Source organism: Coloeus monedula, assembly GCF_965178545.1.
Source record: "Coloeus monedula genome assembly, chromosome: 5".
NCBI classification, from domain to species: Eukaryota; Metazoa; Chordata; class Aves; order Passeriformes; family Corvidae; genus Coloeus; species Coloeus monedula.
The window spans coordinates 59172931-59245019 of NC_138785.1; positions in this window are offsets into that span (position 1 = coordinate 59172931).

The following is a 72089-nucleotide window of genomic DNA, read 5'->3' on the forward strand; positions in this document are numbered from 1 at the left end:
TCCAATCTGCTGAAAGTAATTTTTCCTGAAACATTTATATTCATACTTAAGTCCAAGATTTTATCCTGAAATGAAATCACCAGAACAATGCTGCAGCCTGAGATGGGTGTGCAACTATGACAAACTTAAATACAATAAAGGCAAAGAGATGTTTCTGTCTAGGCAGACAGCCAAGAGAGATTGTGGAATTATTGAGCCTCACTGTCATCTGAATTCACACAGATAGGAATTTTTTTTCTATTTCAAGTATATTACAGGGGTGTTTTTTAGTGACAGGTAGGTACATAATTTTCTTCTATTGCTTTCAAAACTCCAGTCCACTTTTCTGTCTCTATTTCAAGCAAAAAGCTACAGAATACAGAGTGGAGGGCATCTGAAAATAACATTCTCAGGAGCAGACAACGCTGGGCACTGTTAAACATGATATATGCCCTTAGACTGACGAATTTTAGCTTGTGGACAGGCAAGGACATTCCAATGTGAAATTACCAGTTGAAAATGACAGTACATGTGATTTAAGACAGCATTTTATATATTTTATTGTACTTCATAATGCAGTCAACTAAAAACCATCATTCAGCTTTCAGCTAAAAGTCACATTGCCCAAAACACTAGAAATCTGCAACAGATGTTAAGTTTCTGCCCATGTCTTGTTCCGCTGGCTGCAATTCCTGTAGTCAGATGGCTCTCTTTCAACTCCATTCATATGTTCCAGCAGGTCATACTTTGTGAAGCCTCTAACAACTAATTAAAGTTTTATTTCAGATCCCTAATAGCTCAATGAATAATTTAGGGAGAAAAGAAAACATTTTCTGGGAAAGCATTAGCATAAGATTCAGTGAAGCTGTATCACTCCTTCTGGACATACTCAATTTTAGGAAGATGAAAGAAGAGAAAACACAGTATAACTTGCTGTCATACAGGCAGTTGCAGTGTCAGTTTTGGGTCTTGGAACACTTCTAAATAGCTTTTCTGCTAAAGAAATAATCAATTAGTATTGAGGCACATCTGTAGCACAACAAGATGTTCTGCTTGGAACTGGATCAAAATTACATTTTGCAAATGTTATCTGATTCCTACATTACTTTCATTTGAATCTACAATTAAAAAACTTACAAACTTCAATTCCAAATTCCAATGGATGAGTAATATCAAGTTAGAAAAATTTTGAAATAGTAATCTCCAGAGGGAATCTTAGACTTCCAAACTTGCTTACTTTAACTTATGTATCCTTAATATCTCTGGGTTAAAGAAACTTTGTATTGATGTCTGATTGTCAGGAAATTGTTTGGATTTTTTTTTCCTGAGGGCAAAACCTATTTAAGCATTCTAAACTGCACCTGACAGTGGATAATAGAAAAAAAAAAAAAAAAAAACAGTTATATGAACTGAAAAACCATCACAGAGAAAAAGCGAATAAGAAACAGACACAGGTAGTTATTAGCTGGAAAAAATGCACAAAAAAATCTGTCTGAAATGAAATGGCCTCTAAGTTACTGTAATACAGAAGTCTAAAATTGATAACCACAACAGAATCTATAAGCAGCTGGTTAAAATTCAAAACTGAATTGTATTAGCCAAGCCAGCGGGAAAGGCACCATTTTTCAGTCTTCAAAAAAGTCGGAGAGATGCTCTCAACCCAAACCACTCATCTACAGTTGCAGTAGAAAATCTCTGGTCTTCTGTCCTGTTGTACCAGTAATAATAAAGGGGATAGCACTTGATAAGAAGATGAATATCCATACTTAAAGAAACCATCCACGAGTCCCCAGTCATTCCTATGGAGAAAAGTTCTTTTAGACTTGACTATGCCTGGCAGCACTCTGCTGTGTTTTGGACAGTGCTGGAAGTTAAGACAGCGAGCTCATCTCATTGTGGTGTATTGTGGCCTTGCAGAATTTCTAGTCTCAGGGTAAGTCTCCCGTAAAAGTAAATTTGCTGATCTTAGAGGCCTCATATAAAAAAGGACTTTACCTGTCTGCAAGTTATCTACCATATATTTGGGTACATGGAAGGAATAAGTTCATAATGTACTCCAAATTGTATGAACAACTGAAGTTTTTTGTGTTTGAGGTTTTTTTAAACAGATTCCAAAATGTCTTTCTTCTCCTGCTTTGCTTCCAAAATTCTAGTTTCCTGGATCCATTTTCTTCTGGGCAAAGGAACCAGACTATTGGACCTAGCAATTCCTTAGATCACCACATAATCTGGAATGCACAACGTCCTACTGAGGATTATGCAGGAGATATTAATTACACAGGTCTTAAACTAATTTCTGGATACTTTTTTTCTTTATGGACTGAAGATTTCTGCCATTATTTATGATTATTTGGCATTGCTGCTGGAAAGAAATGGGATGTTGGCAGATCCTGTATATAAACAGATGTTTCCAGCACAATGGCACTAGAAATCCTGATTTACTCAAGAGAATAATCAATTCTTAAAGCAGCTTCCTTGCGAATAAAAAGTCCCCAGAGTTTAAGATTCATATGTCACAACCATTTGGAATTTTAATGTGACACAATAAAGAAACTAAAGCAAATTAAGACAAGCACGGTATTCACAACACAGTTTCTATGTATATATTAAGAAATTCCCAAACAACTAATTGAATAAACTTGATGTAGGTGGTCAGTATACTGAGGTTCATTTCAGTAATAACATTGCAAGACACGGTGCAAGGAACAGTTTTTAAATTCTGTATAAAAAGCTGAACTTTGTTAATCCAAACTGAGCCAGATTTTTTTCCAAGAACATTATCAAAATGTGCTTCTTTCAAAATCTTGCTGACCTTAGAAAGTGTTTAGAAAGCTTCTGGATACTGTCCATTTTAAAAGTAATTTTTTCCTTGCAGTTCCTGAAGAATAGTCTGACTTCATATTTCTGCAGGTGCCTTTGATATGAAGAAGATCAGAAAGGCATCAGGAGTAAGGTGTTTGACTGACATAATACAAACATAAATCTAAAGCACACATCCTGTAACTTGATAGATTTGCTTTAAATTTCTTTGTTTAAATAAAACACAAACAACAACAACAACAAAAACTGAAATCTTTTAACAAAGTCATCATCAAATTTCCCAGCTTTTATTAGGAAACGAACAAAACCAGGAATACTTGGTAGTTTCTGCTTCAGTAGCAGTTAATTATAACTGCATCTTTGCTGAAGCATTCCAAGCAAGAAGAAATATTCTATAGATATTTTTGGCCCTTACCTTCAGCAGTTTAGAGAATGTTCAGAACTTGCTGAAAATTTCTCAAGTAGGAATCCTAACTTAATTGTTGTTATAAATAACACAGATATTTCTTTGGCACAAGTAGTGTGAACCAATCCATGTACCCTTGAACTATACGAAGTGTTGTTTGACATATGCAAAATTTAAAATATCAACAGTAAAACTGCTGATGTAAAAGACAACTTTCTTATTCATAGTCTTCACATTTTTTTTGTAACCAGTGTACCTGAGAAGCACTCATAATAAGGGCAAATAATGATTTCTGCTGGTTGGTTCTTGACTTCCGATTATTACCTCATTTAGGCAGAAGATAGAGGTCAACAAAAACCTACACACAATGTCAGCCATGGAAATTTTTCCACCTTTACCATGACAGCCCAGGCTTTGGATAATGGCTTCTTCTGGTTCATCTCTCAATAAACAAAAAGCCATTCCATCTGCCTGATGGCTCTAAGCATATACAGCAGCTTCTCAAAGGTCTCTGACTAAAGCCACAATGAAGTCATTTTGTTTAGCAGTATTAATTTATGTGGCAAACAAGACTTGAATGTTTCCATCTTCTGTATGCCAGAAAACTTAAAAGAGTAGTGTTGGTGTGTACTTAAAGTTCAGTAGGCACTCCCAATAATTCTATCTGCAAACACTAATCTTCTGGGACCAGTGCCTTCATTCTAATTAGCTTAATTCACTGCAAGATATTTTATTATATTCATTTTTAGTATGTCCCTATCACTCTATGATTCTGTAATTCTATGATTTTTACATTCCCATGAAATACAGTCTCACTTGCAACAGTCCCCTGAGGTAACTAGCTACAGAAGAGGTAATATGATCATACAATGGGGTGGATTGGAAGGGACATTAAGGATACCGTAGTTTCAACTCACCTGCCAGGGGCAGGGACACCTTCCACTAGATCAGATTGTTCAAAACCCCATCCACCTGGCCTTGAACAGTTCCAGGAATGGGGAATCCACAACTTCTCTGAGCAACCTGTTCCAGCATCTCACCACCCCACAGTAAAGAATTTCTTTACAAATTCTAATCTAAACCTATCCTCTGTCTGTTTAGAGCCCTAGTCACAACAGGCCCTAGTAAAAAGCCCTTTTCCAGCCATATTGGAGGCCCCCTTTAAGATACTGGAAGGCTGTCATAAGGCCTCACCAGAGCCTTCTCATCTCCTGGCTGAACAGCCCCAACTCCCTCAGCCTGTTTTCATGGGAAAGGAGCTCCATCCCTCTGATCACCTTCACAGCCCTTCTCTGGACTCACCAACAAAGGTGTTAAATAGTGCCAATCCCAATAGCAAACCCAGAGGAACTCCACTTGTCACTGGGCTCTATTTGGACATTGAGCCATTGACCACAATTCTTTTGGGTGCAAACATCCAGCCAATTCCTTATCCAGAGAGAGGTCCATCCATCAAATCCATGTCTCTCTGGTTTAGAGAGAAGGAGGCCTTTTAGAACAGTGTCAAATGCTTTGCACAAGTCCAGTAGATTACATCAGTCTCTCTTCTCTTATCCAGCAATGCTGTAAGATCATCGTAGAAGGCCACCAAATTTGTCAGGCACAATTTGTCCTCAGTGAAGCCATGTTGACCATCACCAATCACTTCTTTCTTTTCCATGTGCCACGGAAATAAGCCATGATATAAATTGGAGATTTTTTTTTTCCATTACTGCAGTCAAGTTCCAAGGACATAATGCACAATAGGTAGTATACAGTGGTCCTTTCTCAAGAAAACACTTTAATTATAGGTTGCTGGCAGAGATCCAAAGGAAAGCTGGCTATCATTACTGGCTGGAGGTTTTCATCTAGTTAAATTCATAAAAGCAATGCAAGGCAGACAAAGCAAAGTAATTACCATTATCAGAAAAAAATATTACAATACTAGAGCCAGTCTTCGCTCTCCACAAGAGATGTGCTCTTTTATTAAGACAACAGTCTTGACTTCTGTGTATTCACACAGATAGGCTATAGCATGCGTGAATGCTTAGAAGCCTTTTCTTTCTTGGAAAACAATGCTTAGTAGGGCAAACATCATATGTTTGATGTCTCTCATTAACCATAAATTTGAAGAAAGCACCTGCTTTTTAGCACAATGCCTCTGTGAGTATTATCTATATGCACCTAAGTATCTCATCTGCATGATATTGATGAAGGGATCTTCATCTGTTGATTCTTAATGAAGCAGCTATTTAATCTGGTACCATAGGAAATAAATTGCATGACTGCTATAACCAAGTCTCCACTATTATTGTGAAATAATAGTAATGCACATGCACAAACACATTCAAATAATGTTATATGCAACAAATATTAGCAAAAAAAAAAAACAAACCCTTGGGAATTTTAATTTCATGCAAGTAACATAATTCTCCTCCCTACTCGAACAATACACTGCATTAAATCTCCTGTTCCCTATGATGGTAACTGGTGAGAAAAGAGCTTATTACGTGAAAGCTTTCATGCCACTTAATAAGTGTGCCTCCAGAGCTGTAGAGAGACACTTCACTGGCTGTGGAAGGACTTCCCCCCCACAGTAACTTTATCATCTTGTATAAGCCTTTAAAGGCACCTCTCAGAACATTGTTCTGCAGATGGTGACTACTGCACTCCCAGCACAGTCCCACTTGAAATGCCCTGACAGAGGTACTGGTGCACAGATAGTCCCTCTCTTCCAAGTAACACAATCCTGCCCAGGTGCAAAATGCCACAGAATTCTCACTGGTAGCAATTATGGTGTACAAAGACAGGAGATAAAGACTCTTGTACCAGGACTGGGTGGTTTGGACTGCTCTGTGCAATTCTCTTTTGTTTGGCCCTTGCAAACACCATGGAATTGCACTGGTATGTTTTGCTTTCTGAAATAGGGTGTGTTTTACACTGAAATTCAGGACAGAAGAAATGTTTTAACTAATAAGAAAAATGGTGGGGTTTATCCCTTACACTTCTCAATTAGGTATTTTTAGGTATTTCATTCAGCCCCTGGAGAGATTTTTCCCAGATTAATTTTGTTGACAAAAAAAAAAAAAAAAAAAAAAAAAAAAAAAAAAAAAGCAAGTGAATTGCAAAATGCTTCCAACACCTCACAAATTTAGCTTTTCACACTGCTGACCTCAGCCACCACTAATTACAATTGCAAATTTTCCAGTATTGTTTTATAACCTCTTAAAGAAACAAGTTTCCTGTCTTTCAGAGAAGAGGCAAAGCAATTTAGTACAAAGAACACAGCACTAGCCAAGCATTCCTGTCAGGAAATGAAAACTCTGCAACTCCTTTTTAAAACAAAAATTCGAAGTTTTATTTCATGAAAATTTGGTGAATTTTTCTTGTCTGATTTCTATATTGCTTTATGGCTGTATTATTTCTCTTGATGCTTATTTCAGATTTTTTGGAAATTGATTTTCTGATGTTTACATAGAAGTCTGATAGTTATTTGAAACATCATGTTTCATTCCCTTTTATATCAGTATTTTGTAATTCTTTAGTAGAATACAAAGATGGGCTTGTTTTCATTCTTTTTCAGAATTATGGACCTTGGTGAATCCTTAGCATTACCAGGCATCTTTATTAATTAATTTTCAAGGCAATGTGAATCATTCTTTTCTGTGAGTTCATGAATTATGTATTTTATTGCATACTATGCTCAGTCATGTGATTATTAATATCTCTCACAGGTTCTTAATCATTCAAGGTTGTCTTTTTTCCTACGCAGATGAATAATTTCCTCTACTCTATCCAAAGGCTTTGTTCTTCCCTGCAGTAGTTTGAAGTGTTCAATACTCCCTTGGGCCTGAAGACAGAGGCAGCCATGCAGCCAGATGCTCAGCACCTCCTGAGGCTACTAAGGTCCTTTGGGTTCCTGAGGTCCTCCTGTTCTGACTGTCATTGATGCCAGTTGTCAGGGAAATGCTGAGTGCTTCCAAGGGAGTGCACGGCAATTTGCAGAATTGGGCCCAAATAGGGTTGGGTGTTTGCGTTACATCTCTTTGATTAAGATACCAGAGATGTCCCTCCTGGCCCTCACAGATACTGGCAGCACCAAGTGCTGTATAAGAAGCAGCCAAAGCCAATTACCAGTTTTGAAGCCCACCTTCTTTTTCAGCTGTCAGTTGGGGTGGCAGTGGGAAGCAGAAGTTCCCTTTGCTGTTTGCATATGTTCAGCAATAAGACAAAATCTCTCTCCTGAGGCCCTGGGAACATCTGGGGCAATTTTGCAGTAGGGACAGAGCCTCCCCACCCTTCTCCAGGACCTGCAATACATTGTTTCTGATCTTTCTCTCACCTTGCCCACCCACCACCCAGGCATTTTTTCCATTCACTGCATGCCAAATTACAACCACGAGCTTCATTTATCTTCACGTTACTGAAATCTTTGCTGATCCAGCAAGCTTTGGGGCTGGCACAGCCCTAATAGGCCAATGAATGCAAAGGAAAATATCTTTTTAAGACATTGTGTCTAATGCAGTAAAATTTAACTGAGTATATCACCTTTATTAGAATCAAAGACTTCAGACAAGACCCAGGGTATCAGAGGAAAAGTGCCATTTTTTTCTGTTTGTGTCTCACAATAGCAGCAACAGATCATTTTTCTGGGAATTTTTTAGAAGCAGGAGTCACTAAAAAAAATGATCCCTTTCCACATTTTGAGGCCCCACTTAAAGCCCAGAGTAGCAGCATATTTTGCTTACTGGGAGTATATCCCTATAGATATAAATTATGTATATATTATGGAATTTAAAGGGAAATTTCTGAGAATTTCAAAGAAGCTTCATGCAACCAGGAAAATAAAAACCAGTATGGCAAAGGAATTAATGGCTGATTACCAGAGAGGAGTAGAATGTGAGAGCTCTGGGGTTTTTCCCCAGATTTAAAGATTTTGAAAGTTTTCCTTCCTTCAAAAACAATCAATAGTAAGAAAAAAATAATTTCTGGAAAAATTCTATTTTTCACATTTATTAAAAATCATCCATACATGCAATGTTTATTTTGTATCAAATTTTACACCCCACATCACTCCTAACGTCTAGATTTGAGTACAGGTGTCTCACATTATTAATTTGTTAATCCTCATGAAGGGCAGTTTAAGACTCCCACACTTGTTTGACTTCAGCAAAATGACATTTTCTGACAAACAGAAAATATATCAACTAGTTCTATTAATCAGTGCAGTGTAGGACAAATTGAAATGAACACTTTGATTTATTTATAAATTTTGCTGAGTGTTAAAGGAACTGCAGAAAAATAAAAAAAATGGAAACTAAAATGGGGCATTCTGCATAGTGGGAAGAAGGGTGAGGTGATCCACATTTCTCCCAGAGAGGGAAGATGATGTCCTTCTGCAAAAAGAAGTTCCAAAGGCATTGCTATACATCCTTAAGCCACAGACTTCTTGTGCTAAACACAGCCTTAATAAACTGACTGATGAAACCAGAGCATATAGCTGGATCATTTTCTGCAGTATGAGTTTTGCCCTGTAACAGTAGCAACGTCTGTGGATACTGGAATATACATAAATTTCATACTGATATTGACATGTTTTCCCAAGCCCTTGAACAAAAATCTGTGCTGGGAACCACAGGACATTTCTAAAAATATCAAAATACTAGCATTTGGAGACCTAATTTCTTCAAGGAGGATAAATCATCCTTCCTAAAAGATTACCAACAAGCATGGATGTTACACAAAAAGTTACAAACTATGTGTGATGTGTGGATGCTGTTGCACTCTGGCAGAAACAGCCAATACAAGATAGAGTGAAATGATGGCACAGTGTCACAACAGTGTGTCCTGATCCAGCCTCTGGCCTCCTGGGTCACCTCTGTGCCTGGCAATTGTTCTGCAGAAAGCCAAATCTCCACCAAAATTATAGGATCCCCATGTTATTCAGGCTCTATTTGACACAGCAGTGGTGGACTGAGGAACTCAGTATTTTAGCATTCCAGTCCAGCTGGACTGCTGGAATGAAATATTGACTTAGCCAGCTAACAGGCCATTACAGGGAGTGCCCCAGGCTTTTGCCTGTCCAGAATGGGTTTTGATAGCTACAGCTCTGTCTCTCATTTTGTTTCTGTCCATTGCTTGATCAAGGGCCTTTAAAGCTAAGTCTCTGTCTATGTTATCAGTTTATGAAATGGGCGGGTTAGTTAGGAAATTCATTACAGGCACTGCTATTAAGTGGTTTACCTCTGCTTGAGTTTCTGTAGTCTGTTTAGTGTGTGCTTCCATTTATTCCATTAAATGTACTCTACAGAGCCCTGTGCGATGGCCACATGGTAAAAATACAGCTGCCATTTACAAAATAAGATGTCATTAAAAAGTAATAAATATAAATCTTTCAAGGGAAAAGGAACTGATGTCTTCATGATACAGTGCAAGTGTGGTAGCCAAAACACTCCTGCACTCAAGAGACTTACTTTGAAAAAGGCTAATAGGAGAAAAAGTAACCTCACCCCAAAACTGAGCAAAGGGTTCACTTGGAAGAAGTTGGTTTGCCTCTTCCACCTTGACAGCCTCCATTCAAACTCACATTCCAATAGCTCTGAGTGGGATGTCTGCCCAAGTTCTGATGCAATAAACATGTTTTGCTCCTACGTGAACTGATATCGTGCACTTCACTGATTATTCAAATAACTTCAAGGAGTTTTGCATATTTCTGTTTTAATGAGAAGTGCAGCAATTTTAGCGCTATCTTCCTCTTAATGGAGGCAAACCACTTGTTAATGTCATGTGTGGCATCATCTGCAAATAGCATACTGCTGAACTAAAAGGCGGTAATGTGTTAGACCAGTGGCCAAAGAACCAGTCTCCATGGCAACTCTATATTAAGTTTCCCTGCTACAACAGTTGTGAAGACCATTCAATCACAACTCATTTCAGCTGAATTCTTTTATATTTCTAAATGACTCTCATAAATATTTCCACTTCCAACATTTTGTCTTAGTTTTAGGAGAAAAGAAAAACATAGGAAAATGAAAGGCCAAATGAAAGGCTGACTTCGGAAAGGTTAATATGAGCCCATTTTACATCCCTTGTCTAAATAAAACATAAAAATAAAACATGAAAATATGGATAAAGATAAAGATAGATAAAGATAAAGATAAAAATAAATTAAAAATTAGTGCAGATATGTGTAAAATTTTAGATACAGCACCTATCCACAGAGCCCTGTCAGAGTCCATCAGCTATTCCCATTAAGATTTTATCAGATTGGTTATTCGTCTCTGAACTTTCACCAGGTATCTGGAGGCAGGTTCTTCTTAACTAGCAAAAATACTTTTTTCTCTTATCACTGAGTGTCCATACCCACCTGTGGACAGCAGATTTCTTATCATATAAAAGCAGAGCTATGTCTCATGTTGCACAGTGCCTAGCAGGGGTCAGCAGCTGTAACAGCAAAGGGAATAGAAAAAGTGGAAAACACCTGGTTCCAACTACCTTCTGCACAATGCCCCTTTCTATTAAGAGCTTCTCCTAAAAGCTTTTCAAGTGCATTTGTAACTGGATATCCAAACACATGGCTTTTTCCCATTCATGGGCTGACCAGAGCTCTTTGCTGGTCAGTTTTAGAAGTAGTTTGACTGATGTGAATAGCCAGTACATGATTCTTGTCTGAATTACTGCAACAAATAAGCAAAGAAAGAAATTGTGTATTCCTGAGAAACTTCCACCTGATGCAAGTGCAACTGCCCACCAGCTGAGGCACCATGAGAATATCACAGCATGGCTCCAATCTCTGCACTGATTCCCCACTAAAAATAGGCAAGTGCATGGTGCCATCCCAGTTAATTGGGCTCTGTCACAGGACTGACCTTTAGAATCTGAGATCACCTCTCTGTCCATGACTCCTGCTTTCCGTAGCTGCTTCTTCCCACTGGAAGCACAAGTCAGTGGTTGACAGGCACAAAATTGCCACAATGAGGACAAGATTTTTTCAAATACTAGGTAAGATTTTGGAAATAATTTCTAAAGAAAATTAAAGCAGCCACAGGACCTCAACTGCTTGCAGAAATAATAACGCCTGCTACATTTCCCAATTAAAAAAAATAACTGATCTCTGTCTGTGGAAACAGCAATATAGAGAGAGAAAAAAAATTAATCCTGAATATTCCCTAATTGGCTCAAACATACAGGCCTTTGTAAGAGAGCCTACACAGTCATTAATACATGTGTACAATATAATAATCTGCAAAATTTCTGTTGTAATTTCAATCATCTCTGTTTCTCAATGTCAGGATCACATGAGTCCAAAGCTTCAGAGCAACAGCTGAAGTGGAATTTATTTTCCATAACTTATGGAAAAAACTTACTTATTTCCTATACTACTAAAAATGCTAAACCAACATACTTTTACATTTTGTGGAGTAGATCTCCCACCCCTTCTTACAGAGGTACACACTGCTAATAATTAACACAACTATTGATGAAATTCTGGGTTACTGTAGCAGATTTATTCCTGAGATCAAAGTCTTATATTAATTTAAAATGGCAATCAAGTTAGAACAAAAGATCCAAGAGTTTTAAATCTATTCTAACTTCTAGTTTGCTTATAAAACATACAGGCAGGAAAAAGTTTGTGGTTTCAGGTTTCCATTAAAATGCTTAGCACATATCCATTTGTGCTTATTAAAAAAACCACATACTTTAATCTGACCATCTCTGAAAGACATAGGTGGGATCTTTTTAGCTTCCAGGCCACATTTACTTATTTTAATGAATTGATACTACGAAAAGCAGCAACAATAACATCCTGAAACCACATCAAACATCATATGAAATTAAAATTTGAGCTTGTGTCTGCTTATCATTACTAATCTACCAGTCATTATAGGTATTTCTCCTTAATCCTTCTTTCCTGTAATATCTTGAGGTTTGACTGCAATATGGGGGCAAAGTCATTTAAAAACATGAGACACCAAATGAATGTCTACAGGTAAAATGTCTTACAGCAATGAAGTGTCCATTTATTTTAAAAGCAGCAGGGTTTAATGGAACATTACTGAAGCTTTTAATCATTCCTCAAGATATTTCAGGCCTTTTCTCCTGGGAGCCTTATCTGCAGGGATTCCAGAGCTAAACTGCAGGCATACTGCTATTTCAGAAAGGGTTGAGGTAGTTTATGCTTAAATTAAATTGCAGAACCCTCACAGCAATAAACTACAGTTACAAAAAAAAAAAAGAAAACAAAAACCAGCACTTTACATAAAAGCCTTTGTCTTTAACCACTTTCAGTAGAAGATGGGAGGTTTAATCACAGTAAGTTAAGGCATGGCCAAACCCCACTTCCACTGGAGTTAAAATGGCTTTAGAGGGACCAAAATTTTGCCATGAGCATCAGACCAACACATTGCAGTAAAGCCCTTTACCTCCACATCTCCGTGTTTTATAGACATTCCTCCCAATAAGCAGAATTTATTAACCTAGATCTAGCAGCTCAGTAAGTGTGCTGCTGCATTGCTTTTGAATCAGAATTGAATTATGTTCTCAGAAAACAGTCCCACAAAAGACAGTGTTTGCAAAAGCTCGATTAAACATATCCATGGTCTACTTTGTATTTGAGGTGCAGGTACATAAAATAAGCAAAAGCACCTCCTTTTTTCTACTTAGCAGCTCCTGGGAAGCAGCACCTTTGCTAAGAAAGCAAACTGGGCCTATGCTAGTTAGGTCATCTGAAGTCCAGATTGTTTCCCAGTCACAGGAACACAATTACATGTGCTAATAAATTGCAAATAAAAACTAAAAAATGTCCTTGGCATACTACTTCTTTGCCAGCTAACAATTTCCCAAATAGCTCCTCAGCACAGTTCAAGAGGCAGAGCTTTCCCAGAGCCATTCCCAGGTGGCACCGTAGAGTCATTTAGCTACAGGGATGCAGGCTTTCCCTCTCCCCTTGGCCACTGTATGTAGGGCTCTTCTCAACTATGCTTCATTTGCTAATATAGGTGTGGCCTTTGAGACTACTCAAAAGCAGAAGATTGCCATGACAGGTCATTGCTCTGAGCCAGCCCAGTCTTTCTGCCGATTATGCAGTGCCAGGTCTCCTGGGGGACTCTTCTTACTTGCTTTGAGCACAAGACTCTTCAGAAGACCAGCTCCAAGCAGGTCCCCTTTAGCTCTTGTCCAGGGTCCCTGGGCTCCCCAGGACCTCACATTCCCATGGACTCTAACCAGAGGGAAGTCCAGTCTTTCATGAGAATAGCCTGGAGCCAGGTCATTGTGCTTACAGGAGGGCCCACAGCCATACAGATGTACCGTATTCTTCCTTACCATGATTCACTGCTACCCTGTCCCTCTTACCTCTACTATATAATTCCAGAGTTCCTCTTAATTGGCAAACTCAGCCACACCTGGTTTTCTATAAATGAAAACATACAGTAAAAGAGCACTGTAGCACAAATTATTATGTTCAGAGCATTGTACTTTTGCATACAGCAAGGTCAGTATCTCTACTTGTAGCTAGATTATATAAGATCTTTCATCATTATTTCCACCTTTTTAAAATATTACTACAGATGTCTCTTAGGGGTCAACGGTTAGCACACCACAAGCTGAGTATTCTGTAAGCAGTTTCAAATAAAAGTCCTTTCTCCTGTGATACAGGTGACTAGTTAATCAGTTGAAGTCAGCACAGCCAGAATATTTACTAAGCTTAATGAAGAGTGATTTTTAGGAAGTATATTTTAATCACTAGATGGCTCCTAATGTAATTTGCTACAAAGCTGGTAAATATAATTACACAAACAACTATGATGTGAATTAATACATAATAAAATTCACAAATGCTATTTGGATTTGAACATTACAATATATTTCAAACACAGGGAAATTACCTAAACTAAGTAAAACACTGTATTTTTGCAGCTTCATTTTTATATCAATCCCTCTCATCTCCCCCTAAAGCCTTCTATAATTTGAAAATGTACTTTGTGATTAGAACACTGTAAATTACAGGTCTTAGATGGTAAAAACAGATCTTCAAAATGCCCCTGTAATTCTTCAGATCATACGCATTATCATTTTATTTTCTGGATGGGTCCAAAATAAATACCAGTTTAAAGATTATTTTTCAAAATCCCAAATTAAGAAAGCAATACATAACATCTTATGCATATGACTGCATGTATACATATGCATACACATAGATTCATACTCACACAAGACTTTTTAAACCTATCTAAATACCTGAGGTGACATAAAACCATGAGTAAGCAGGTCCTATGACTGTAAGATCTTAGGGCACTGAAGATGCAGAGTATTTTCAGCTGCAGAGGAAGTCAGTGGAGGAGGGAATTTGCACATTTCAGAGGAGAATGTGAACACTTCAAAGACTATTGCAGTTGAGAAAAATGAAGATTCACACCCTTTTTTGTTCATAGGGCACTTCAAATATTAGAAAGGAACAGAGAAACCTGAAAATGTTTTTAGATGTTTTGGGGGAGCTTTTAAGACCCTGAGAAATGCTCGGGTTGTGTGTTTAACAGCAGGTTGTAAATAACACGTGGTAAATACCATGATGAATGTGAGCAGTTGCAGTGAGTCTTTTTTGGTAATGAAACACTTAAGAGCACATCTCATCTAAACTCACTAGAGAGTGAGAGTCAGAAGTTAGGTGGATGTGGGGCTGCCTAATGCAGAAGTGACCCACCAGCTTCCTCAGAGCGCCTGGTGTCCAAGGGGTTGCAGCCACGTCTGAACTCCATGAGACCTTCTGCCTCTCAGGGGAGTTACTTTTTTGGGCATACCATCAAGATGCCATGGTTAAACAGATTCCAAGGCCAAAGTGGGCTGCATTGAAGCACAGGCCAAGTAAAGACATTGCATTATTTACACGATCAATGTCGACCAATAGAGATTTTATTACATAAAATTTAATGTATAGATCCTCTAGCTTTTTCCAGCATGTGAACAATCCTCTACAATTTACTGAAATTAGGATCTTCATTCTGCTCAAAATCTTCCTTATTTTAAAAACCCAGTGTTTATAGAAGAGATTGACAGTAACCTAGACTGAGTAGTCCACTCTATTTTCTACATTGGTATATGCACATAAACATTCACAGTTCAGACAACACCCAGGTAACAGACCTAAATGACCTTAATTTTACAGCTTGTACTGGTCCAGAGACCAATTTAATTTATGTGTTCCTCCCACAAGCATTCTTACTTTGAATTCACTATTCCTCTTTTCAGTTTTGTTTAACCACTAAATAAAAATCACCAAAAAACGAATGAGTATTATTCATCCAAAAGACTTTTTCCATACAAAGAGAATTTAATTAAATTAGATCTTAATTCAGTTAATTAATATGCAAACTATGCTCAGACAGCCCTAAAAAGTATTTGTTCCATAGTCTGGGCATCCATTTAAAAGCATATCATAAATCATTTCATTCTGCTTGTCTTCTAGCAGTAATAATTACAAAACCAGAGCACATTTTTCTAGCTGCTATTAATACTCTCCAGGAAAAGTAAGAATGATTATCCCCATTTTGCAGGTGGGGAAACCTATTTCCCATTTCACTAATGATCTCCTTTCTCTTTGCACTTCATTAAGTCATTCACAGAAGTATAAAGGGAATCTAAAAGAGTGTCATGATAGTATTTGTAGCATGTGCAGTTTTTCATCGTTTTGCCCTGGGCTGACAGGCTTCAGTGAAGTGTTGGATCAGCTTTGGGAACTGAAATACTGAGGTTTATTAAGGCACATCTACATGTGACTAAATACTACTCATGTAGAAACCTTTCACTTAGTAAAACCATAGGGAGAAGGCCTTACTAACTGAGGTCTCGTGAATGACAAGCAATGAAATGTCAGCTATTTAATTCATAAGATTTCAGAAAGTAAATGAATGAGAAAAGCAACTTATTTTATTCTGGAGAATGTTTTAGATAACAGATCAGATAGAGAAAATGAAGTGCTTAGTTGATTGCCCTCTTATTCAACGTAAAAGATCTCTCCTGGATTCAGAACATGCACAGATATGCATCAATTCCAGGAAATATTATCTTCAAATGGTGCCTAAATCACAAGATAAATTCACCAATTGAACTTTCTAATTATTTGATCTCCTTTAAGCAACTGAATTGCTATCAAAGCTGTTGTAACCACAGCTAGTTTCTGTGTTATTACTTTGAATGACAGCTGTAAAAATGTCACAGTGATCTTGAAAACAGGACTAATGTGGAAGCACTGTGGAAGATAAAAACACTGAAACACAGAGACTGTTTTGGATGGGTCTGTTGCAGAAACATTCATGCCTCTATATTGCTTTTCACAACTGGGGTGTGTGTGTGTGTGTGTGTGATATTAGATTTTACTTCAAGCCTCTCTTACTCTGACGTCCATCAAGATGCAGCTGAAGAGTCAAGTGTTGTGCAGAAAAGGGTGACTTCAGTTTCAGGGGAGTGTGTTAAGGAATACACTCCAGCCTACAGGAAAGGAGGGCAGCACCTCGACATTACAACTCCTGCCAAACTGCCTTTGGCTCTGCCCAGCTTCCACTCTGCTCCCACATCTGGAATTCTCAAAATCTGTTCCTCAGACCTCTCCAGTAATCCCCCCATTTATCCTACAGGTTTTTAAAACAAGATTGCAGAAGAAAGGTACTTATAATACTCTGGTTTAGAATTACATTCTGTATCATCTTTCCCAGTTTTAGGCATGCTGTGTCAAGACTAGAAGATAAACTATTTGGGGCAGAGACTGTATTTATGGGGTTTTTTGTACAGTATTTTGCACACTTAGGACACTTTATGCCAAACTCATGAAAGGTGTGTTGTTTACATAGACCACTTATATGATACAGTGGTAGAATAACTTCTTATGAAAGAAACATCCACTTGTTGGGGAATTTTTAAATTTCATAAAGATCAAGTTTTGAGAAGTCACATTTCATTCTTATTCTAAACATGGAGAAATTTGAAATAGAAAATTATTTTAAAATGCTTTTATGACACAATATGGAATCCCAGATTTAATTGAATGCATTTTTGACTTTTTTCCCATTCTAAATATTCTGAAATTGTATACAAATGGTTTTGACAATATTTTGCATTCCTATAGACTTCTCAACTTCTACCAGAAAAAATTATTCTATAGCCAACATTACAAAAGCTCCATAGTGGGGACAGTAAGACTAATTGATTCCATGTTAGTTCATATAGTGACAACTAACTGCTCTCAGAAAGCAGAATGTCTTCCATAAAGTCACAATGTAATATAAAGAATGCATTGGCAACAGGAATAAATGCATCTACCTGTGTGTTTAGTTTCTTGCTGTTGTTTCTACAATTATGTGGTGCAGGTACAGTTGCAAATGTATATATTGATGAGCATAATTAGTAAAATGCATCATAGTTTGTAAAAATCTCAGACAAATACTGACAGCTTAAATCCAGCTGTTACAGCATGAATTACCTTTCTAGAGCACTTCTCTGAAGAGATTTATAATCCATTTTAATTGTAATTGTAAGATTAGCATTTACTGCTTGATTCTATGTATCTGAACTTTAGTTTCATCATCTCTTAAGAATTAGAATGATAAATGTTTTCCAAAAAAGAAATAATGCATGTATTGGGCAGCATTTTATTACTCTGCCACTTCACTCAAGAAGAGTTTAATGCTTCTCTAAGCACCACAAGAAAAATTTCCACATATATTCCATACAGGGCCTCATAAATGGAAGTGAGAGAGCCCTCTTGTAGCTGCCATCTGTTCTGCAAGTCAAAATCCTCTTAGTGGACGGAGATACTATCTTCTCTCAACCCATAAGGATCTCACTGTGTCCAATTAGTCTGTCTGGAATTACTCAGAAGAAACCTCAGTTGCTAAGGTCAGTCCTGCTTGCGATACATCACTGTCACCTCCCCAAGGAAGAAAATTTGGGAGTCACAGAAAAACTTTTTTTTTTTTTTTTGCACGAGGGAAGTGGGAAGAGTTAAAAAACAGAGAGAAAGAGAGAGAAATTCAGACTGGGAGTAAGATGAGCAAGGGTTAGGTATGGGGGAACCAGTGAGCATAAAAATGGATTGTGACAGACAAAATAGAAGAAGGAAAAATAAAAAAGTAGGAGAAAAATTGTATTTAGAAAGGGAAAAGATAATGCATTTAGTTGTAAAATTACATTAAAAAATAAGAAAGAAGGGAAGACATATTTTCTGTCATTTTCCATGTATTCTGTACTCTCTTTAATTCTATTAGTCAAACATGTAGCCAAACTTCTAGTTGCTGAAAAAAAATTACCTTCCAGTCTCAGTTAATTCAGATTTTTAATTTTTTATTTTACATTTGGTTAGGAAGCTGGCAAAAAAAAATAGATTATCACTAATATACTAAAAAATTCTGCTTTGAAACATTTTCCTTCAGATCATAATCAATTTTCTGCAAAATACATTAAAAATACAGATTAAAAAATATATTCATTTCTAGATAGGAAGGAAATAAAAGTAGTTTTATATTTAAATTAGCTCTTAATTTTAGTATATAATACTTATCATTGCTATTCAATACTTAATCCCTGCATTTAGTGATTCAGTAAATTATTTTCAAATCAACTCAAGTCTCTGAGGATTTGCATGCGGACATCACCCTTTTCCCATTTTATTTTTCTTCACCTTTCACCCATTCTGTCTGCAACTCAAAGGTAAACAGAATTAGGCATTTTCATGCCTTCCACAGTTTTCCACGAGACAGTACAAAAAAGGTTATGTCCTTTTGCTACTGCTAAGAACTAAGAGATCCAAAAGAATGTTCTGTTGTTTGTTTGGGGTTTTTTTAGTTTGGGAGTTCACATCTCTTTCCAAGGCACTTCATGCTCATATCAGCTGCAAACATTCAGTAGCACAAGATGTATGAAGCCCTTAGGGACTATTTAGAAACTTACTTATTAACTCTGTGATGATTTAAGGGCACATTATAACCAAGGTAACCTAGTTCTAGTTATTTATTCATATAAATCCTAATCATGTTTGAATTGTACTGAGCAAAATGTCTTAATTAAACTTCTGACAGTTAGTTCCATGGGCTAATTTTATGCCACACAATAAATAGCTATTTTCTATCAGGCTTATTTTTATAGTCTTTTTTATTGTCACTGAATATGTTCCTTTCTTTGTTCTGTAACAATGCTATGCTCTGCACAGAAATACTAATCCATACTGTTATATAAATCCAGTAATTTGTGGTCTCTAATTGGGATATTTATGTCACTATGGGCAGCTTCATAAATAAATGCTTCATCATCCTTACAGTATTTTCTGCTAAGCTTCTGGAAGTGTTATGTGTGGAAGTACTTTTATCTTTATTTACAACAGCGGAACCAAGTTTATGACCTCACCATGTCAATCCATGTCAGGAAGCTGAACATATTTGCAACCATTCTCTGGCAGTGGAGACTTGTAGACCAAAACAGTTTGTGCTTCTATTTTTTAACAGAGGTCCCACAAAAGCTGATTTTTAGAAACGGTCCTCTGCCTGTACTTGCTCCCAAGCCAAACCTCAGAGCTGTTTAGAAAGATGCCAGTTAGCCCAAAACTAAAAAAGAGAAGACTTGAACACTACCATGAGTTAAATGATACTTTTTTGGCCCTGGCCTGTCTGAAGTTTGCTCATACACGATTAGGTGAAGAGAATAGGTTCTGATCTTCACCTAAACAGAAGGACATGATTTTATCCAAGACTACCAATGCAAGAAAGGTAAAATGAGAGAACAAAGGATGAAAAGCAGTCTGTTGTTGTTGTTAAGAAAAGGTCTGTTTTTCCCTTGAGACAAGGGGCATGAGCCCTGCAAGAAAAAAAAACTGCAGCTGGATATAATTGCTAAAATGGGTGCAATCAAGACAATTGGCTGGGAAACAAGGAGAATGGGAGGATGTTATTCCTTTATCCCTGGTTTAAAAGCATCCCAGTATAGGAAGGCTGAGTGGTAGAAGTGAGAGTAGCTATTTCCTTCAGAAGATCCTTAAGTGCTTTGGCTGGAGTCACACCAAGTTCCTTGCTTTTGCTGAGGTTAACAGAGCAGAGCTGAGTTTCTCCATTCCTCTTTTTTGCTGGAAAGATAAATTTTTCAATTATAAACATCAAAAGCTCTATTATTTGGTGAGCTGGCTAGTGGGAAGCAATGCCAGCCTATACCACAAGATTTTTAACTCATAATAATTACAGCCTTCCTTGGTTTTATTCAGGTCTTGGCTAAAAGTAAATTCAAGTTAAGGGTACCCCTTTCCTGTTTTCTTAAAAGCAAGGGCAAAATATAGCTTAGGTGAATCAGTAGTTAGACTGAAATCTGGGCCTAGTACCCTAGTCACTGGGCTATTGATGTTGTGTCAATGCATATATATTAAATCATACATATTCTAATCATTTGCTGCCTCTAAAGGAAAAGTCTGAGTCTATTTTGATATGTTACATGGAAAAAATTGATATGTTACAGGTAATACTCAGAATAAAACTGAATCCTCTCTTATTCCTTTGTCATAAAGATCAAACATTACTCTCATAGATTAGATGCCAACCTTATAAATGACAGAAATGATGGGCAGAACCTAACACAACAAAGGGAAAACAATGTCAGTAAGAACTGGAGAAGGAGTTAATTAAGTTAACTTAGCAAGAACATTGAGAACCCTGCTACTAAGCTGTCAATGATCAGTCATGTCATGATCACAGGACACTCTAGGGAGAAAGACAACCTCAAAGCCATTTGGTCAATAGGAAGTCACCGACTAATTTCAGTCATTTATGGATCACAACTTTAAGTAACTAGGGACTCAAGAACTTTATCCAAGTGTTGGCTGTTTGTATCTCAGTTGAAAATGTCCCACATCTCATTCAATGTGGTGCACTGAAAATATGGAATCCAGACCAAATTCAACTGCACAGGACCAGATTAATCACAGCTCCAATGAAAAGAAAATAGATCTTTCTATTTTGTACAGGAGCACTGAGTAGTAGGATAGCTATGGACTTCATCTAAAAGATATGTGCTATTAAAAGGTTCAATATAAGCATAAGACATATTCATTCCTATTCTGCTATTGAGTTTTATTCTGAATCTAGCATACAAAAGAAATAAGCAACTTCTCAAAAGCATATGGATAATTTCAATGAACCAATCAATGATCCAAAAAAAAGGCACTCCTGCCTAACGGTATGTGGGCACTACGTAGTCACACAAAGTCACAAAGAATGAAAATACCTTCCAATTACTTTTTCTTTACACTTGAGATATATTTCATTTGGGCTTTCAAAACTAATAAGGCAGTATAGCCTATGCTGCACAAGTGGGACTTGGCAATATGCTATATTGCCATCTGGTTTTGTTTATCATGTATTTTAACTATTAAACATTTATTGAAGACCTTATTGGTTAAGCCATTCCTCAATAATTGCAGTTATTATTTATTAATCATAATACATCTACATAATTAGTTAGGGGCTCCTTCTGGTATCCTTATGCACACTGAGTAATAATTTACTCCATGATCTACCCCAATAAAACAAACCACAAATCTGGCTAGCACTCATCACAAATTTGGGAAGCAAAACTTGTTTTCCTGTGGCATTTTCGCAGTGTGTATTAAGTTAAATGGACACATGCATGCACATGTGCATGTGTGTCTTCCAGTTATCCAAAGATTTGAGTGGTATTCTGCTTGATAATTTCAGTTTAGAGGTGTATATGTTGCCAATTTTTCTGAAATAATAAATTGGCAGGAAAGGCATGTCAAGATCTATCACTGCTAGGGATTTGATCTGTGTTATTAACTCACATTCTAAAAGACAGGTGATGTTTTGTTTCTTAAGATACTTTATCTGATATCTTGTTCAATACCAACCTCTATCTTTGATTATTTTGTAATAACCAAAGTTTAAGATTCACATCATTCTTTTTCAGAGAGAAAGGTAAAATTTTGTATTATTTGAAGATCCGAACATTGGACAACTATCTATATCTAATCATCCTAAACTGGAAAGCAAAGCCTTCCATTAAGATACATCTTAATTAGTTTCAAGGAAACTTTTATTGAGCCTCTCAATAAAGAAATCAGGTATGTCACCAAAAAAGTGTATCAAGCAGTTTGACTTCATATAATCAGAAGCTGAGTAGTCTTCAAAGGTGGTTTGGTCCAGTATATATGAGCCAATGAAAGTAAAGGTAATAATGTATGCATTCAGAAGGAAGGGAGCTTAACATTGCACAAATAATCAAGGCAGAGATTATTCTGAGAAAACAATATGCCACACAAGTAAGAGTTCTTGACAAACAAGATATCCGGTCTCTGCTTGCCATTTGTGAATAAGGAAGACATGTCGCAGTCCTTCCTAATGAGGCTGATCCAGACAAGACATTAAATAACTCATTTTGTTACCTCAGGTTGGCAAAACTGTAAGGGCCACAACATTTCAACGTGTTTATTGCATATTGGGTTTGTGTCGTCACATATAGATGAGAACCTCTGGCATTAGAAAAAGGCAAAAGTAATTTTGTTTTCTACTTACTTTCAGTTCTCAATGACGAAAATGATGCAAAGGGTCTTTTTTTCATAATAGACTGATTTCGTTGGGTTTTGCATTGGCTCTGCAATTCCCATCTCAACAGAGCTTAAAAATTCCACCAAGACAATATTTTAAAGGGATAAATACGTAGTTGAGATAGATTAATTTGATTTGTACACATCATTAATATCTATGTGGCCAGAGAATCAGGAAGAGATGTAAACACAAAATTGAGCCTGGAGGAGGCTTTCAGTACTCTCTAGGAAGAGCAGTAGGTGGAGTTTTGTGTATCTTTGGAATTCTGACCCTTGACCAAGGTTTCTTAGGTGGAAATGAATTTAGCAGAAGCATGCTGGAATTATAATAAGCAGATTTGAATAATAGCTTGCCCTTTAAAATGTCTTTTTGTTTCCAGAGGTAAAATTAGTTTTCCCTTAATTTTTTTGTATTTCACTTCATCATTATTCAAAAGGACTGTGTGTGCTGTATTAAGACTACAAGCTAGACTTTCCTGTTGTGATTAACACAGATGGCAAAAACAAAAATAAACAATTCTCAAGGGCTGTAAGCACACAAAGGATATTTTAGCTCATTTTCACTAGAGAAGGAAATCTTAATCACAAGCATAAGAAATTTTGCCTCAACAGAGCAGAATACTCCAGTACTCAAGATCAAATTCTGGCAGCTAATTAAAAAATATAGCATAAAACTACTACAGCACAACAGAATAAAAATTACCTCTCTTTGACTCCCAGTCAATTCTGACGCATTTCTATTGTACAAATTTCTTTAAGTTTGTTCTCTTCATTAAGACATCTAATCATGTAAATATTGTAAAGACTTTTGGAATGAAAAACTCTGCAGCAACAGTGTGAACAACTTCATACTTTTTTCAAGCTCTACCTAAGTTTTCTACTCTTTGAGCCTTTTATTTTAGTATCTACTAGCTATAACAAAGAATCTGTCAGTTAAAGAACAGCAAATACAAAATTCAACTTTGAAATTCCATTTCAAAATGGTATAAAATGGTATCTCACAATTTAATGACTACACACAAGTTTAGTAGCTGTTGAACATCTCTATGGACAAGATTTATGCAGTATCATCGTCTCAATAATCTCACATGCTTGGCCAATGCACTATAATTTTCAGTCAAGCATGCTGGCTAGCATTATAGGTAATGCAGTTGGAAGTTACTAAATTATATTTTATTTAGTTGAAAAGGGCACAAGAATGGAACTGTTCAATTCCAGTTCCAGGGATTTTTAGTAGGCCACAAAGGATGAGGCTGTTTTTTTAGTGTTTCATGCTCAGTATTTCAATTTTGCAGCACATGCAAGAAGAGTGTCCCATTGCTAAGGTTAACAGTTTGGATTAGATATTCCTAGTCTTGCATCCTGATCATCTCTAGGTTCACAACATAGCAGTACTCTTTGAACTAGACTGATCTTGTTTAACCTCAGATGCTGCAAAGTATCCAATCTGTATCAGATATCAAGGTTCCTTCCCAACAGTGCAAAAAAAGTTGTGCATCTCCAGAGTCAAATTTATTTTGTCCTAAAAGAGGTTTCTAAGAGACGAGGCAGTGGTACTGACTCTGTACTCCTGAAGCCTGCAGTGATACCAGCTGACTGCAAATGGAGCTGAAAGTTTAGGATTTTGCTGAGCTTTGAATAGCCTGCATAAGATAAAATAGATTTATCTATGTTAAGTGGCCAAGCCACTAGACAAGGTGGGCTCTCCTAGTGGCTCTCCAGCAGCCTGGAGTGTATGAGCTGTCAGAGAACAAAAGCATGGCCTGCTCTCATGGGCCCAGTGGCGGTGACTTCAGCGTGGACTAGCACCTCAGAGAGGATTCTTCTCTGACCACTTGCCCAGCCCGGGCTGCTTTCCCCACTACCAGTGCCCACCAAATCTAGTTCTTGAAGGCAGCTTGTACAGGTGTTCCTGATCTCCAGTTATGTCAGCAACAGCAGTGCAGAAGGCAGTGTGAGTACTAAAGACACTTAGGGACCTATGTCTTTGTGCTTTATTTCTTCACCTCACAAAAGGAGAGTAGGACTCCCCTTGTTTAATGCATGTTCTGAATATGAAAATGTAAAAAAAAATTACAGATTAGGAAATGCAGTAATTACAGTAATAGCATAATGGTAATAAAGCTCAAAAAATCAATTTATTACAAAAATCCATTTAATCAAAACATTTATTACAACATTTTTATATAGATACTTTTCAAGAAAACCAGATTTTTTTCCCATTCTTCAGCATGTTTGTACAAAATTAAATAAAAGCTGTCTAAAATATAAATTACAAAAGGAAAATTTACTCTGACAAGATGTTTATTTCTCATATATATGTGGTATTTGCTACAAATATTTGTTTTAATCATATTTTTTGTCTGAATTTTTTTAACAGTATTTAGAGCATTAGAAATGTCATGACCATTTAATTTCTACAGAAGAAGGAAAAAGAGCGATACTGCAGCAAGCTTTGGTTTTGTAGCTAGAATTCAAAACTATGGGATGTTTTGGCATTCTATTACATGAGAAATTGTTGAAATCATGTAATTAAAGACTATTGTAATGCATCTACACCAGAGAGCAAAGGACAGTGAACATGGACATTTCCTGGCTTTCAGTACACAATACAGCAACAGGACAGTTCAACAGGGAGCATAACATTTTTTGCATTTAATGGAGTATCTAAAATTCAAGTCAGCAGTAGCTTCTTCCTAATTGCCTTGTTCCCAGTTGTCATCAGATGTTAAGCTAAAGACAGAATGATGTGTAACAGAAATGTGCTGCTGCAATGAGAAGGAACATGAATTGTCCTTTGCCATAACTCAGTAAGTCAGAGCCAACCATGAAGTACTTGTCTGTGCCATACTCTATCCAGGCCTGTCTCAGCAAAGTAAGAACTGCAGGAACTTTCCAAAACAATGCTGTTTGTTTGTTTGTTTGGGGTTTTTTTGTTTTCGTTTCAGATGGAAGAGAAGGAGAAAAGTTCAGGCTATTCCTGAAGTGTCATTTCCTGGCTTGTTTCCAACTCAGAGTGGTTCTTATTACTTGGAGTGGCAGCCAAAGCATCCCAACAGATAGAGGATCAATAAGCTAATGTGACTGTGTTTATAAGTTCTAAAATTTTAAAATCCACATTTCTAAATCGCCTTGGGGTAGCCTCATGTTCAAATCAATTGACTCTTTGGCAATTATTTTTAAAACTATGACCCTGTTTATAGGAAAATATAAGTCAATTCAATAGAAGAAAGATCTTCTTTTGAACATTTTTTATTCCTGGAAAATGAATGTGAGTTATTCAGGAAAATAAATAGGACTCTGATTCAGAAAGACTAGCAGAAAACAAAGGAACGATTCCTTAATGTATTATTAAAAACTTCATGTAAAGGGTTTGCCTATAATATTTAAAATAAAATTTACCAGTAGAAAAAAATATCTCTTTCAAAAATGGCTGCCTTATGTGCTGATGGAGCAAGAGAGGAACTGCATTTTAGAAGAGAATCTGAGCTGTGATCTGAAAGTCCCAGTCGTATCCTCTCCTTATAGTTGATTAATGCAAAATCTTATCTCTGAATGCACTTTATTTTAGGACAAGCAGTTTATTTATGAAGAGCTCATAGCTCTTCATAAATATTAGTACATGCTCTTCTGTTCTTCTCCTGGATAATGTAAAATTGAATCTGAGCAATTAAAGATGTTTTCTAGAGCTGTAATAACTTCATTTTAATATCATTGCATTTTCTCTTACCTCAGTTGTTTCTAAGCTTTTACTAATTCAAACTGAATGTTCTTGACATGACATTTCCCCTGATATATACCTGTTGGTTAGAGGCACCTGGTCAATTATTTAATTGACATAAGTTGTATTTTTACTTAATAGGAAAGAACATCTCTGCTGTCTACTGTCATGTTACATCAATTAACACATCTGAGAATTGGGAGTGATTTTCTCAGTTCTGCAAATGTTTTTTCATATTTCATTCTGCTTTTGAAAAGCATAATAAGTTCTGTAGGAAACACTAAAAAAATAAGAATGTTTGTAATGTTTTGTGAGTGTGGGCGCACATGTATGTACAGAAACTTAGTCCAAATTTGAAACACTAATTCTGGGGTGAAGCCTATTAAAATCACTGCTAGTTTATGCATTTTTTCAATCTTTTTGTAACCAGTCCTATGTAATTCATTCTGTTACAAAGTTGTGAGGTCTATGGAAAGAGTCATCTTTTGTTTCTGTGTAGATATGTTGCTGGTATTTTTTATCTCAAGATGTAAAAGGGTTACATCAGAATCTCCCAAACTGTAAATGATCATCCTGCTGTTCAGACTTTGTAATAAATACTGCTGGCTCTCCTCTGAGAGTGTGGGCTAAACTGAAGAAGGTCTCCATGGGGCACAGTTTAGAACACTAAGGATATCTGACTCAATAAACAGCTGGTTGATTTAACAAAAGGGTTCATGAGATCAGAATGACAAATTAATTTGGGCTAAAAGCCATGCTTTTAATTTTTTACCTAGAAGAGAATGGCTTGGCTTGGAAGGGACCTTAAACATTATCTAGTTCCAGCCCCTCCACCAAGAGCAGGGACACCTTCCACCACACCAGGTTGCTCAAACCTTGAACAATTCCAAGGATGGGGCATCCACAGCTCCTCTAGGCAACTTGTACCAGTGCCTCACCACCCTCACAGTAAAGAATTTCCACCTAATATCTAACCTAAATCTACCCTCTTTTAGTTTAAAAACATTCCCCTTGTACCAATATTTGCCCATATAAAAGGTTGCTTTCTCTCTTTAATAAGCCCCCCTTACATTCTGAAAGGTGGCAGCGAAATCTCCCTGGAGCCTTTCTTCTCCAGGCTGAACACCCCAGCTCTCTCAGCCTGTCTCCATAGAAAAGAAGATCAGAGGCTCTAGCCTTCTGATCATCTTTGTGGCCCTTTACATTAAAATAAAGGCATAGGAACCTTATCTTTTCAGTATCTTTACTTTAAATGTGCAGAACCCTTACACAGATTTTGCCTTTCAAAACTCTACAAAATTTTACAGGTTTCAGGGAAAAGAGCAGGATTACATTGGAGCCCAAAGTCTCTACCACCACTGAGTATACTGTGTGAACATTTTTCTTTCCATGCAATTTCTTAGAAAACAAATACAGCATTAGGAGGCAGAAGGAAAACAACTCAGTCCCAAAATCTATTGTTCTGTTCTGATAAATTTTGCCTGACAGTTTGGTATAGAAATATGAAAGATGTTGCAATTCCATATGTTTAAATTCAGAAATGGATCTTAAAGCAGAAAAACATTTTTATATTAAAACCAAGCAACATTACCTTTTCACCCTGTCTGCCCTTCTTCCCAGTAAAGGAAAAGGATGTTTCAAGGTAGGTTCAGCTTAAAATAATATATAGCCAATTTCATTCCTCGCAAATATCAGGAGAAATTTTTTTACAGTTCTGCTCCACTTTGTATATGTGTGTTTTTGCACTTGTGGTTTTTATCTAAACACGACTATTGTACACATAATTTTCTTACATCCTATATGAACCACAAATTGAAAAACTGGTCTCAAATAAATCACTAGTGAAAAGTGCTGTGGTATGAAATTCAATAAGGAGCACTTCTTCTTTTCTTAAACCTGCAGGCCAGAGGTAGAAACAAGAAAGAGGGAAAAAAACCCAACCAACTACAAAGTGAATAGCACTCACAGGACTCACAGAGATGAGAATAAATGAAAACAAAATAGCATAGGCTGCATTTTATCAATACGTCTCGGCACATGGAAAGTGACACAGCTATTTATAGCAAGCAGTCCTTTTCTGGTTTCCACCAGGTTTTACGACCAATAATTATATTGCATAATCAAAAGTGTAGAACTGTCACAAAGCGTGAGTCCAGACCTCAGAAACAAAGTACACTGCTAGTTTACATTTTGGCTAGGCCAAAGGAGGTTTTTTAAGCCTTTTCCATAATTGCAGATAAGAATCAAGCCCTACTTTCTAGAACTTCATACTGTTCCACCTCTACCACCTTTCTGCCATTACATTAGGTTTTCCCAGACCACTGGCATCCAGGGAGAATCTAGAAAAACTGAGAGGCAGCACCATCTCCCTTGTGTGCCCAGTTTGCCACTGTACACGTGGGAGAATCCTCTCCATCTGTAACCAGTTCTCCAGTCATTTAACACAATTAAAACAGAGATGGCTGGGCAGAAGAGAAAAAGGATCTATTTTAAGCTTTCATGTATACTTTTGAATTCACATTAGGCCTACTGGGCACAATCCTCCTCCTTCTGCAGCAATGCTGCACAGCTCTACTTTGCAGGGAAGGAATGTCAAAAGCAGAAAGACTCAAACAGCAATTTCTACAGCAATCTCTCCCTAATATCCCATCACCAAAAAAAAGAGAAAGCCTATGGAAGGCTAAGTGATTCTGTTTCAATCAATTATAACCCTCTGAAATGGCAACTCACAGGCAGGCAGTATAGTAGGTGGTCCTCAGGGAGTAACAGAGGCAAAAGAAAAGGCACCCAAGTGAATGTTTAATTCTTTCTTCATCTTTTCTGATATCCAAATGGACCATAAAGAATCTGGAATCTCAGATGTGTTCAACTTAGAGACAGATAAAATCACTTTTCCACTGCAAAAAAATAATCAAATAAAATTGTAAACACTCACGGAGCAAAGAACCACTGTTGTTTATTCAGAGGCTTATGGAATAACATCAATCTCTTGCTCAGACCTAAGGACCCCCTGCATTCTTCCCTCAGAAACATTAGCAAGAGAAGAAAAGACAATGATTTTTATAGAAAAGAGCTAGAATATTCCTGGCAATTACAGTAAAATTACAGTAAAAGTGGGCAAATTTAGTTCAAGTGCACAATGTAATTGTATGTTTGCATTGATGATAAATGACATTATTCTGTCTTTAATGTATATTCAGTTTATATTTAGGTTGTGGGTAGAGAGGAAGTGCAACCTTTTTGTAATGTCCTTTATTGAATACATTCATTGAAAAAGCCCAGCCCAGATTCTGGCAGCCCTCTTAAAGGTCAGTACAATTATTTTTAAAACAATCACTATATTTATTGTTAGCACCGCTAAACTGAGAACCAGATTGGATCTCTCACTGCTCAGTATCTCAGACTGTGCCTCCTCAAAGAAAAAGAGATGATCTTTGCACAAAAAGAAAGGCTGGTGTGTGGGGGAGCCAAGTCTGAACGAAGCCTTGCTCTACAGTCTTGAGGATTAACACCACCTCCTCTACCCTATCAGGGTAGCAGTCCATTTGAAAGTAGTAATAGCCTGCAGGCTATTGCTATGAACTGCACGTTTCAAATACAGATTTCAAAGCTCTTTACAAAGGATTACCATTATCTGAATTTTACATACAGGAAACAAAAACATTTGGGAAGGAGATACTCTCCGAGGATGAGAACAGGAGAAGAAACGTCACCTCCTTAGTTATCATCCATACATTTTCTGTTAGGCTAGCAACTTGAAAGCTGCTGGAAGCCCACTGAAAAAAAAAAAAAAGTGATTTAATGTTTTTAGTAAACAGGCAGTTTCCAGCATATTCCAGTGCTGCAGATAGAAAATTATGGACTGAGCTTAGCAAACTTGTATTAATTTACATAAGTGAATTCAGCTGTTATACACAAAAGCTAAAGTGCTGATTAGTCATAAAATTCCTTTATATACAGTTTCTCTATAAAAAAGAAAAATTCTCCCCCAAAACCTACCTGTTCTAAAGAGGAAGATACTGAAATCAGAAAATCATCTTTATAAGAAGTGTCTGGAGTACACATTAGGAGAGAAGGTGTCCTCTACAGAAACTTCAAGGAAATAAACACCTGTTTAGAGATTAACTTTAGGTCTAACCTGAGGAAGGAAGAAAGCTAACTATGAACATAACTTTCTCTAGGAAAAAATCCTGACAAAAAAATCCGGTTTTGTGCTGGTGAGGTAATGCTTTAGGTGATCTCATAAGCATCACCTCTAGCATCTGCACTTCTGAGAATTTCCAAGGAAACCTGTCCTCCAGTAGTTCAAATAGGCCACAGGAGCCAAGAGGAAGCTGAGTGTTTTCTTAATTTTTTTTTTTTTAATGGAGTGAGCAAGATATCTTATTCTTCATTAATTTTTTCCCACCTATTTAAATTTTTCTATTTATAGAGAACAGCTTTACACTTTAATGACAAAGCCGAAATTAGGATGCAATACATATTTTTGCACATCCCTTTAGCATCAAAGCATGTGAACAGTAGTGCTATATGTTTCACTCCCTTTCCTTTTTATATTTTGCCTGCAAATAAAAGGGTGTTTGTGACATTACAGTTGCCATAATGGAAAATGACAGCACAGAGGCGGGAATGTCATTGTATTACCATGGCAATAGACAAATAGTGCTTATTACTGGTAGGTTTAGGGTTTCACTCAAGTATTGGAAGCACTTTTTAGTTCTTTCTTCTTATGTAAACATATTTTAGTGATTTTTGGCTGGCTTCATCCTTGCTGGCTCAGTCAGGTGCAAATTAAATGGCAGTTCTGCGGGCCAGGAAGGTCTCCTGCTCCACTGAGAAATAAATCACCTTGTGATGACAGATTTCATTTCCACTGCCACCCCTTCCCTCAGTCATGGCATGGAATGGTAGCTTTATTTTCAGTCCAAGGAGCATACATTCATGTATCCCCACTCCCGAGCCATTCAGGTTTCTGAAAGCTTAAATCAGAGGTGAACTTACTCCCTTTACTTACCACATTTGACAGAATTAAAACCAATGCTGTAACTTTTACTAAGTAATACTTGGACTAAGTTTTAATTGACATACTGTCCAAATCAAGACAGATGCTTATTTAACACACTGGCATCTTAAATAATTGCTTGAATTTCTGAATTGCGTATACTTACATTGATCGCACTTAAATGATTTTCTTAAGTGAAATGTAAATTATCCTATAATTACAATTGTAATTGAGGATTTATTATAAGAATTAGAATAATGTAAGAGCCTTGGAAAAAAATGATCCTACTGTAAGGCAGTTAAATTAATTACAAGGCCAAACAGTGCTGTGATTTGACTTAGATTCTGTAGCTAATATCCTATTAATATTAATTTCTCTTTAAGAAATGTTCCTGTTTTATTTTCACCAAAGCCAGTAAGGTTAATTGTTGGGCATTTAACACCCCCTAAAGTAAGTTCTAGTTTTAAAGGTTCACTGGAATAAATTAAGCAATTAAGTACCACACAGCCACTCACTCACTTCCCCCACCCTTGTGGGGAGGAGGATCAGAAAGAAAAGGTAATCCTTACAGATTAAGATAAGAGCAATTTAATAATTGAAACAAAATGTTGTTGTTGATGATGGTGATGATATGCCAATAATATTATAATTAGTAAGACTGTAATTATAAAAAGAGGGAGAGAGAGCATCAGACTCCAAGAGAAACAAGTGCTATACAACACAGTTGCCCACCACTCACTGACCCAGTCTGCCCTTGAAAAGCAATCAGCCTCTTCCAGCCAACTCCCCCAGTTTATATACTGTGTGTGATGCTCTGTGGTGTGGAATATCCCTCTGGCCAGTTTGGGACATCCTGTCCTGGGTACACTCTGTGCCAGCTTTCTGTGCAGCTCCTCAGTAGCAGAGCATGAGACACTGAAAAACCCTTGATTCAGGGTAAACACTTCTTAGCAACAACCAAAACATCACTGTGTTAGCAACATTATTCTCATACTAAATCCAAAAAATGCAGCACTGTAGCAGCTACTGAGAAAAGGCAGCCCAGGGCAGGCTCTTAAGGTAAATTTTGCCTGCATGTATGAAATCCCAAGGAAAGAAATATCAAGTACAGCATGAGTTGTGATAGAAACATCTAATCATAGAGTTGAAAGAAGTCTCAGACATTTAGAAAGTGTCTATGATCTCAGCCAGAATCAATTATCTATCACACCTGACCAGTTTGTCCAGCCTGCTCTTAAAATCTTCTAGTGATAAAGATTCACACCCTTCCATTCTAGTATTTCACGGCTTTGGCAAATTCATTCTAATACCCCACCTGAACCTCTCTTGCTTGAGATTCATCTCGTTTCTGCCACCATGGGGACAGAGCACAGAAAAGGCCTTCCTTGCAGCAGCCTCATACATGCAGAAGTTTGTTACCACATCACTCCATAGTGCTTTCAACAGGCTAAACATCCCCATGTTATTATTGACTCTTCCCTCACGTGCTGCACTCGTATGCACTTTAATGCGTCTTGGTCTCGGTGGGGGGGTGGGGGTGGAGGGGTAGGGGGCTGGGGAGGCAGAGGTGCTGCTGCTGAGTGCCTTCTATAATATGCCAGAAGCTACCCTACTGTCCAATAGAGTCAGTGCCATCAGGCTCTAAGACAGATGTGCTGCCAGCCAAGGCTGAGCACATCAGCAGTGAGGGCAGTGCCTCTAGGATAAGGAGGTGTGGGAAACAACAGCACAGCTGCAGTGGAGAAAGGAGAGAGAACATGTGAGAGGAAGAGCCCTGCAGACACCAAGGTCAGTGCAGAAGGACAGAGGGGAGGAGATGGCCCAGGCGCCCAAGCTGAGATTCCTCTGCAGCCCGTGGTGAAGCAGCTGTACCCCTGCAGCACCTGCTACCTGAGGGGGACTTGCTCTGGCAAGCAGGTGGATATATCTGAATGGTGCTGCACTGGGAAATACAGAGAGCCTCCCCCCACCATGGGAAGCCTGTGCTGGAACATGATCCTGGCAGGACCTGTGGACTCATGGAGAAAGAATCCCATGCTGGAGCAGGTTTGCTGGCCAGACTTGTGAGCCCATGGGGGATCCACACTGATCCAATAGTAAAGGACAACATTCCATAGAAAGATCCTATACTACTGCAGTTCATAAAGAGCTGCAGCCCATAGGAAGGTCCCACAGTGGAAAAGTTCAAGGAGGACTGTCTCATGTGGATGGGACCCCACGGGGGTTCCAGGGGAAGAAATTGAGGAGGAAGGACCAGCAGAGACAATGTTTGATAAAGTGACTGCAACCCCTGTTCAAATCACTGGGATGAGGCCGAGAAATCCAAAGCAAGGTTAATCCCTGGAAGAATGGAGGGGTGAGAGGAAGGTGTTTTAAGATCTGGTTTTATTTCTCATTATCCTTCTCTGATTTTATTAGTGAGAAATTTGATTAATTTCACCAAGCTGAGTCTGTTCTGCCCTTTACAGTAATTGGTCTACCTGTCTTCCCATGAACCTTTCGTATTTCTGATCCTTGTTCATCTAAGAAGGGCAGTGATAGAGCAGCTTGGAGGGAACCTAATGTCCAGCCAGGGTCAACCCACCACATCCCTCAACAACATCTTACAAACTCTGAATTCATTGTTCTTTCAAATATTTTGCCTCTCTCTTGAAAAACATATGCCCCAAACTGGGTTCAATATGATGCCCTACTAGTTGGCTAGATTAAACTTTTACTAAGATATTTTTGGTTAATATGAACAATCACTCTTAGAAGAGTTTCTGTCTCTTTATCACTAGAGTCTTCCTCTTCTTTTCTTTGGATTTAATGAGTAAATAGCTGTCAGTATTCCAGTGTGATATCTGGTTAACATCTGAAAATACACCAATGATGCAGCATGTTCTCAGTGCAAGCTGTGAGATGAGTGTTAAAACTGAAATTTTCATAATAGGCCTAGAAATCTTGACCTGCATAAAGGGGCAACTATGGGATAACAAAATTAATTATATTAGAAGAGTAGTAAGTTTATCAAGATCAAGTAGCAAATTAAAAATCAAGTTCCATGTAGAAGAGAACCTGTAGATGGATGTACTCAGAGATGATGGGTAACACATTAGTAACTAGTTTTTCATAGTAATGAGGCTAAAAGCCTTGAAACCACCAACTAAAAGTAAATATCCTAACATTCAGTGAAATAGTGATCAAAATAAGGAATTAGAAATGTTCTCAACATGAACAAAAGTTCAATCACAAGTGAATGAACTACCTTTGTGGCAATGGAGATTGAAACTCCCTACAGGTCCTTGCCATTTACCAAGATGCTGATCCATTTCCCCCCTTCCCACAATAAAGGCCTTAAATAACACACCTGTTCATCATTTGCTTTGGAGTTTTTTTCCCTCCCTGAAATAAATACCTGCTGATTTTGCTTAGTTTTGAGGAAAAAATTATAAAATAAATATTTATCACAAGAGCATTATTTCTCTGGTGAGAGCCAGAATACTCCATCTCAAAACCCCACTCACAGCAACTAGTCTGAAAAAAAATTATATATTTAATTCCAATAAGCCACTTAATAAATCTAAATTTCAAATAAAATATTGATTGGCTTCTGTGAAAACAGATTTTGAGATGTTCAGGGGAGTCTTCCTCAAAGAACAACAGTTTTAAGCTCCTTTCAAACTCTCAAGGATGTAACACATTGCGTACACTCAAAAGTAACAGCAGTTTTACCTGAGAGTTGAGAGCTTGGTGATTTCTCACAGGTCCTTTGTCCATCATCATTATTGTCTTTCACTCCCACACACTGGGAAACCTTGTGGTCACACAGTCCCTGGCTATTGATGCCAGAGAAGTTTTCCCACCTTCAGCTCTGAGTCCTACCAGGCACAAGTTGCAGCTCTGAGAATTTTCCTTTCTGGGAATATTTTAAAGCAATTGCTTCAATAAGCACTATCTCTCATCAGCTGCTAAAAGGTTTCCACTCTGCCCTCTGCAGCATATTTATCGCTATGGAAAGGGACAACTGGAGTCAGTATTAAGTGCAGCTTTGCCTCCGGACTCCCAAGGGTGGCACGTGAGACCATGCAGAGTTTTGGGAATTCACTTTCCAAAGACTGCTGACAAGTTAATGGTAGCCCTAAAAGGGGGAACTTGCACAAATTTTTTACTTCTGAAGTCATGGTCATGAGTATTCAGATGTGAAATGTGTGCTGCTCTTCCCTAATAACCAGTGGTCATGCTCAGCTGCAGCAGTTTGATTTCTGCTGGAGGTAGGGATTAATCTCTGAATAAATTAGAACTCTGCGTTTTGACACAATGCCAAGAATGATGGGTCCTATCTCTGGCTTCAATGCAGTGCCTTTGTCTTGCTCAGCTGCTACTTCAGGCACTGAAGCTGCTTTCACTGACTGGTAATTTGTCTAGAGCAAGATACTCCAAGATGTACAAGGACTTAGAATGACCCTTGAAGGATTCCAAGGCAGGAATAGCAAATCCTTCTCCACCTCTCTGTTGGAAGACACACTCCCTCAGGTCTGAGAATTATGCTCCTTTTGTTTATTAAGAGAGAATAGTTTGTTTGACAGAGAGACCTCACTTACTTCACTGACACCTAACGCTATGGATATTTTGTAAATCGTCATTGTGGGGAAGTATCAGAAAAATGGTTAAAAGGGAATTGGCAGTTGGGAGGATACCACAAGACATTAGAAACAGTATTTATTAGTTCTCAGCAGCTCATTTTCTTCAGGGACAGGAGAGTGAAAAGTCTCTGTAATTACTAACTACAAATGCTTACATTATCCAGGGAATTGCAAATTCCCTTTAATTGTTGATAGCAGTTTAGATACTTGAGGTAGAGGAAGTAAAAGATAGAGGGAATATGATCAGTCATTACAGCCAGCTCTCACTCTCCCATCCTAAGGGAAAACAAGCTGCTGTGAACACAGGGGCAGTACAGGGATAGTTTAGCTAAAAGCTAAAAACTTTCAAAATGTTGAAAATAAAGTAGCATTTGGTACCAATCTCATTTGAAAAATTATAAAATAGCACCACAGGTTCCTACAGAGCAGATTATAATTCATCTGTGTATAAGCAAGTGGTTTGGTCCACTGAATAAGTATGCAGGTTCACCAGGAAATTTCATGTTTGCAATGAATTTACCTTTCTTGAAAATCCCCTTAGCATACACAATTTGGTCATACATCTGCCATTTGCTTTCTTCTCCTTGTGAACTCTCAAGCAAACAAAATCCCAGCTCTGAACTAGTAACACATCTTGAATGCCTTAGAAACACAAAACCTCCTAACTACTGAAACAAAATGTTCTTCTTCTGGAAGATATCCTATGCTTAGGAAAGACTATTACATTTTACACTGTCATAGGTTAGCAAGCATAGTCCCGGAAGGGGCGTCCTTGCTAAGGGGTGCTTACAGTTTCCTCTGGGAACTGATAGAACCTATCAGCTGGCCAGTTTGAATATGGACAATTCTCTAAGCCACTTAAAGTTGTGAACACCTCTGTGATCCACATTTAAGAATAGGCAAACTCCCCCCCAAGCTCTCTCTCGTTTCCGGTGCTGGCACAGGTGGCTGCGGGCCCCGTGTGGGGGCCAGCGGGCCCGGCCAGGCCCTGCTTGGGCCAGGCCGGGCCGGGCCACGGCCATCCTGGAGCCATGGACCTGTTCCAGCCGTGGAACCCCCCCCACTGCCTTGCCGTGGGCAGCCGGAGCGGCTCGGCTCTCCCCCCTCTCCACTGCAATAAGGAAAATTCAACATTCCAGCTGCAAAGCTGCAAGGCCGAGGTGAGATTAACCCTTTTACTGCTGTGAAGAGCTGAAAACCTGAGGGAAGAGAGAGAGGAGATGCTTAAAGCTGAAATTCTCTTGTGAAGCTATGATATATCCGAGTATCCTGTTGTAATTTCATGAAGATATGGGGGGTGGAGTGTTCAACTCGTAAGCAAAAGCACCTGTGCTGAGATAGGCAGATGCTGATGCAGCTGTAATTTCATGAGAAGTTTGAACAAGGAGAGATGAACCAGATGAGGACTTTTGCTCCAAACGGGAAAGGAGAAAACCTCAGTACCTAGAGATGCTTCCAGAGATAGTCTTAATGATGAAGATGATGAAGACCCTTTGCTCCCAGGGAAGGAGAAGGGCCTCTGTTTTTGTTTCTGAACGGCTCAACCTTAAAATTGTACCCCAAGAAACTTCAAGAGTGGACCCTCGAAAGCAGTTGCGGGAAAAGCTGCAAGTCGGGGGAAAGGACTCACACGCAGGCAGAGAGACTCCTCTCCCTAAATGGACTGAACAATATTTGGAAGTGGGCGGCTGTCTCGTTGTGATAATGTTTTCATAGCATGAGCAAGAAGAGACTTCTCTTTCTAAATGGACTGAACAAGGTTATTATGGAAGTGGTAAACAGACTGAACATCTTAAGGGTTGTTTTTTTCACATTGTCAGTGGGAGAAGGGAGGAAGGTGGGGGGAGGAGGAGAGTTCTGAAGGTGGTATAATTTTTTTTTCTTCCCTCTTTAGGTCTGTTAATAAACTTTATACTCTTTCAAGTTTGGTGCCTGCTTTGCATTTCTCCTAATTCTTATCTCACAGCAGATAAACAGTAATGAGTATTTTGGACCAAACCACTACACTAAATTGGTGTTTCTGCCCGGTTACAAACGGAACCCGCGACAAAATGGTGGAGAATGCGGGCAATTGATGAGAGCTGTGAGATAAAGATTGATTAGGAGGAATACCGGGCAAAGCAAGTATTAAGTCATAAGTTAAGTAGCATGATAGTGAGAAACTTATATTGTAATTGTATTGAACTATCTAGGGGTGGAATATAGTAGAAGTTGAATGTAATTTTGACAATAATTCTTAAATGTGTCTTCACAGAGGTGAGGGGTGGAGAATGTCATAGGTTAGCAAGCATAGTCCCGGAAGGGGCGTCCTTGCTAAGGGGTGCTTACAGTTTCCTCTGGGAACTGATAGAACCTATCAGCTGGCCAGTTTGAATATGGACAATTCTCTAAGCCACTTAAAGTTGTGAACACCTCTGTGATCCACATTTAAGAATAGGCAAACTCCCCCCCAAGCTCTCTCTCGTTTCCGGTGCTGGCACAGGTGGCTGCGGGCCCCGTGTGGGGGCCAGCGGGCCCGGCCAGGCCCTGCTTGGGCCAGGCCGGGCCGGGCCACGGCCATCCTGGAGCCATGGACCTGTTCCAGCCATGGAACCCCCCCCACTGCCTTGCCGTGGGCAGCCGGAGCGGCTCGGCTCTCCCCCCTCTCCACTGCGATAAGGAAAATTCAACATTCCAGCTGCAAAGCTGCAAGGCCGAGGTGAGATTAACCCTTTTACTGCTGTGAAGAGCTGAAAACCTGAGGGAAGAGAGAGAGGAGATGCTTAAAGCTGAAATTCTGTTGTGAAGCTATGATATATCAGAGTATCCTGTTGTAATTTCATGAAGATATGGGGGGTGGAGTGTTCAACTCGTAAGCAAAAGCACCTGTGCTGAGATAGGCAGATGCTGATGCAGCTGTAATTTCATGAGAAGTTTGAACAAGGAGAGATGAACCAGATGAGGACTTTTGCTCCAAACGGGAAAGGAGAAAACCTCAGTACCTAGAGATGCTTCCAGAGATAGTCTTAATGATGAAGATGATGAAGACCCTTTGCTCCCAGGGAAGGAGAAGGGCCTCTGTTTTTGTTTCTGAACGGCTCAACCTTAAAATTGTACCCCAAGAAACTTCAAGAGTGGACCCTCGAAAGCAGTTGCGGGAAAAGCTGCAAGTCGGGGGAAAGGACTCACACGCAGGCAGAGAGACTCCTCTCCCTAAATGGACTGAACAATATTTGGAAGTGGGCGGCTGTCTCGTTGTGATAATGTTTTCATAGCATGAGCAAGAAGAGACTTCTCTTTCTAAATGGACTGAACAAGGTTATTATGGAAGTGGTAAACAGACTGAACATCTTAAGGGTTGTTTTTTTCACATTGTCAGTGGGAGAAGGGAGGAAGGTGGGGGGAGGAGGAGAGTTCTGAAGGTGGTATAATTTTTTTTTCTTCCCTCTTTAGGTCTGTTAATAAACTTTATACTCTTTCAAGTTTGGTGCCTGCTTTGCATTTCTCCTAATTCTTATCTCACAGCAGATAAACAGTAATGAGTATTTTGGACCAAACCACTACATACACATACAAAACAAACCAAAAAACCTTTGAGTGTGGAAAAGCTAGGAATTAAAATATTTAAAAAGCAAAAGGGATTCTGGAATTCTGCTTTTCAAATGAGTGGAATTTCTAAAGAATACATAAAGTAATAAAATAGTTCAAACACTGATAATCTCTTATTTCTCTGGAATATAAATTACAAGCAGAATTCCCATCTGGTTAAGGTAGCAAACATGGGGGTGGAGAGAAACACTAATTATACATTAGCTCAGTAAACTAATTCATGTGGGACTGCATCACATGAATAGATGAAATAAATATTAGTATTTTAAATGATGGAAGAACTAGTAAACATGTAATCATTTTAAACCAATCTCTGTGATAGGTAGCCTGGATTTGTAAATGCTACAGTAAAAACGAGACTTTAAAAGAGGTGACACCTGACCAAAATGCATATACCTGATGGTTTTTTTTCAAACAGCAATTAAACTGACTGTAAAATCATCAGAAAAACAGTGTAAACATCAACTGCCAACAGCAACTCCTAGGAACTTTCTGAAAAAGTGAAGCAGTAAGTATTCTGGGGGGAAAAGGATAGTTTAGTTATATAGAAAGACAAGTCAGTAGAATTGAGGTGTTTGATTATGCCAAGATGGAAATAACTTTGACATTAAATAATGACAATAAGAAATTCTGCTCCGCATCTTTAACAGGTATAAATCCTACGGCTCTAGCAAATTTGGGAGTTGATCATGGCTAGGTAGATCAACGTTAGGGATACAAAGTTCAAAATTTGTTTTTGGAAAAAAGTAGAGTCTGATTTATACCCCTCTTTTCACACTGAACATTATTTTGTTCTTCAGAGAGTTCTCACAATTCCACCAAATTACTTACAAAACCAAATAATATTCAATGAGCTGAAACAGCAACATTTAGAAGAAATTAGCAATTTTAAGCAAACCTGATAGTGGAATCTCAGCTTTTGTGCCCATACACAGAGCTGCTGCTCCTCTCTATTCCTGAGGTCTAAAGAATGTGCTATATATACTGTATATAATTCAAAAGCTGTTAACATTATTTTCACCTAGAAAGACAAACACATATTTCTGATAAAATTTTTTATAAATGCCGTCTTTTACTAAATTAAATCAGAGCATATTGTCATATACAGGTACTTTTGGGATAGGCAAGATGCATTACTATGAAAAACTCTTTTTGTGTACATAGCTATGTGTTTAATTTATAGAATTTGACATCTGAGAGTGGTTTTAGTAATTTATTTCAGGGTGTACTTGTGTAAAATGCAAGTGATCCCACCAGGATATGTAGGTTAGCACTGAGAATATCAGCCAGACTTGGTATTCAAAGTGAAGTTTGTTCTCTCCTTCACAACTGTATCTGTGTGACACTGCATAAATAACAGACAGGTAGTTTTTGAGAGCCCCACAGAGAGGTTTTGTGATAATCTTCCAAATTTGATTATAGATTCAATGTTTGTGTAATTTATGATTTAGCTAGAATGGCTTTTAGAAAGACCTCACATCCTGATTTTGAAACTATGGGTAATGGAGAATATATGATTTTTTTATTAGATGATCCCACAGTCAGTTATCTTCACCTTAAGAAAAATAAATCTATATTTAAATAGGGACTGAACTTCAGACTTTGAAATAAGTGGTTCCATTGCTTTGGGCTTCCTTTTGATCTGCTTTTTTATTGTTCACTTAGGCAGGATTGAGCCAACATGTTGCTGCAAGAGAAATTCATCCTGAGAAATTCTTCCATCTCCCACACAGTCCCTTTTCTCCCCAAGAAAGTATCTCTTGTGCAGGTACTTGCAAAGGACTAGTTTGAACCCCACTGCTATCTCATCCGAGGCAAGGGCAAGGCAGGGGGCAGATTTTGCCCACATAGGACTTAGAGTATCTGCTGCGTCTTACCAGTGGCAAAAAGTACCATGAGTTACCTCTCTCCACCCTCCTAACTGAAGGGACAGCGGCATGTGGCACACAGAGGAGTGACACACCATTGCACCATCAGTACCCACAGGGATTTGGAGAGGAACATTCCTGCTTCAAGGGTTGTCTCTGTGTCCAGGCACATTGTGGAGGTAGGGAAAGGAGCATGTGTTATATAGGCTGGTGTGAGATATGAAGGAGAAGGAGGGAGATGGGCTTCCTCTACAGAGCCAGCTTCAACAGAGCCAGTGCCATGCGCCTGGTGCTGCTGTCGCCATGTCAGACACTGAAATGTTATGGTTAATTGCTTAAACAATGTTATGAAGGACCTTTTGCCCATGATGGCAAAACTGTATAAAGAAGCTGCAACCACCAAAACTCACCCCTCCCTGAAGATGCCTCCTGAGTAGAGCTTTGGACTGTGGGAAAAGGGAACCTGAGATAAAGGGGACACTATTGTTCAATTATCTCAAGTCTAGGGAGAAATAAACAAGGCTGATGGAGAAGAATGAATGTATCCACAAACCAAACCCAACAGCTGTCCTGAAAATCAGCTGTGGTTCGAAGGGGGGGGCGGGGCATAGCCCATAGGCTCATCTGCTGAGACCAGGTTTGCACAGACTCCCCCCCACCAACCACGGGGGAAGGCGGAGAGTTTTGGGTGTGTGAAATTTTGAGTTTGGGTATACCTCTGCACAGAGGCAGCAAACACCCATCCTCCATTACACAAACTGGCTCAGATGTAAAACCCCCACCCCCAAAAGGCCACGTTCACAGGACATTCATGTGAGGAGCAGCTGAGGGAGTGTCATAAACTATCAAAGACCCCCAAAGCACTCCCCAGACTCATACGTGAAACCTTGAACCAGAGTACTGCATGTGATGCAAAGTGATGCAACAGATGCAGAGACTGTCACAAGAGACTGTGTCAAACTTGCCCCCACTCCAAGGGAGGTACCTCGGTGTTCCCACCTGGTTTAAACATATATTAATGAGACTCTGTGTTTTTTGGGGGACCCTCACCACCAAGAAGATCAGATGGAGAGGATCAACGGGATGCCATTGGGATCCACGGAGTGGTGATATTTTCTACATAACCTATGTCTGTCACTCTCTTTCTCTCCCCCCACCTCTTTTCTCTTTCTTTCTCTTTCTCTCTCTGTCTCTCTCTCTCTCTCATTTACTGTTAAATAAAACCCATACTACTGACTTTGTCATATGGTCTCATTTGCACCTTAATTCGGGCAGAGGCGTCACTCTAAAAATATTAATAAGCAGGTCATAAAACCATGTCAGTCAGCAGAGGGCCCAAACTCATTTCCATCACAGCCCTTCTGGGAAGGGAGACTTCCTTTACCAACTCTGCACAGTGTCTATTACAGGTAACAATTGTAGCACTGTGTCACCCAAAATGAAGGAAAGGTGCTGGTGCTGACTTGCAAGTGGAATAAGTTTTTACCATTGTTTTCATGGCTTACTGTGATTGAAATTCCTACTCAGTGTTTTTCCTGGCAATTTCCAATGTGTTTATTTAGGGAAAAACATTTAGATAGCTTAAATGGGTAGGAATCCTCCCACTCTAATACTTTCAATGATTTACTTTCCTAGCTAGATCTTCTTCCCTTTATTGCTCAGGTAAATTTCAAACAGCAGTTTTGGCCTATGTACAGCAGATAATGCATGTTGACTCCACTTCTAACAAATTAATGATGCATCTTTGGTAAGACACCATTTTCTGAATATTCATTTTCTCAGAGGGATTGGATTCTTTCTGCTGACTTCAGCAGCCTTTGTTCAAAACCACCAGCTACCATTATTATCATCTAATAAACATGCAATCGGGAAGCGAGGGTTTGACCAATTCTAACAGAATTCTGTCAACACCCAACCGACTGAAAGAAACTCACAGAGATATGTGGGATGACAAAACATTTTAAATGTTATTAATTTGTGACCTTTGAATGTCTGCTGCCAATGAAGGAAAACAGCATGTCTAAATGGGTGGAGGGAGGGAGAGCTTCACAAATGATAACTAACTTAGTGAACTAAATCCTAAACAGTATTATAATTCTGTAATAGATCTGAAGCAGAGAAAAAAAAAGTGTAAAATCTTCTTTATGAGCATTTAAACACAGAGTCCCCAAAGCAGAAACTGAATCGACAAGGGCAAGTCTCAGTGAGCCAAATCATACTGACACCTTGCTGTCTCCTAAATTGAGGTGATGAGCTGTCTGCCCCCAGGAGAACAGCGAACCATGAGCTGATGAAAGTGGGGAGATATACCAGATATAACTATGCCATGTTCTAATCTTTTCTGCTGAGTATCTCAGCTCCATACCCCTTGGATTTGCAGAGGCATCTCTAATTCACAGCCAGTTCAAATGCTGCCCTTAATGCTTCTTTTGCCTTTGATTTTCAGGAGTTTATAGTAGTTCATACAGGTATGATAAGTTATTTACTTAAGTGAAGAGGTATTTAGGTGCTTTGCAACATAGATACAAGCTTTAAAGAATTTTCCAAAGCACTTACACAGGTAATTGGCAATGTCTGCTATAAAGCATGAAGCTTTTCATTATCTTGAGACCTATACATTCATTTAAAAATCTGGACTATATGCTTGCTGAGGTCAGTAAACACTGAGCTCTGTTTGAGGAATTAAGTCTCAAGTGGGCTGTGGGTTTTTTGTAGTTGCAACAATATGAGGGAACTGGATGCAATACTGAAATAGAGATGCTAATGAACCTCCTGGTAATATATTTTTTAGGCCAGCTGGCCAGTTAGACTCATTTCAAGTTGTTCTGCATATTCACTAACTTTTCAAAAATTATACAAACAGGACATATTTTGAAAATAAAGACATCTACTCACCACAGTACCCTTATTCCCAGAAACCTCCTTGCAGCCTAGCACATCATTGGGCTCCAGAGCAATTGTAAGTGGGAACCCCACCCAGGCATAAATAAGTCTGAATCGTCTTCAGAGGATAAGGTTAAATTCATGCCCATTCCTCAGGGACTGGTGCTGCAAAGGCTGTCTCCTAGAATAGAGGAGACAGTGAAATAATTCAGGGAATTGGAACCATTAGTTACTAAACCACTGATTCAAAACCCTATGAAGATTCAGCAGAATGAAAGAATTAATAACTTTATCCTGAAAGCTCATTTTGATCACAGTTGTTTACAAAAGCAAACCTTCAAAGGCAAATATTGGACTATTTTACTTTTTTTTTGATCCTTTATAAAAACAATTTATGATTTTCATTTGTATTTCAAATGCTCAAAAATGCTCATTATGAAAATAAATATAGCTCAGCAGGATCTTCGCACAATATGCTGATTACAATTCTATGGTATTTATTTAAGACTGAGAGAAATGTCCCTGGCATATTGCCAGTATCTTTCAGTAGTGCCTACAGTCAGTACAGAGTCTGCATAACTGCAGAGGTTAAAAAAGCTAAATTTGGGTACATTTACTTGCTGCTTTAATTATTGAGGAGAAGACAGTTGGTCACTTGTGGCTGATAACATTCCTACTGTTAAAGGCCCTTTTATCTCACACAGTAATGAGAGACTTAGCTGTCCATATAAATAATTATCTCTATACAATGCTAGGGTTTTTACATATGCCAAATTTTGCATCAACTTTAATTAAAAACAAGTAACTATAATACCAATACAGAGTGCCTATGCAAAGATGATAAATTACAAATTATTGATAATTAAATAGTAAATGTAGAGGTACTTGAATATATTTATATTTATCGTTAACAATAATCTGAAATAAAAAGAGATGTATGACAACTCAGACCTATTATTTCATTAAAATTGTGTTCTTATAAGTTCCATCTTTCATTAAATTATTTGTATAAAAGCTTATAATTCGATACGACAATATTTAAGTTTTTTAGCGCTTGATCAGTAAATAATGAATATTAATTTTGGTACCTTCTTGCATTCTTTTTGTTGTGACTGATACAGTACATTTCTTGTGGCAAGTAACTGAATTTTTTCATTATTATTTACAGTTCTCTATTCTATCAGTAATCTGTTAATTGAAGAGTTTGTGCATACGCATGGCTAATGTGTTGTGGCAGATCATCACCTCCCTATTTTTTAATTTTTGTTACTCGTCTCTGATGTGGAGACACTTGTAGAGTTTTACTGGGAAAAATAATTTAAATATGTGAAAATCTGGTTTTAATAGTATATACATTTTGACAATATTTTTATTTTTAATAGTCATAAAATAATCTTGGAGTTTACCTGTGTGAGATTTAAGAGGTAATCCAGATTTCAGAATGTCATGCTACAAGTTAAAGTGTAATAATTGATGTGAATCTGATTTTCAGAAATGTCGGGTCCCAAATCATATCAGTTCAGGTTAATAAGAGCAGAAAAGCCATTGCTTTTCTGAAAAAAAAAATCAATCTATTATGCAGATGTGCATTTTTAAATAAGCATCCATAAAAACCTCATAAAAGCTCAAGAACAAAAAAGAAATTGAACTAATTCTGTTAGCTAATTTGAAGCATGGACTTTCATGGGTGCTAATAGCAGAAAAAAGATTTTAGCATCAAAGAGCACCAGGTCTTTTCTTATTTATTTTAAATAACACCCTTATTAATAGCTGTCATGTTGCAAGTGAAATGAGTGAATGTTTGTATATGCATCTGTGTAACAATGTGCAATAATAAAGATGTAATGCTTCTGTATGTTCTCACATGCACTAAGTAAATCTCATGGTCTTTGTTTGAAAGGCAGCATGGTTTCTAACAGTTTTGCTTTTGAATCTGCATAGACCCTTTCCCTTTCTTCATTTCTCTCTCTCTCTCCGATGAAGGACATGAGGGCATGTATATTGCTGACAGAAAAAACTTTGTTTAATGAAAATAAATCAAGCTAAAGATTCTAGGGGAAGGATACCTCAACACTGAAATTATATGCATTTGCTTTCTGAACTGGAGTGTAGAAAAGACACGGATCAAGAGATTTTTGCGTGGAAAGATTATGTTAGCCCAGGGAACAACAGTCTCATGACACTGCTGAGCCACGGTGTAAAGAGGAAATGTAATTTAAACAAGTGAGAGAATGTGTATATTACTCAATGACTTACTACCATCATTCTCATTTCTTAACCTTTAAAGGGAAACACCTATTTGTTGTAGGACAAAAGAATGGTCATAGTATAAGAGAATATGACATAACACACAGTAAACTATGGTTTATGTTACAGAAAATTCTTCCCGCGCATGAATATGCACGTGTACAAAATCTGTCATTATAAATTTTGGTTTTTTAGTTGAAAATAATGAAAAATCATAACAGAGACAAAATGTTTCCAAAAACCCAAAAGGTTTTAAATGAATGTTTCACACAAGAGAAGAAATCTTTCTGACTTTGTAAGTGATATTACATGACCACATAAAGGGTAATTGCAGACACCGTTTATTCAGCATTCTATTTTATCATCATTGTGGGAGTTTTACTCTGTAATTCTTAGGGTTCATCCCACTTCTAAGCAGCCATCTTCACGGCTCAATTCCACATTGCTGCAGGGAACACTCTATCCCAGGCCAGCAACCTACAAGAAGAGGAACCAGAAAACGTGTCAGTTCAGCTCAACAGCATTCAGCAAAGAGAATTCCTTGAAATTTTCCCATGGCAGCTCAGACCACTTTAAAATTTTTGCATGCTGAATTATCTTATATAGAGAAATCCATTCATGAGTTGTGTAAGCTCTCTTACAGGAAAATCCCATGAGCAGATGCAGCCAAAGGAGGGGTTGCTCACCCCCAAAAAGCAGCCAGGGCCTCCAAACTCCCCACAATCTGAGCAGAAATGCATACATAGAAGCCAGATGGATCTAAGCATGGTGTCAGAACAGACCAAGCTTTGAAAAGAATCCAAGGGAAAGTTATTACACTATTTTCTTGGAGTATTAGAGATAACATCTTATGGAGAGATGCTGCAGAAAATGGTTTGACTGTCCCTCAGCTTTCTCTTTTCATTATGTTAGGTTTTATTAACACTATCGCTAGCTCATCTTGTGAGGAATTCAAAGCAAATAGCTGTTATAAAAATAATAAATAGACAAAGGTCATTAACCTGAAACTTTTGACATCAACAGACCTACTTGTACATGTGAGTATTGGGCACCACAGAATATTAACTAAATAATATTTAAACTATCATCAATATGTCACCTTAAAGCAAGAATCTATGTTACTGAATACTACTTATTTTTGGTCATAAATCTTTTTCTCAATCTCCACATTATCCTATAATGACCTCTTTGAACTTCTTTCAGCACCATCTGGTACCAGAAAAAGTAAAAAAGAAATCATATATCTATTCTTTTTCAAATTTTCATGTGCAGCAAATACTTTCCCTTGGTACTGGTATCTGTGTTACAGTCCACAGATAGGACTTGTTCATGTTCAGGTCCTGTTCAAAAAGGAGAAAGCCTATTAGCTGGTGAATTTATGGATGTATTTGAATATTTGCTGGTAGCAAATAAACAGCTATTTACTGAAATTTAGGCAATATTTTAAATCACCAATTTAACTATGTACTATTCTAGAATACTAGCCAGAAAACTATACCCATCCTCCTAAAACTAAAAACACTCCTAGTCCTCCTAAGACTGAAAATATCATGTAAATAGTATTTGCCAGTACAGTAACCTACCAATTTTGCCACCTTTCAATTACTGGTTTTACTTGTTTCACAACATGGAAATGCTTGGCTTCCCACCAGGTTGTATTACTCAGAATAAGAAAAGATCGGAGAACATGACCTGAGCAACATGCTTGCCTAAAGGTTGATCTTGTTCCCACTGAATGGCTTCACTAACTGCCAGGGAAGAAGGATGACTTTATTTGACTTTATTGTTCCTTTTAAATCTGGAGAGAGAACTCGGTAATTCCAGATATATCCACCATTCCTAAGTCAGCCTTTTGTTCCAGTGTGCATCACAGCTACCTCATACACCACAGAAATTACTGAAGTTCTCTACTGGAATCAAACACAATCAAGAACAAAGGCTGTTTTCAAAGTGACATGTTTAAAAAATAGCATTTTCAGTGTAATTAATAGAGCTGTGAATTACCATCATTATTTCCTTCCTCAGACCAAATTATACCCTGAAATAAATATATGCTGTTTCCAGTGAATTCCATAAACAACTTACATTTACAAACATGCACACATCATTTAGTGTTTTAGTAAAGCATTCTTGTGCCCTTCTTTATGTCAGAGCCTGATCTTACACCTAAATTCCAAGAGATACAGTTTTGCCAAATTATTGTATCTCTCCAAGACACTTAGTAGAAGACTAACAATAAAAATACCACTTCAGCTTTTCTCCTCATTCTGTTAATCCAGACATTTCAAAATTAACACAGAATGGGAAAATAAAAAAATTTTTTTTAATTTTTAAAAACCTCAAACAGTGGAAAACAGTCAGCTAAAACAGGCAAGCGGAAATTATGTTTAAAGGGAAAAAAAGGTTTAAAAGGTTTAAAACCACTATGTCTTCTTTTATTCCTTTCTCTCTTACCTCAGTACTCATCCCCAAGTATAAGCATGATCTACAGAGACCCATATTTATGCATTTAAAATGTGGAAGACACAAGTTCTCTCTCTTAGCTATTGTAACACAGTAGAACCAAGCATTAATATCTCATGACTTTGGATCGTGTTGTATCCATGAACAAAAAAGGACTATGTGCAGGAAGGAAGTACCACTATCTCCCTTGGGAAATCTGAGGGCACAATTTTGTTTTGCACCTCTATGGACACTATCTGAACTGGCAATCCTGGAGTGAGCAGTCCCACTCCCAAAACACCTGCCTGTCTTCAGGGGTATGTTCCCAAAAATTTTCTGGGATCTTGGCTGTGCAGCCACATGTGAAGGAGCCAACAAAATTAAGGTATGGTTTTTCAGGGCAGTGTTCTGCTGCATGAGCTGAAGCCAACTGACCCTGCAGCTGCATAACTGCAATTTCCAGTCAAGGGGAAGGGGCCAAAGACAGGCACAGGAGAGGGACTGCTGCTTTCAGAGCCCATCCCTTTTGATGTGAAACCTATGATAAGATATGAGTTACCAGGGTGTGACATAGTGGCAGTACCCAAAGCTGGGACAGGTCTGGCTCTCCAGGCTTGTCACCCAAGTGCTGGGAGAAGAAACAACAACATATGTAGTTGTGAGAGGGCAAGAGAAGCAGACCAAGTCATCTGCGTTTTAGGTACCTAGGTCATTTGCTGAGTGGGAATGTGCTTATGTTTAAATGCTTCCCTGAGCTGCAACCTTAATGAACTTCAAAGAAGAAAGGTAATGCTGGGAAAGGAAGTTGAGAGAGCAAGATGCAGAAAGAAATTATGATGTTGGCAGAAAAAAAAAAAAAAAAAAAAAAAAAAAAAAAAAAAAAAGCCTTTCTATCCTTGATCTTCCTCCACAGGGGAAAAGAGGGAATAAACAATCCACATTTCCTGATTTATTGCCAGTCATTGACTTGGCTGTAACATTTACCATTTACAACCTTGTGCTGGGGTGGCTGTTGTGCCCAAACTTTTCAGAGCAGAAATTTATCTGCTTTGTTTTCCTCTGTCTCTGATTCTCCTCCTCACCAGATCAAGTATATTGTCATGTACTACTTGCAATTGCTGGAACACAAAACACTAGCATACATTTCACAAAATTATATATTTACAGTAAATGTCCCAGCTTTTTAGCATGGGTGACAATGGTGTACTTTAGCTACAATCGAGACCATCAACAGATTGTACTGCAATCTGTCACACATTCTCAGGAGGAAGAAATTGGCAACTCACTACACTGAAGAACAGTAATCAAGCATCTGGAATATTACAGTACAAGTAGATTTTATATGATCTGACTAGTTGAAGCAATTTGTAATAATGACTTTTTAAAAATGAGCTTGCCAACAAGACTCTGCAACAAGCTTAGGCTCCTATTGTCACCAGAATACTTAATGCGTGTGACTCTCTGATCAACAGTATGTCTCATCTATTTTACTAACTTTTACTAATGACACTGTCCTAAATTATTTGTACCTGAAATAGATGCATTTTAATGGAAAAAAATAAAAACCAAAACTAACTCTTGGTGTTAATCAAAAGTAATACCCTGTTTTTATGGATGCCTAATGCTTGGGAAGAACTTTAAGAATGCACAGTAAGCAAAACATTTGTGTTATTTTCTGCACCGTTGGCAAGTAAAACTTAATAACTGCTTTCTCTCATGCGAGGAAAATGATATATTGAACAATCTGAAAAAAATAGTAAGGCTGTCAAAAAGTAATCCAAAGGGGGAAAAAAATATCCTCTGGTCTATATCACTCTGAGCTTGGACCAATACAACAGTTCCATTTGTTCAAAGGAAACCAATAAGACAAGAAGGAAACAAACTCTGAATATGATGTTTAATTCTTGAAAGCACAAGTTATTAGTGTTCTGAAGTGAAACACTCAATACAGGAGCATATGCTGACAGGAATCCCAGTCAATAAAACTGCTAAGATACTTCTAACATATCTGTCAATCACTCACACACAAAAAATAAAAAACCAACTGTCTTGGTTTTAAAGACAGGTGTCTGCCAAGCAAGGCAGGAGTCTCCCTTGAAATGGAAGAAAAAAAATTGCAACCCCCTTCCCTCTGAATTACTATAATTTTGAAATTAAGGGGCTTTCAGGCATATGAGGATATATATGAGGAACAGGGATAACAGTTCTTTACTATTATATATCTATATGTGTATAACCCGTCAAACAAACAACAATAACCATGGCAGTAACAACAAACAATCCCAAACCCAGTCCCAGCCTTCTCGGCTGTCGGGCCCTTTCCCCTCGGGTGCAGTTCCGCTCGCAGCCGGCAGGGGCGCTGGCGGCTCCCGGTGAGCAGGGCAGGTGCGATGGTTCCCCCGCGGCTGCAGGGGGCGCTCCGGAGCGAGCTCGGGGAGCACGCGGCACCCGTGCCCTGGGATCCCGGGAAGGGATGGGACAAAGGCTTCACAAACCCCTGGGCAGCCGATCCCGGTGTCCGGCCAGACCCTCGGGAACGGCAGGCTGGAACGGCAGGCTGGAACGGCAGGGAGGAGCACAAATCCCGGGTGGCAGACGAGATGTATCGAACTCCGGAGCTGTGGTGGGAACCCCCGGAGGTCTGGGCAGGCAGGGCGTGCGGGGCTACAGAGCAGCGAAGGCTCCAAGCAGCAGCGGGGCAGGGCGGCTGCAGCCCGGCTCCCAGCGGGGTGGGAACTGCGGGCTTGGGAATCCTGGGGTTTCTCCGGTAGAAAGAAGGAAGGAAGGCAGCCGAAAAAGCAGAAGTCTTCAGTACTGACAAATTCCTTCCAGCCTCCCTCTCCGTCCAAAAGCGGGGGATTCACAGCTCACAAGCCCAGGTGAAAAAGAGTAGCCAGATGGACGGCTCCCTCTGTGGCCAGGTCTTTTGTTTTTCTTAAGCACCCAGTAATTTGTCCCCCTGGCAACATGTATGGGGAAAATTCTTTAACAGAAAAAGAAAACAGAAGGGAAACTCCTAAAACCCCAACACCAACTTAAAGAGAATTCAATGATTTTCTTTCAAGACAAATGTTTTAAATTCAAAAGTACCCTATAAAACAATTTTAAAATTAGTTATGTGCAATTACATTTTTTCAAACAAACTTAAAATTATTCCTACCTTCTAATTCTGAAAATATGTATCCAAAATGGAGGCTTGAAACTGAAATTTTGGGGCAGTCCTTATGAAGGATATAGTTTATGATGGGTTAAGGGTAGAGGGTTAAGAAATAAGTCACTCCAAACCAGCAATACTTATTAAATATATAGTAAAATGAATTAAATTTATTTATTAATAACTAGATTAATCAATAAATTGAATTATTTATTGCTAAGATTTAAACCAGAATAGCAAAGCACAGCCTTGCAGAGCCTTAAAGTCATTGTCTGACCCAGTTCTCACAAGCAATTGCACCTGCGCAGGCAGAGGACTGGGAACAGCAGAGGGCATGAGCTAAACAAAGGAATCAGAGCAGTCATTCACTGTTCTTGCTCCTCATCTTCCTTCTTATTCCTCTTTTTGAGATCAAATCAACTTCTTCAGAGAGTCAAGCTAGTCCTAAACATGAAGACCCATGCGGAGCCACATTATGCACAGGAGTAGAGAGCTACTATATCTCTCCTTCCCTCTTTTCCAACAAGTGAACTGAAGTTTCCCATCATTTCTGTTGATCATACTAGGCTGAAGGAAAAGCCTTACTCAGGGATGCTGATTTCCTTGTGTCCTTACTTGGGAGTGGCAAACCTGGCAGCAGACATACACACACATACTCGCTACCGGATTACAGGCCTTTGGTGTATCTCAGGGTCAAGAAAAACACTATCTATAAAAGAATCTTCACTTGACTGATGACTAACTCATTCACAGCTCAGTGTTGTAGGACACCTAGGAAAGCAGATGTGCCTCTGACCAGGAGCCTGCCTTACACCCAGCACCTACCCTCATACTATAGCTCCTGAATTCTGCAGATGCTGTCACATCCATCTCACAGAATCTGTTGATCCCTCTCAAAAAGTCACTGGATCAGTCTCATCAAAAATTAGAGCTACAGGAACACTTCTGAAATCCTCGCTTGCTTTTCTTGGCATTGTCTTAGTGCTGATGAAGGTCTACTAAAGACAGATGCAGCTTAAGAAGCACCATAGTTTTCAAGGAAACCCACCACTGTCTCACTTGAGTTTAGCCTAGCTCAACCCTATTGCACAGCTAAGCTTTGCCAGATCCTCTCTTACTGGCAGATGACCCCAAAAAGGAAGTGGAAACCCTAAAAACCTTACGAATTATCAGGCTGAAGTCAGGAAGACTTCAGTCATAACATTGCGTGTAAGGGAAGAACAGAGCCTTAAAGATGATGTGATGTACAGGAGTGACACAAAAACTCTTTTGTGTTCACACACACCTACAGAAGGATCTTTCCAGAATATCTGGAGTTATCTGGAGTACAATCTCCTGTGAAATAGGGTTAAATTTACTTTTAGTTCTTGTTTTGAACAAGGATAACATCCTGGAGCAAAAGTAGCAATGATTAGACCTTTCAGTTTAAGCCTTGTTTTTGCATATTAACCTTGGCAGACAGCCTGACTAAGCTGCAGGTACCTTCCTTCTGAACTTTCCTCCTCATGTTTGCTGAGTACCTGCTTACTTGCTGTTCTGTTTAAAAGTGTGTCACAGAGTTGACACTCAGAACACCCACCACTTATTCTGACTTGGAGATCTCACTGCCTGCAGACCTTCAGGGTGCTTTGTGGAAGCTGAGGGAGGAGGGAAAGGTGAAGCAACTGCACACGGATTACGTTTGTGGAGACACAGAACAGTTATGCTGATGGAGAAAAGAGGGTCACCACAGCACATCTGTGCCTAAGGGCTTCAAAGTGACTGGGTATGGCTCCCAATAGGAACACAGACAGTGTGGATGACTTGGCAAATTCCAGGGGAAGTGATGCCTTGGGCATCAGTGCCTGATGTGAACACTACAGAGGAGGTTGGCCCCAGGAAGAGGAATGAGGCACTGAACTCCTGGCAGGGAACAATTGCTTTAACATCAAATCATCAAGTACTGCAGTAGCTCATTTCTTTGTTGTTACAGTCTGGAAGGCTCTACATGGGTAATCCCTGCTCTGCTCCCTGGCCAAGGAGGAAGCCCACAACATATGACCTCAGATAGATGCTTCTTCCCTGCTGTAAGGAAACATGGAAAACTGTCTGTCAGGTTAGGACATCCACAGAGCCATAGCTAATCCCAATACACATGTAAAAGAGCCTGACAGCTCCCTAAAAGAAAGAACTTCATAGAGAGAACCTGAATAGCTGCTTGCGGAGCAGAAACTCATAGAATACATTAAGATACCACCTCTCTATGCTAAAGCATGACTGATAGGGGAGTGTCAGTAATGATGTATACAGGCAAATGCGCTGATTTTGTGCTGCTGTTCTGCTTTTGAAGCATGCGCAACCATAACCGGCTATTTGCATTTATTCAAAGGGGCCTAAACAAAGACCACAAATATAGAATTGGAAGATCAAACATGGACCAAAAAAAAAAAAAAGGGGGGGGGAAATCTTGAGCTGAGAGGTAAAAAAAAAAAGTCATACATAGAGTTATCTCAGTATTGAGAGCAGTACTAGAAGAGTTAGACCCATCCTATTTTGAGAATGGGAGCAGAAAACAAAAAGACAAAAAAGCTGCTGAGAGATGATGCAGTATGAGGATCTTCACATACAAGAAGGAATGAGCATCTAGGGTTCTCCCCTTTGAGAGAAGGAGAAGAGGAGGAAAGTAAAGACAGCTGGAGCTTAAAGAGTGTGAGAAAAGAAAGAGGGAAAAAATTCCTGAGCCAGCTTTCTGATTATAATATTAATTCTGTGCTTCCTATGGTCTTGAACAGATTTTAGTGGGCTGAAATGTTGATTCTGATTTAACAAAGCAAATACTTCTTGATGGGGTTTTCTGATGTCATTAGAAATTGGGTCACCAAAACTTACCATGTACTTTTAAAAACCAAGTCTGCATATTCATTTTTATGGATTTTATGATATTTTATCATAGATTAAAATGAATGTTGTTCAATTTTATTTGGAGGAGATCTCATTGCTATTAATGAGTTTCCATTGCTCAGTGTGTTGGAACCAACTTAAAATATTTTATCATACTTCAAAAATTACATAAATATTTCCTAAACCATTTCATTAGTGGTTAGAGGAAAAAAAAAATTAATTCATTTGAGTTTACAGTTAGTTCCTTAATCCTCTTTCAGTAAATGACCTCTAAAATATTTTCTATATACAATTTATTTCTTCACTATCTAAAATTTGAGTACTGTATAGTGTTTGTTATTAAATATTCACAAAGAAGGAGGAAGCTACTTTTTTAAGGTAGAAGTTAGTAAAGTGTGAATATGACTCAGCCCTATGAATGTGTTTGTTCTTTGAGTCTTTATGGGGGGACTGGAAAATCTGACAGAATATTGCTTAAGAAATTGACCAAGGAGTTCTAATTTTTGGTCATTTTATCATATATTCTTTCCTTCAGGAGCAAAACCAAAAGCTGAATTGTTAACATTTCTCACATTATTTTACAAAATTATTTTTAAAAAGTGAGCAAAATGTAGATATTATAACAGTTTTTTCCATTATGTGTGAGAGTACAGTAAAGTAGTAATAAAAGCTCTTTATTTACACCTCAGCTAAAGAGTCCTGTTTACATAGGACATTTTCATCCCGTTCCATTTTTAACAGTTGCAAATATAATGCTGATTTTGCAGCTGATACAGCAAAGGACAAGCCATGTTCAGCACCATGTCAGCTAGCTGTACTTAAACTCGTTGAGAAAACAGCTTCAGTTTGAGGTTATATGATTACTACCAGAACTTGTCCTTTGCTACACTGCCTGAAAAATCCCACCAAGATCTGTTAGCTAACTTGAGCATTAAAAATTGTATTTAAGGATGATAATATTTGCACTCCTTCAAGCTGTGTTTCTTTTACTCAAATAGGACTTACTTCATCAGAATGATTCAGTAAGTTTCAAAACTGAAGCATTTTCTCATATTTTATTAAGAACTTTGGTATAGTAAGATACCATCACAACTCTCTGAGATGTGAACTCGGGTTGTTTTCACTTAAAATAAATTCCTTCACTTAGCTATATTAATTCTCTGTATTTATTGAGAATCAAAAAAATAGAGCTACCTTACTGTTCCTGTTATATTTCATTGCCAATTCCTCCCTCTCTTCTGATTCCCACCCACATCACTGAATGCGCAGTGAGGCACCCAGGTCTAAGTCTTAGTGCTCTGCAAGTCCTGCTGGCCTTTCACTTTTGCTCTGCCTTCATCTGTCACCCTAATATATTATCCTGGGGAATCTGAGCCAAAATCTGTTCTCAGACACAGGAAGGTAAACCCGAAGGCACTGTGCTGTGAGAGCTGGCTCACATTTTTGTTGTCCTCAGCTGCCCTGTGTCAGCTGGACACCACCCTGGAAGCAGTCAGGGGCTGGGGTCCTGCAGGGCAGGAACTGCCAGTGACTCGAAGGGACAGTCGCTCACGATCAAAGCACCCAGATAACCTAATTAGTAACTCTGAGTCACAACAGAACTGCTTCAGGATGCCAGAGCAGCAGTGGGATCCATTTAGCTGCTGTAATGCCTAAAACACTTAAATGATGTAATAACTTACCCTCGGTCTTTCTGCTACTAAACTCTGGCTCCTTCCTAGGAATAAAAGAACACAGCAAATGTCGGCAGCAGTGGCTCCGAAACACTTTAATAACAGACTAACTGCCTAAGCAGTTTTAAGGATATTTCTTATATGCTTCTTTTATTCTCTGTTGGAAACACTATAGACACTAAATGCATAGCCGGTGGTTGCATTAATGGTCTGCAGAAAACACAGGCAACCTATACTAAATCCTACTAGAAACATGATAACAAAGTGAAGCTTTCCAAGAAACAAAATATATTAATTAGGAGGGCCCAAAATTCAACTGATAACGAAAACATTCTGCCTTATTTACAGATACTAGAACACATGCAATATGTGTATAAATAATTGTAGTTCTGTCCTTGTTGTAAAAAGAATCTTTAAAAGTAGCAATTGTAACCTTTCAGTTATCTGTATTTCATCTGAAAATGCCTATTCATTTGAATTGGGAAAGAACTGACCTTGGAAAACCTGTAAAATTACATGAAAAGAGTTCAGAAAATATCAAAATGTTTCATCATGGTGCTTGGAAATTTTGCAGTTACTTTTCCTGAACTAAAAATAAGTTTAGATAATAACAAAACAAAATGTTTTAAAAAAACCCACAATCAAATAGAGAAGAAATATTTGAAGATACTAAATAAAGCATTTCAATTGACTTCAGATTACTATTTTCCTCATTTTTGGTTGTGAAGAGTCTTTGAGATTTTCATATTACATTCCCTTCTTGAATAAAATACATTTCACACTCCAAAAATTGCACCAAAAAAAATCCTTTCTACTCTAATGAAAATCAGTACTTTGGGGAAAACCTTGTAGCTCTGTCTCCTTGGGCTGATGAAGGACTACCAAAACACTATAGGAAGCTCCATTGTACTGCAGTGTTCAGAACAGTTCAGCTTTCCCTGGCTCTCATTGTTCTGCCTTCACCCTGTAAAGCTCTCCAGTTTATTTGTTTAAGATTACTTTAGGAAAGCAATTATCAATAATACTATTTTTATGCTTCAAGTATTCTTCAGTCAACAGAGGTTACAATAACTTTTTTTTTTTTAACACAGATACTGAGCAAAAGGCCTGACCTTGCTGCTTCACAGCTCTGGAAACAATTGATCTGCTAGTTCTTTCTGAAAGGATGCAGCTTGCTGAAGTAAATGCAATATCACAAGGCTTAGAAGTACAAAGGACTCGTACATACACCATCTGTGTGAGTACTTCAGTGGACCCCAGCCTTCTGATGATTAATGTATTTATCTTGTGAACATGTTAATGAAGATGCTAAGTAAGGATAAGTATTACATGATGCAAAACAACAGGCTCACAGAGATAAAAATACATCCATCAATGTATATGGGAAACTGGAAGCTGGCTTGAATCCACTTTGTGAAGTTAAAACATAATAAAATGTATAATAAACACATCATTTACAGTAATTATTAATCTTAGAAAGATCACTAGAAGTGGGACTGAGGAAGAGTTTTCTTGTATTAGAGATCAAGAGACACTGAAATATTTGTTCATATGGAGTGGTTTTTTCTGGGATGATCTGGAAAGGTTATTTAACAAACATCCTGCTAGTGCAGTGACAATGGCCACAGTGTCTCCTGATCTCTTCCTGTGGAAAATTTTAGCTAAGACTTTTATTACAGAGCTTATGTTTTTACTGAGATGCAGAAATATTTCATGGCCCATGAGATGTATAAAGAGTGTGTGGCACAGATGATACTCTGGAACCTTTAAACTTGGCATGATTGCTGAGAATTACAAATAATTAGATCTGGCGATGCAGGAGACTATTTCCAGACCTATATTCCTGTGCACTTTCTCTTTTGTTCTGTACCTTCTCGTATCTCTTACTTTTGTGGAAGAGGTGACTCCTCATACAGTGCTCAGTTTTAGGGCTAAAGCATTCATCACTGAAGGAGGTCTTCATTACTACTATCAGAGCTGCTGCTTCTTTTTTTTCTTTTTCCTGCAGTCCACAGGGACAGATTTCACAGCCGTGGAAATTGAATCAGTAGGAGTTGATTCAGGACATTCGAATTTGATTCTCAAAAATGTTGAACAGGCTAGCCCTTATCCAGCAATTTATATAATAACTGCTTAACTGCAAACATATTAATAATTACAGACTTCAAAGAAAGCTTTACTTTGCATATGAATATAAACTATGGTTAATTTACTTCCGTGAGAGCTACATAATCCAGTGAGAATATGCTTTTTGCATGATAAAAGCTGTAGCATTCATTCAAGTACTAATCTATAAATCTTTAGTTGATCATGGCAAGCCAATCACCAATCTGGCAGATTAATGGAAAGAAAGAAAAATTATTTACATAAACAATTAAATCTCAGCCTTGGAATTCAAGACCTACTGGATTTCCTATATCTTGAACTCTATTAAATTATGTCTTCTGGTTTTTTCAGATTTTCGGTCTGCCAGAAATGAAAAAAAATTCCATTCAAAATAGCATGTATATAAGTGTAACATGTATATGTATATATACAGGCATAAATATGCTGTATATATAAATATATACACATGTTCTATATACATATATAACATGCATATAAATGTGTGAAGCATATTTACCTGCTGCATATGTACCCATTTCACTTAATTCTTGGCAAAATAGAAAGCTACTGGTACAAATGTATTTTAACAACTCATTTCTGATTATTTTTCATTTTGTAATGTCTTCCCTAAATACAGATGGGAACTGATAGTTTGCTTTCCAGTACAGTATAATTTGGGAAGGCTTTTGTATAGAATATGCAAGTGTAAGGAAAAATATGCTGAAGTCCCAGGTAAGCCTTTGGTGATGTAGCACTTCTTCCAGGGAACATAATCTCTTCCATCCATCGAATGAAAAAAATATGTGCTACCTCTACACAAAGAAAGCTTTTGCTTCATCCTAGAGAGAACACCCTGCCAGAGAGGTTTCATCTCTTTTGACCCCTTAATCCAAATTTGTGTGAACTTCATGCTTTGCAGTTTATTTGAAAGTGAAGGAAATATGTTAGAGTGCTGATCGGAAACTAGTAAAATGTGTATATGCATGGCTAGAGCAAATGTTATCAATGTCATGCAGGATATTTGGTTTGGTGTGTTCCCAAAGACTTGTATTATCATGTTAAGTTTCTAGTCTAAACAGTATTATTAGATTCCTTAAAGATGGAAATTGCTTCTTACCTATGAAATAGCTTTGCAAATAATTCATGTCATCCTCAAGAGAACTACTTTTGACAGAAATACGTGGAATTTGTAACTGCAAGTTTCATGTTTCGATCAATTGTAACACAAAATATCTAAGGGAAATATAAGTGTAAGTATATACCATAAAAATTATAATGCTTTTAAAGGGGAAATCTTCTGCACAAATTTATGTAATCCTTGAGAACAGAGAAATCCACCCTTTCTAAGTGAACTGACAGCAACAACTGTTTCAGAAATCTCCACTTGCAAATGATTTTTGATGAAGAAAATATGTTTCATAATATAGACACTCAATAGTTTGGTATTAAATGTTTCTTAAAATGTAACAGTAAAAACATCTAATATAATACATCTATTTTTTTTTTTTAATTTCAAGTCAAATCCTTCAAAAGTCAATACCTTGAAAGTCCTTCACACTAAGCTGATTTCCGAAGAATCCTGAAACAGTCACATTCTTAGTCACGTGTACGCAAAGGCCATTATTTCTGCAGACATGAATACATAGCAACAAATTAAAACAACCAACTGTCATGTGTCAGGTGGAAAATTGCTTCCTGGGAATTTTCTTCTAAATAGTATAAAAGCTTTGAACAGAATTACTAACCTCAGAAAACACCACTGTCTTTAATTACATTCTCTCACCTTCTCTGTTAAGCTCCACATAATTTTTTTTCTCTTTCTCCTCCTACTTGTCTTTTACAGAAATTACGTATCTCTTCACACCTTTGCCTACTCATTTTTACCACAAACACAGTTTTTAATAAAATTAGTCATTAAGTACTATATTACAGATCCAAAGAAATCATCACCTTTACCACTCCTTAAGACACAGTTGTGTGCTGGTCTCTCATCATTATGCCCACCTTGACCTGATTATTCTTAGACTTTTTCCACTGATAAACTCCATAAGTTAACTAATTTTCAGTAGATTTTAACAATCCTCTTAACAAAAATTGGTATCAGAAATTGTTTAGTTCCACCTTCTCTGACTTTACACAATTAATTCAGATTAGTTTATACACCAAAGATGAAGCGCTCTGAATAATTCCTTGAGCAATGATTTTCCTAATTGTCTCAGGTCCATGTGGTGAGGGGTTACAGGCACATGCTTGCAGTTGTATAGCAAACCAGGACTTAGTGTTTGGAGCCAAAAAACTTTTTTTGTCTCTGTCTTATGAATCTGAAGTTGTCAGAAAACATTTTTCCTAAATGGCAGAGAGTAAATTAATATCTTCTAACTTTCCCATCCCAGAATCATAGAGAAACATTTAGTAATATCCTTCATTCCCTGAGTTCTGCAGCTAGTTTTGTAAAATGTATCAGATGATGTCCTCAACATAAAGTTTTTTAATTTTTCTCCACAGCTTCAATGCAGGATCAAGTCAGTCTTCTCAAGGATATTCATGGATTCTTTCAATCTTTTACCTCCACCTTGTAATGTGTGGAACCCCACCCACATAAATACTTACTGAAGTGATGAGACCACTAATTAGATAGCCTGACATACAGTTCACATTCCCATATGAGCCTTGGGCAACATTACAATTACTGTGAACTCAGAGCTGAATCTGGCAGTATTTCAAGGTGGAACACACAAGTTTGTCTGCACTGAATCTCCAGAAAATGAACAATTAATAATAATAATTGTATATATTATCTGTAGCAGAGCAACGTCTTCTTGTTCAGTCATCTGAAAACACCACAGAAGCTAAGAGCCACCCTACTGTATCTATTCTATTATTTCCTGCTTTCCCTCCCTCATTGGGAATTACCAAGGCTTTAGGCCCATGTGGGGAATCCTTCAGAGATCCATACCCTGAGTAACCGTTCCTGCAGCTGAGAATCCCTTGCAGCAAGAAGGGAAATCACTGGGAGCCCAACACTACCCTGCCCTACCCTGCTCCAGCCTATAACACCCCTTTGTCTCTCAAGACCTGCACAAAGTCTCAGTGCCAGCTTCTCCACAGTATCCTCCAACATGGAAATGTTATAAAAAGCCAATATGGAGCATGCAGTCAATTGAAATAAAGTAAGGATGTATCTTCTATTACACCTACTGATACAGTTGAAAAAAAAACCCCAAGCTTTAAAAAACACAGATTGCTTTTTAATTAAAACTGAGATTCTGTGTTTATTATAAATCTATGCAAACATTATTTCCTGTAACCTGATAAAGGGTTTGCCTTTATGAGCATGGATCTCACATCAATTTGCTCCTAACATTCAACATTTGGAAAATTTGAGTCATTCATCTTTCAATATTTGAACTGTCCACTGTTGATTTTTTTTTAATTTGTCTGCACTTGCACATATATGATATCTGTAAATATATAAGTCATACTTCATGTAGTTCACTTTTTCTACTACGGAATTCTAAGCAAATAACCTTAATTACTTTCTGGGCATGTCTTAAACTAGCATAGTATTTTTCCAAAAACTTCTCACAATATTAAACAATGACCAGCTAACAGGAATAACTGGGAGCATCTTTAATTTGAAGAGCAATTTTTCTAATGTACTTGTTTTTAAAAGATTTCAGTTAATTAAGGCAGGTAGTTGTTTTTAACACATTTCAGTTAATTAAGGCAGAGGACGATACCTGTGAAGTTGTGATTATGAAATGTAAGATGTTCTGCACTATCAAATTTAAAATAAAATACAATTTCTATGTTTTATGTAATATTTCAAAGAATAAGGTAACTATTTTTTTTTACTGATATAAACCTGAAAATCTAATATTGCAATTGTGGGAGATTGAGCTTCTGCTAAAGTAAAAAAAAAAAAACAAAAACATGTTTGTGATCTGAATGTAAAATCTGCGGAATGAGAGTTACCTTAAAATAGTAATTGAAACTTGCCAAGGAAAGTCACCTAAACCAAAATAAGTTTTATGAAAGCTAGATAACATGTTATGGAGAACACAAATTATTGCAAGGAATGAACATGGAAGCAGACAAGCAGACACTTCAAATGAGTCTTCAAGGTCTGTACTAAAGCCATTCCATCAAAACAATACAAACAAAATCACCATCCAATACTTGGAAGAATACATAACACAGTAAAGGCAAAGAGAAGAAAATCCCTTAGCTCAAAGATTGCTTCACAGGCACAAGGCACAGAACTGCAGCAGAAAATACAAAGATCCTTGTTCCAAAACATGTGTTGGTTCTCGATTTCTGTCTTGGCTGTGTGGTGCCAAAAGCAGGTACGGCACTTTCGAAAAAAAAGTCTTGTGCTTTAAAATATATATTGATATCACTTAGGGTTATAAAAATATAGTCCAGGTTAACAAAAAATGTGAACTTAAGCTGAGAGAAAATAAATTGAAAAAGATGTAATTTGCAGCACTACTGCAGGAGCAAGTATCTATTAGTATATATTTAAATGAACATGCCTACTGAAGGAAAAGGAGGCTTAAAACAACTGTGGAAGAGTTTGAGGTGACTTTCTAGGTGGATATTTTTCTCATCAGATTATAGAATATAGGTAATGGAGACCAGAGTTTCACCTTATTCCAAGGGAAAGGATGAGTATTGGAAGAGATTCATCACTTTGGGAATCAAAGAACAAATAAAGCCCTGTTTATGTTGAATATAAAATATGCAAATCTGGGATATTTTCTGGTAATTCAGAGAGGATTTTTGAGAGAAGAGTAAGGTTAATTTTTCCTAATGTAAGAAATACACTTCATATAAGCCTGTAGCCACCCTTCAAAAAGTACCGTGTGCACCTGTGTATGTTCAATTCACCTCTTAGGTGACTCTTACAGTGCTATTCCCATTACATTCCATAGTCAACATGCTGAAATATCAAGAGATGCACACGTGTGTGCATGCATGTATGTTTCATCATACTGATGTTATTAAGATCCTTACAAGAAGTATTTTCATGCATGAAAGTGAAAGAAAAGCATAGCCAAATGATCTGAACATCTCTAAAAAGAACAGAAATAGTTGGCCTAAACTTATAAATATGTAAATGTTAGGGTCAAAACTTACAGAGCAAAAAAGCACAAGACTGAAACTATCATCTATATTCACCATTTGTAGGTTTAAGTCTCTTTACATCCTGCCTAAAGTCTCAGTTCGCTGATGAACATTTTTCCATACAGTACACCTGAATGGGAGCATTCCTTGAATAGTTCCAGCTAATCAAGCAATCCAGATTTCTCTAAATGACAACCAAACCTTCAGGATTATTTACATTTCCATCTGCACAATTTATCATCTCTGATTTCATATTTGCTTCCTCACATCATTGTTGAAATGCTGAAAAAACATTCTGATAAAAATCTGAGCAGTACCTCCCTAGAAAACCCACCATGTGATGATGATTCACCATTGGTAAGCACCTGGTATCTGTCAGGCCTCTTTGAAATTATCTGCTTCCTTTAAGTCACATTAAAGATGATAAATCATATTCTTATTTTTCAATTGTTTTATCAGATAGCACTTGTCACATTATTTCACTTGGTTTTGTTTTCAGGATAACTGGAACATCTTTTATCCTTTTGAATTACTGGTAAAAATGGGGTTGGTTTTCAACTCTATGGAACTTCCCTGGTATTCAAATGCTTAATAAGTTTAACACTAGCAGACCAGATATCTTAGCCAGCTCTTTTCAAACTCTATAATCCAGTTATTGACATCAGCAGTGGTATCAGCTCTTTTTCTATGAGCAGGCTAGAAAGTTCTTCTTTATTCATATGAAACTCCTGTACATCAGCCTTTCCAAACAGGGGATAGGAACAGTTGTTGTACATTTCCTGAGACATTATCTTCATTTTAGCTCTCTCCAACTTCATAATGGCCATCCCATTAGTAGAATCTCCTTTGTTCCCAATGTAATTTTAAAAAAACTAAATTTCTATTAGCCTTTTTACTGGCAGACATGGCTTTTCTGCAATTCCTATTTTAGTAAGGATTTTCTATGCTCTAGATTGAAGCTCATTTTTCTCTCTTCTTTGCTTTTCTTGGATTTCACAGACTGTTTCTCTATTTCCGTTATCTTCATTGCATCGCTGATAAAGGGTAAGCTTCTAAGAAAGTTAGTCTCTTACCTGATTGTCTCTTACCTATCCCCTTAAAAAAAAAAAAAAAAAAAAAGTTCAACTCTCAGTCTCTCTCCAGATAAAAAGAAGCTGAACAACTGGCCAAAAAAAGCTGACTGGAAAGCAGCAAGCTGGGTGCTTCCTCGCTCCCCTGCCGCAGCTGAAGAAAAAGTCGCTATCTCTGTGTGACCTTGAACAAGCTGCAAACTGCTTTGAAAAAGTTTTGCTCTGTTTTTTCCTTCCCCCTCTCAGGCTCAGTTTAAAGGCATAGAAAGGCACAAAAATTAATTTCTGGGCATAGGGCAGCGATATGGGATACACATCATAAAGTCATCCCAAGACACTGATACAGAATCATAACTTTGAAGGTTTTCTGCTAATTCTCTAGATTTAATCAAAATCCTTACTTTCTAAGAATTCTCTCTTTAAAGAAGCCAAATTATTAAACTTCCAGTACAGTTGAATTTATCCACCATAATAACCTTCAAAAGATTGTTGTTCTGTGGTGAATTCATGCTACTGCGTTTAATTTTAAAACCTCCAACAGTACTTAGAGTTTCTTGCTCCACACATTCTCTTAAATTTGCTTTAACAATTAACTATAGTTTTTCCCCTACACACTTTATAGTCAGATGTTTTCTATTTGTATTAAATGGTCTTTAATAGATTCCCTTTTGTGCCTGTATTTGTTAGTGCTTACATGGAGTTCTCTATACTGTGCTAAGGTACAGCAGTGGCTTATGTGAATTGAGGCAGTAATTCAAGTGGAAAGCAGAAGAAAAGAGGTTGTGTGCTGAACCCACTAGAAATTCTCAAAAGTGTCTATTACTGAATGTTCTGTTGTGATACCACAGCTTTCTGACATGGGCGACTAACATTCAGCATCGGAATAAAGAATGTAAAATAATTCACACAGCAACGAGATTATTTTCTTGGAGGCACTGATCAGTAACAGAGGGGTTTTATTTTTTCAGGTGCCTAAATATGGTTTATGTTTATTTAAAAAAATAATATATTAAAAATTTTAAGCAGGCATTATTAAGACATTCACTTCAAGACTCTAAAATTTGACATGGACTTGTAAATATTTCATGTTGTTTTCCAAGGGAAAATTAAAATTCATCATGTTGATGGACTGAAAATCCCACATCATCCCACACGTTGTCCCACATCCTTCTCAAAAGCATTGACTTTGGCAGGTTTTGACCTCAGCTCTAATGATTTTTGTTCCTTAATGGAGGGAGAATTTACTTTCATGGAGTGCTGAAGAAATTTTAAGTGGAAAAGTATCTGTACTGAGAAAAGAGGTTAACATGTTTTTAGTTGGGTAATGCCCCTTCCTTACATCTGTGGGGTGGAGGTAGTTGTTCCATATTTTAAAATACATTTTCAGTACAGTTGAGGAAGCTTTATCACAGCTTGCATCCATCCAATGGTTGTTATTAATTTTAAATACTACTTTAGTAGCAAAATTTGTGCAGAATAGTAACTCACAAGAACTATGTTCCATCTTAGCCAGAGAAAAGCAAGAAAAAAATTGTGGCGTCACTTCACAGACTGTAAAACTAATTAAAAACAAGTATAAGGAGACTCAGACACCCTATTTAAAGATCTTCAACAAAAACAGAATATACTGATGTTCATTACAATTTTACTTCTCATTTCTATTTTTAAGGCATCTTTCTGAGAGCTCATACCAAGGTAAGAGCTTGTTCATCCTTTGCAGGAGAGTACAGACTGTTTATTCTTTCTTCACCTTTTGGCCTATGCCAAAAATTATAATCTCATGGAACTTCAATTATTATTTTTCTTTTAATAAAAGTAGACATTGTGCACAGTTTTCTTCTTCCGTGTTTAATAAAAACTGAATCACCTAATAGAAGGTATGGTGAAGGCCCCACGCATACTTGTTTTCACCTGCTTGAGTCCAGCTATCAATTAGATCTCAAAGAAACAGCACGACTTTGGCAAGTGTAACACACAATTAAACTGTATGATCTTGTTTAATGCTTCTCTGCTCTTGCAGACTCATATTTTATTTCAATTAGTTATTTAGATTTATAAATAAATGGCATGTCTTCTCCTCTCACACCAGGCGATCAGGTAAACAAAATTTAATCTTAATTGTGCTGTGCTTTCCTCTGTCTGCAAACTCTTTTAAATATTCCCATTCCAAATTCTATTGCTATGAGGATGTGGGTAACAAGAAAAATTGGTTTTGTTGTCATATTTTTTAGACATTTTTTCAGCATTTGATTATAGGTCCTTGCAAGTATAAGAAAGATTGCAGCTATTGAAAAAAAGGATGACTTCACGCTGAGAATCACAAAAAATTATAAACTTCTGTACGTCACATTTTAAAAATTATTATACAAATTCTACTTATGTCACTTGATGTCAAAGAAGGGTGAAATCCATATTGTGGTTTAGTAAAATATGGTTAAAATGTCAATTAACTGCGAGATACAAACTCATAAAAAAACAGACTTCTATGGTTCCCCTGTTCATGGAACTACTTATTTAAGCACACAGTCAACTAACATTTACACAGATTGTGAATTATTATTACTCTTGATACAGAATTTGCTTGCTTGCTTGCCTGCCTTATCTCAGAAACAACAAAACAGAGATATACTTATCCCAGGAAAACTCATCCAGAAAAAATTCGACTTTTTTCATGTGTTACAGAGGCCAAGGCTGTAAACTCAGCAGCCCTAATTTGCTCCTGGAGAATAATCTCAGTGCTTCAGGATTGCATTTTGAAGCACCCCAGTTCCAGAAGAGCTTTAGATGGGCACAACAGCGTGTGAATGGCAGGATGTGATCAGGTTTAAGCTCAGCACCCAAGTTACCCAGGGGTATGATCAAAAGCCATCCAATGTACCTGGAAAAGCCAATCTTGACCTTTGGAGTTTAACAAGATTTATAGAGCCCTAAGTATGTTCCAAGTAACTATGAAATGATTTTCCTTGTCAGCCAGATTTACAATATTCATAACATTGAGATTTTTACACTAGCCTAGAGCTTCCCAGCCACATTTTTCCAGAATAATCCAGAGCTGACAATGGCCAAAACACCAAAAAAAGCAAAGTCCATTACTATGTTTGTTGCTAAATACATATATTAAAGTTACAATGGTGATGAATATTTGTCAAAACGATCCACTATTTATTTTTATTCTGTATTTATAATGAAGCAGAAGGAGATGTTACATCCCATATGATGTTAAGGATGCAGTAAAATTTACCATCTGTTGACAAAGATGTGAAGGAGCATTTGCTAAAATTAATTATTGCAGTTAAAGCTGAACATCTTATGTCCAAGATCCCCACAGTAACTAGCTGAGAAGCTCACTGGAATAATCTAGGGTTATTCTAAGGACTAGGATACTCTTCTAATGTCAGACATGGGCAAGCTAAAGGGTGAATCAGGGATTGCAGGCTGCCAATAACCCCTGTGGCACAGAAGGGCTCCCATGCCCATCTCTACAACAGCTCCCATTTTCAGGAGTGTGTGAGCAGGGGTTTGCAGTATGGACTGTCCCCCAAAGCATTGTGAATGGACTTGTGATGAGAACAATCGGGAGGGCGAGTGAGCTGAATGAGGGGTTGGAGTCACTTTAGCCCATGGTAAATCCTCACCAGACAATTTTAAAAAGAACTGGAGAACAGTAATGCTGTTCTGGAATTCATGTAGTATTTATCAAAAGTCATGCTTTGTGGATTCAGTGAGTCCCTTAATTACATTAGGAAAAAATCCCTTCCTTTTCTCAGCAACACGGAGCTGAGAGATGCATTCAGAAGGAGAGCTTTTTTTTTTAGGACTTAGGATATTGGTCAACAGAGAAGTTTGCCTAGAGAGGTCAACAGGACAGGTCAATCAGCTTTCTTTGCTGATGTACAGCCCACTTTCTTACCAAGTATGAATGATGTATTCAGCACACGGGATTATATCTCTACCACTAGATTTGGAAAGTGTAAACTTCTGCTGCTGTTTGCAACAGATCAGCCAGGACAACCAACATGCCACTGTTCAGTCTCCCGATGTTTGGAATGATTTTCACTAACTGAAGTATTTGGATTATAGGGGAGATAAGTATGTGACATAACAGCCTTTGACACACTGAAAGTCACACTAGTTGATTAAATGGAATTCTTTGGCAAGCAGATCTGCTGAAAACTCTGACTTGCATATTTCCTACTTAAAGGAACAGACACAGACTTGACCCAGCTGGGATGGATTCCTGGGCTCAGATGAAGAATGAGTGTTCTTGGAACAAATTTCACAGACCACTAGATCATAACAGCAGATATTCAAGAGAAAATCTAATCCATCAGAGAAGCTTTATTCTGTACTGTAGGCATATTAAGAAGAATTCATCTGCCTAAAAATAGGTAAAAATTTTAGATGCTATAGAAGTTGGACTTATCCACAATTGACTGGCTGGTAAACTCATCATGTTCTGTAGTTGCAGCCAGAAGCAATAGAGAATTTAAAATAAAAAATGTGTTTGGACACATGAATATCAATAGTTATCTAAAGTCCTTTTAATAGTCATAAACTGTTTAAGCTTTTAAATCTTCCTGGTTTTTGTCAGGAAAGAGATGGGATTTTCCGTATGCTAGAAATAGAAAAGGTGTAAACATCCTCAACATCAGTTTTTATTTCCCTTAGTTTGGAGCTTCATATTGAAAATCAAAAGGCTAAATTCAGAAGATGAAATCCATGCATAGAAAAACTACAATGGGCTGCCTAAATTAAGTCAATTACCTGGGGAATAGGCCTGGTTTAAAATATTGAGATAAATCAATCAGACATCAAAGGACATGGAATTCAGCTGGACTGATACAGTCAAAACAAGAAATCAAACATTTTTGGGGGGTTCTTGGCATGGATTTATTTCTGTTCATTGAGCCAAAATTGCCATGAAAATGTGGTGATGCCATACTAATAGGCTGAATTAGATCAAAAGACAGCAATGCCTTTCTTTTCAAGGATATAATGTGTCCCTACAAGTAATCATTCTCCCCTGCTCCTGAAAGTTGAGAGCACTGAGTTAGTCACAAGGCAACAAAAGGAATCTTCTAGCAGTAAGTTATGATCCCTCTGTTTTTCTGATTAGCTACTCTAACAAATTGCCCTGAGAAGTACAACTACTACATATGACAGAGCAAAAGCACAGTAGGATAAACACTGAGTGCGAGAGAACTGGAAGGTTTACTTAACATTGGTCATAATCAGTAACAAAACTGAAGCCCAGCTTGCAGGTCCTGTCATGCTGCTGCAGGAGACATAGAGTATAACAGTGTAGGGGGTCAATAAAGAAGGAAGACATAAGGAAGCCCATTTATCTGTATCTGTATCTGTACCTGCATCTGTATCTTGTTTCTTCCCTTCCACTTACAGGGAAGAGCACAGGTAAGTAAGTCAGGCCTGACAAGTCATCAAGCAGACCATTAGCCACTTTTCCACAGCTTTGTCTGCTGGTTTGTGAGCAGGTAAGGAAAGGGCACTTTATTTCCCCTTGTGCTTCCATTCCTCATATCTCTCCCTCTCAGATTTGCTGCATAGCAAAGGAGGTTTTCTACCTCTCTGGAGCTCTCAAAAGAGGCTTCCTTCCTTCTTTGGTATATTTGAATTCTGGAGGAGAGAATTGTCCCTACTTTTAATTTTCTTTCTCCACTTTCTGCTCTCTGCCTTTAATGTTTCTTCCATCAAGACCCATGGGCTTTTTTGGGTTTCCTTGAGGTTTCTGTAGTGCTTCCAGCCCAAAGACCAAGAAATATCTTTGTAATCTGTGCCTCATACTTGCATAAATAACCTGCCAATGCAAACAGGGTGATCCTGTTGATTCAAATGGTCCATATTAGCATATCATATATAATACAAATAGACCTAGCATAAAATCATTTGTCCTAGCCACTATATACATTAGCATATTAGCATTCTTTTTTTCTTTTTTTTTAATTCTCTGAAAACAAAGTATTTGTCAAAGCAAAAATAACATTCATCAAAATTGTGGTTATGGAAAATAGTTTCGCACCTGATATGATCAACTTTTCTATTAAAATATTAATTAGGAAATGACAGCAGTAAAATTTCAGGTATGTTTTTAATACTTAATTTATACATTTCACATCCCCTAAATCATAGTTTACTTTGTAAATATTTGCTAATCTAACAAAACATGTACTACCAGCCTGGTCATAACTCATGCAGATAGCAAAGAGGACTTCGTGCCATTTTATGATATGACTTCTCCATTTAATTAACTCCTTTAAACTATTATTATCAGACTTTTTTCCCCTAGCTCTTGTGTTTTTGCTTGTGTGGCTAAAAAGCTCTGTGTACCATTTAGCCAGCACAGGTTGGCTTCCTCCCTCTCTCATAGCAACAAAATCCTGGCTACCTCTGAAGTGGGTATGTTAAATGGGAGGGATTTCACATTGTCTTGTCTCTCTAGCTCACATGCACAAAATGTCACAGTTCTGCTCAGAAGGTGTTTTTCAGCAACCATTTTGTGTGTGATATTAATTAATTTGCTATTGATGACCACATCTATGCAGTAACAAAAATATATCAATAACATAACTAGTCTGTTTCACGATGTATGTTATAGACAGACATTCTTTTCCTAATTTTTAAATTTTCAGCCATGCTTAAAGAGCATCAACATTTACAAATCTACTTGCTATTCCTGTTTAAATAAGAAATCCACATTCTTCTCTGGATGCTTCACTTAGAAAAATACTTGTGGCTAGCAATCTCTTGCACCAATATATTAAGCATTTATCTTGAACATTGTAGCCAATTTTTTCTGACAGAATTTATACTTTTTGCTAACACAGGGTTCAATCCTGGTCCAGTCCTGTAACCCTGATTCAAATGACTTCATGGGAATAATAACACTAATTTCAGTAAATCTATTTGCATTTGT